General features: G+C 42.4%; 1 long non-coding RNA gene across 2 annotated transcripts; it reads left to right on the top strand.

Annotated features, from left to right (window-relative positions):
- Positions 1 to 16,522: 16,522 nt before the first annotated feature.
- On the top strand, positions 16,523 to 35,809 carry LOC136794012 (uncharacterized). Of its 2 annotated transcripts, XR_010840159.1 has the most exons (6): positions 16,523 to 16,834; positions 17,584 to 17,700; positions 20,627 to 20,959; positions 22,284 to 22,355; positions 24,907 to 26,746; positions 35,705 to 35,809. It is a non-coding gene; the product is annotated as an uncharacterized lncRNA (long non-coding RNA). The 2 variants fall into 2 exon arrangements; XR_010840160.1 differs by lacking the exon at positions 20,627 to 20,959 and having other exon boundaries at positions 24,907 to 25,126; positions 35,705 to 35,800.
- The last annotated feature ends 36,280 nt before the right edge of the window (positions 35,810 to 72,089 follow it).

Raw genomic sequence — 72,089 nt, 5'->3', positions numbered from 1 at the left:
AGCAACGAAGACCCAGTGCAGCCAAAAATAAATAAATAAAATAAATTTTTATTAAAATGGGGGTGATTGTAGAAAGAAATTGTATGTTTCAGTGGAAAATAATAACCTACCCTTGTATGTTACCAGATTTGAGTCCTGTTCATTGTTTTAAAGCTACTTTTCATCTCTGTGACTTCTACCTGCTGTCTTACACGTTTTGTTGGTAATTAAATTTTTCTCTCACTCTCTTGACTTGGCATCACTGAGAAATAAAGCTGCCTTTTTCCTAAAGCCCTGCGAGCTGAAGCTGAAGTACTATAACTTCAAAGGATTTATCACACAACAGTGTGGACCACTCAGAAAATTCACTGGAACACCTGCATCTTCCATGCTCTGCTTCAGGAAATAGCCGTAGCTATAACACTGCCACTACCATCCTCACTAAAGGTGCTTCAAAATCCAACGTCGAGAAATCTTCTTGACTGGCTGCCCTGTGGACTCAGAAACTGCTCCAACCATTCATCTTTGTTTTCTTCTCCCTTTGTGTATCTCTTTCCCTGCAACTTCTAATCCAAATCTCTTCCCATAGCCATCAACGTAGCCTCTTTTTTTAAACTTCTAAGGGATGTTTCCGGTGAGGGAAATGTGGGGAACCGCTCAGACCCCCAGGGTTGATTTTAAAGTAAAAACATTTGAGCTAAAGTAGATACAGGAAGAAATCTTATCTTAAGTCCCTTTATCTGACACAAACATAGCTTTCAGAATATACAGCTGCCATTAACCTCCTTCCCTCCCCGCAACCATGGGTGTTTCCAATGTATTTAGGTGCCTGTATGGAGGCAGACTACCCATAGCCATTAGCATCACAAAGTCCCACAGAACCTTCCCTATCTTCCTACTGAAGCCCTAACTACCACCATCACCACCCCTTTGTTAATTTGGCATATAAAGTTTTTATCCCAGTCTGTTGAGTGAGTTACCTATTACTGAGTAGTTCTGTGTGTAGGCTTAAGTAAACCTCATCTCTTTTCCTGTTAACCTATCCCTTGTCAGTTAATTTACAGGCCACCAACTACTGGACCCACGTTGGAAGAAGAAAAGTTTCCCCCCAACAGTCTCCTCCCTGCTGACTGCAATGGCTTGGTCCCTGATGAAAGCAGCATTCATTGCCATGACTACAAAATTATCTATTCCTATGCATATGTGTGCATATGGGCATGTGTATATTTACAGCGTTGGCAGCTCAGCAGGTTGTGACTAAACGTCCTTAGGAATTTCCTTGGTGAGTCAAAGCTTATTGAAGTAGAAGCACTTCCCAGAAGATCAGAAATCTATCTTCAAACCAAGCTCATTCCCCTGCTTGTTGCATCATCAAGCCAGGCAACTTAAAATAAGGCATCTATTAAAAGTGAACCAATTACCAAACTCACCTTCCAACACTTCCAACACTAGTTTTGGGAAACAGACTGGAAGAACTCCTTCAATAGTAATTTGACTGTGCTCTCCCTGATGACATTGTCTTGGAATGTTGGTAAACTTCTTTTGGCATATGCTTCAGGGGGAAGATAGTTGTCTAAATTAATGACAATCCTTAATGAAAGATAGTTGTGAGCTTTGGTATCTGGTGAACTGGGTTCAACTCCCATCTCAACCATTTTGTAGCTTTGTAACCTTGAACAGTCCTTTAGCTTCTTTGAGGCTGCCTCAGTTTCCTTATTTGCAAGGTGGGGGAAATAAATCTTCACTTGAAAGAATTGGGGAGGGGATAAAATGAGATAAATGTATAGGCAAGTACTTAATTTTCTTCCTGGCTTCTTTAAAGTGCTTTCAGAATCACTTGGGACATAGGATTAGTACTCTGTAGGCAACAATGACATAGCTCTTCCCTACATTATAGCTTATACCCTAATCATTTACTTACTTTTCTTCACCTATTTTCCTGCTTCCCTTATTCCCGGAAAAAGACCATACATGCATTCTGTGGACAGAAAACGCATTCAGTTTTTCCTATGGAAATCGAATTAAAAATTTTTAAAGGGAGAATATGTTTATTTTTGGTCATTTTCTAAATAATAATAACAACAACAATAATAATAAATCTTTCCTGTTTAGTTTCATGAAGATTTCTAGATTTCTCTTTAGCTTGAATCTGGTGGGCATAAGCTGATACGGAGTCTGGGTCCCCTCCTCCGTCCTTTTCTTGCGAGTGTAAGTGTCATTAGAGCCGGTTCTACCAGCCATGACCGGAGCCACCCTGCATCTGCACTGGCTGCATTGGGCAATAAGCAGTCCAAGATCTTTCTGGTCAGGGCTTGGCAGCATGAATGGAGGAGGATGCCAACATAGTTGCCAAGTGGATGGCTCATATTTTCCATCTTTGTCTTTGTGGATGGCAGTCATGTGCTCCTTGTGGTGCCCAGTTGTGCAACCGACCTCAGAGGCACTAAGCCAGAACGAGGGCCTAGGATGAGGTTTGCCTTCCTGATGGGCCTGGGCCCGCATTGGGCTAGCAGACATGTGTTCAGCTTGAATAATCAGCTAAGGCAGGTTAGACGAAGGCTTGTTTGGGTGGATAAAATCAGCAGCAGAGACTGAGTGTGGCCATTGAAATGGCAAGAATGGGGGTCAGAATGAGGATCTTAGGCTGGTGTTGATTTTACAGGTGCTTTTACAGGTTGATTTTTTGGGGCTCAAAAGGGGGAATTTGAGGAGTCAGGTAAGGCCATGAAGACAGTAACCAAGATCAGTCCAGATGCTTCCCCAGGGGCTTGTGGTGCTAATGGGAGCTTCCATTTACCAAAGTCTGGCTTAGAGTTCCTCTTGGCAGCTCCACTATGGGGCAATCAATCTGTTTTCTCTAACACCCAGTTTGTGGTGGACATTGAAAAGAGGATTCTGGTTCCATTGGAGCAAAAGCTGAATATTCTTTGGGCCAGGGCCACTGAATCTTTCCAGATAAGCAGTGCTGTCTCCTAAGCTGAAATCTGGGGCAAAGACTAGGATTTTCTCTGTCCCTTCCCAAAACGTGGAGAAAGGTTCCTACCGTGGGGCATCTAACCGGAGTCTTGATATGAGAAAATGAGTACTTTAGGAAATGTGTTTTTCAACTTCTATCTGTATCCGTGCGAGAGTGCTCTCTATGATGACTTTTAGAGAGTAATCACCGGGCTAGATCTACTATCAAGAAAATCCATCTACTGCACTGAACACTTACCCTGCATATAAGCCTTTCTATCCACGACATCTCAGAAAGGATAAAAAATTTTTGTTAACAGTAAGTAGGTATGACTGTCAGAGGTTATCAACAATTGTAAAAATCCTTGGAGGTCCCTTAATTAACTTATCAGTCCCAGATCTGGGGTTTTTTCTTGACCTGTGGCCGGTCCCTCAACCTGGCTTATGAAAACCCGAGTGATTGGCATAAAGTAGGGTAGGGGTATGAGAGGACATGAATGATGAGGAGCCACTTCCATGAGATCTCTGACCCTCTGTTGATGGGGCACGTGTCTCTCAGGGCTTCCTACACCTTCCAGAACTCTTCCCAGAACTTCTGCCACCCTCCCGAGTCTTCTGAGAATGCCTGGAAAGGAAAAGGTCCCTGGTCAAGGCAGCAGGTGAGGGCCTTTCTTGTGGTAGAGATATGAGGTCAGAGAGCTTGTGTGACCTCTTTTGTAGTGATATCCACACATGGAGTAAAAATGAGGACCGTGGCATTGCAGGAATCAGGGCTCAGATGTTCTGGAAGAGAGCCATGTCTTCTCTGCAAGCCTCCTATCCTGACACTGAGGCAGCTGTCACTGACCCGACAGCCTTGGCCCAGCCTAATCCCAACCAGGTGTCTTTCCAGAGGAAGAGGCAGCCTTCCCGAAAGACCACACCCTAGTTCCCTAAGGCTGCCAGGCTATCTGGGTTTTCCCTTGATTAACTTTCATGAGACTCTAGAACACATTATATATGCTAAATACATAAATTAGAAGTCTGCATGTGGTCTCTTCTTCACTGGCAAATGAAGCCCTGGTCCTAGATACAGAAAAAAGAAAAAATGGCTTTACAGTACATCTCAAAAAGCAAAACAAAACAGAACAACTCAGACTAAAATGAATAAACAAAAACTTTGGCTTCTTCAAGTTTTGCATGAAAATAAGAGACTTTGAAATTTTCAGCAGAAATGTCTCTGTACACATCAGAGCAAGATACAGGTGCTTGAAGCTTGTAATGAATACTGGAATATCTTCAGAATCAGAGGTAACATGCAATGTAGGGTGAAGGGGAATTTTCACATACCTCTGGACCATGTGGTAATGATCTCATCTATCTGGATCATGTCCACCTACAAAGCACTTCTTAGATTGAATTATACAGGTGATTGCTTTATCCTTCCAACATACTTTCCATGTACAAAAATACCTTAAATGAATACTAAACACTATGCCATTTTGTAAAATTGAATGTGAGCTCTTATAAGCATTTTGCAAATCTATAGTTTGACTTGTATTTCCTGGAATTTTGGATTTTTTGCAACATTGTTTTTAAAAAGATTCTCTCAGTGTTGATTTGTGTGGCTGAACTCCCTTGGGAATAATCTGGCCTTCAGCAACTCCTCTCTCCACCCCCAGTAGGAGCTTGAATAATGACTGAGTGACAAAGTGTCCCATTCAGTTATTATTCAACTATATTAAATTGCTAAAGTTGGTCATTGGAGCATATCTTATTACAAAGGCAAAAGTTCAACATTTTTCCCTAGGCACAATAGGCTTGCACATTAAAAAACTTCTGGTCTGGTAAGGAATAAGACGTCAGGGCATGGAGCATGCAACAAATTAAACAGGGAAAGATGTATTAAACAAACCTGAGTAAAATTACCAGGCATTACCTTCCATATATTTACCAAACTCAGGCCTTCGATAAAGGGGTGCAAGAGATAAATTACAAGGGATTCTTGAAAATACATCAGTCTTCCCAAGCTTTATTAAGCTTACACAATTTAAAAACTATCATTTAAGGGGGGGAGGGATAAATTAAGAATTTGGGAGTAACGTATACACACTACTATATACAAAACAGATAACCAACAGGAACCTAGTGTACAGCACAGGGAACTATACTCAATATTTTGTAATAACCTATAAGGGAAAAGAATCTGAAATATATATAACTGAATCACTTTGCTGTACACCTGAAGCTAGCACAACATTGTAAATCAACTACACTTCAATTAAAAAAAAAAAACTATCATTTAAAGTCTTACACTAGGGACTAATATCTAGATAGTAAACATTGGTTGCTTATATTACTACATATACTCTTTGTCCACTTGGATTAGTTGATGCCCAGACAGTACTGATTATGAAATATTTTGAAATCTTGCCAGATTATATTGAAACCCATTTGGATCCATAGCTGTAGACTATTTACTGGAAGGATCATATGGGGTATGGCTGAAGGGTCTGATTTTTTCTAAAATGGCAAGTGAAGGAGTCGTTTTACCAAGATAGTAAGAACTTCAGGTACTTGCTTGAATGTGGTCACTCCAAGTTACTGCTTCAAAGAACAGGAAATGAGTGTTGTGGGAACTACAGAGACCACAGGCTATATGGTAGTATTCCTCAAAGGTGCCTCTTCATAAGACTCATTTGGGGCACTTATTTAAGAATATAGATTCCCAGATTCTTTCCCTGGGGACTATGATTACTATGTCTGGGGCAGGCTTAGTAATCATTATTTTTAATATGTACCAATGATCCTCATAGCAAGGCAAATGAGGGAAACACAGTTCAACCATCGACTCTCATTCATGATATTATCATTCATTCATTCATTCTTTTATTCAGTTCTTTAGCACTTACTGTGGTATTTCTCGAAGTGACACTGGATCCCCTACATCAAAATCATCTGGAGTATTTGATTGCAATCCAGATCTTGGGCTGCATCCCAAACCTACCATATAAGCATCTCCAGAGGTAGGATCCAGAAATCTGCATTTTAAATGGGCATTCCAAGGGATTCTTATGTAATCAAGTTTGAGACTATTGTTGTGTGTCTGGCACATAGCATGTCTCTTCAAGTTGTCTGTTCCCAGTCAATAGGTAATAAGCACTTATTTAAAGACTTACTAAGACAGGGATCAGTGAATGATGTATGTAGAAGTGATGTAAAGGGTGAGGGGACGGGCTTCCCTGGTGGCGCAGTGGTTGAGAGTCCGCCTGTCGATGCAGGGGACGCGGGTTCATGCCCCGGTCCGGGAGGATCCCACATGCCGCGGAGCGGCTGGGCCCGTGAGCCATGGCCGCTGGGCCTGCGTGTCCGGAGCCTGTGCTCCGCAACTGGAGAGGCCACTGCAGTGAGAGACCTGTGTACCGCAAAAAAAAAAAAAAATTAAAAATAAAAAAATAAAGGGTGAGGGGAGAGAAGCAGTTCTTCCTGCTGTAAACTGGAAGTCTACAAGGCTTGTAGGTGCAAGAAGGGAAGCTCCCCTACATATGCAGTGGCCAGGTTTGGGGAGATATGGAAAAGCTGAGTGAGGCTCAGGCCCCTTCAGCCTCTGAAGCCTGTGGAAGGAGCCAACCACACACCTGATTGGAGATGGCCATGCAAAGGTCCCACAGTCCCAGGGTCAAGTGGTAGGGCACCTACAAGAGCTCTCACTCAGAATTTCCTGCCAGAGCTAGAGCCCTGCAGGACATAAATGTACTTTACTTTTCTCCTTTCTTCTCCCATTTCCTTAGTTTTGTTTGTGGAATGGTAATGGAACTTGCCCAGGCATTGTTTCATTTTGACACCATAACAAGGTCTGTTCTGAATTCACTTTCTCCATTAGAAGCCTGTGGAGGGACCATTGTTCCTGTGGACTTTTATTCATGTGCAATTGTGCTTAAAATAACTTGTCCAAAACATGTCTGGAAAATAATAAGTAAATTATTTTAAGTAAAATTTGGTTGATGATTCCAATTCTGATTTCTCTGACTGCTCATGTGGGGGGAAGTTCAAGCAAATGCCCTCTGGTTTTGAATGGTAAGAGTAATAATAACAATAATAGTGAAGCGCCCAGGAATTGTAGTACTGTGATATTGTCGTATTGTAGCTCTAGCATGGAATTTGAAATTAAAAGATCTGAATGAACCTCATTTCCTCATCTATAACATGGGAATAATGAGACCTGCCCTAGTTACCCCCCTGGATTGAAACTTGGTAAACTTTAAAGCTTTATACAAACGTTGGTTGTTGGTTTTAATAAGTTTTGGGTTAATACCTTGTCCCTGTCTAGCTTTAGCCGTCTCTGGAACACTTTTCGATAGTATGGGTCAGCCTAAAATAAAGCACTGATAAAACATGGGAATCTGGGTTAAAGACGCTTACCATTGCAATTACCTCCATTACAGAGATAATTATCTGGACCAAGATATTATATTTGCTAATGTCTGGCAACGAGGAAGTATGATCCACATAGCAAAGGTCCCAGTGACAAATGAAAGGCACTTGGAAACTATGGTGCATTGTTCTGCTCTTCTGGAAGGCAAAACACTGCCAGGATGAAGACAGAGCCATTCCAAGTGAGTGATGAAATTTACTCTATTGACATTATCAATAAGGATGTATTTATGAGAAACAAACATGAAGTATAGCTCACACTTACGGGACTTGGCAGGTAATTGGCAGGTAAGCAAAGGGAAGTGGGTTGTCTGATCACGAGGCCTAAATCTTTGGGCTCATTTGGCATTGGTTTCGTGCCTGGTTAGCTATGTGATTTTTTAGGTAATTATCTTCCTTCATGGACCCTCAACTTTCCCATGCATAAAGTGGGCATAAAACTCTCCATTACACCTTATAAAGAGCAAAGAAGATCATGTTTTTTCACCGGAAGTAAAAGGCCATACCTATTTTATCATTATTAGGTAATGAACATTACTTCTTTCCTGAGGGTTTAAATCCAGAAAGATATTCAATAGAGTTAGAAAATCACAGAGTGGCACACAGGCCTCTGTTTAAAATTTTGGTTTGTGTAATATGAATGTCTTAACTTTTGGTTTTCTGTTTTTCTTCTCTCTTAAGTAAGGGCATATATATCTACCCTGTTGTTAGACCAACAAAAGAAAAAACATGCCTCTCTTCAGAACTGTAGATCAAAAGGGAGCTTTATCATTCCAAATCACCCCCTCTTTGTACTTCCTGGAATCTTGTGAGACGAAGGAGGACTTTTGTACATTAAATGTAAGTTCGTAAAATAATTATGGCCCTGCCCTAAATTCATGCATACAGGGTGACGAATTGTTGCTGGTTCTTGTAGCATTATTTTACTGGAAAAAAAAGTTAATACATTGATTGTTAACATTGCCAGGTTGACAAATCCAGAAAACAAATAACTTTTCTTTTAGGATTAAATAGGAGTCATAGCATGTTTAAAGCAGAAGGAGCCTTTAAAACCATCAGTTTATAGATGAGAAAGCTGTAATAGTAATAAGAAAACTTTATTGAGTGTGTTTTCAGTGCTACATATGTACTAAGTTATTTGCATGTATTATTTCACTTCATTCTCAAAACAATCCTCAGAAATAGGTGCTATTGCTAATGCCATATTAGAGGTAAGGAGACTGAAGTTTGAAGAAAATAAGCTACTTGCTTAAGGTTCCTAGCTTGTTGATTCTCCTGAGCTTCCTTGATGTCTTATAATCAGAATACCACAGATTGGTGCCTTAAACAACAAAACTTTATTTCTCACAGCTCTGGAGAATGGTGAGTCTGACAGCAAGATGCCAGACAATTTGGTGCCTGGTGAGAGCCTTCTTCCTGGTTTGCACATGGACACATTCTTGCTGGGTCCTTACATGGTGGAGAGAGTTCTCTTTTTTTCTTTTTCTTTTTGGCTGTGATGGCTGGTATGTGGGATCCTAGTTCCCCAACCAGGGATAGAACCTGGGCCCCCTGTGGTGGAAGCAAGGACCGCCAGGGAGTTCCGAGAGATCTCTTCTTATAAGGGCCCTAATCCCATTCACGAAGGTTCCATCTTCATGACCTAATTATCTCACAAAGGCCTTACCTCCAAATATCATCCCAATGGGGATTAGGCTTCAAAATTCACATACAGGGCTTCCCTGGTGGTGCAGTGGTTGAGAGTCCACCTGCCGATGTAGGAGACACGGGTTCGTGCCCCGGTCCGGGAAGATCCCACATGCCGTGGAGCGGCTGGGCCCGTGAGCCACGGCCTCTGAGCCTGCGTATCCGGAGCCTGTGCTCCGCAACGGGAGAGGCCACAACAGTGAGAGGCCTGCGTACCCCAAAAAAAAAAAAAAAAAAAAAAAAAATTCACATACAAATTTTGGTGGGACATAAACATTCAGTACAAAGCAACTGATGAGAAGAATTGTAGATTCTTTTACATAATCAGTTGATTCATTTACATAATCAATTAACATTTATTGAGCATATATTATGTGCCAAACACTGTTCTTGGCACTGGGGACACAAAGGTAACCAGCGAGATATGGTCCCATCCTTATGGTGTTTACAGAGCTGTAGGGGAGAGAGACATAAATCAATTGTCACACAAATACATAACTGTAAACTAGGAAATGTAGTTTTAAAAGGAGAGTATAGTAGTTATGAGAACAGGGAACCTTGTCTAGTCTGAGGAGTCAGAGGGGCTTCTCAGAGGACGTGACTATTGAGCTGAGACCTGAAGGGTTAGTAAGAGTTAACTAGGGCAGTTGGAGGAATTTAAGAGTGTTTCAGACTTGGGAAATGCCAAGTTCAAAGATCCTTGGCTGAAGCCGTTTGGGGGTGGGAAGAAGTGGAGAGGTATGACAGGTAGGCAGGAGCCAGATTATCCAGGGTCTTGAGATATTTGGTCTTTATCATGAGAACAATGGTTTCCAGAATTATCCTCAACAGAGGTCACCAGTGACCTACTAGTTACCTAGTTTTACAGCCTTTCCCCAGTTTCCTTCCTCCCCAGATGTCTGGGTCCCTGAGAGCAATGGCCTTGGGTCCCATGTTCCTGTAGTTTCCAGGTCCTCCAAGAACCTCAGGGCTCTGCCCCATTCCTCTTCTACCTCCTTAATGTAAGAGGAGGTACTGTAAACTCTTTTATTTATTTAATTTATTGAAATATAGTTGATTTACAATGTTGTGTTAATTTTCGCTGCATAGCAAAGTGACTCAGTTATACCAACATACATTCTTTGTAAACTCTTTAAAAGTGTGGTGTGTGTGTATGTATCTTCTCAATCTTTATATCTTGCTATTTTTACCAAACGCCCAAATCGTATGTGCTGAGGCCACTTAAATTCCTGGCACACTATTTTTTTAAAAATATGCTTGTTATATATTTTGTTTTAGCCCATGTTCATTGATATACCCTCATTAATAGCTCCAAAACTTCTCTGCTATTAAGATCTCTCTTGGGTTGGGAAGGCATTCCCCCAACACCATCACCCTCACTGACAAAAATCCTTCACCTATAGCCTGGCTGCCAAATTCGCATTAGAGTTCCTGCCTTTAGACTAAAGCATTATCAACCATGTTAATATAAATGAATAATCTGAAAACATGTAACACTTAAGTTATCAATCATTTATACCATAATGAAAATGAGTTTCAGATTATTTTCATTAGGCAAGTTTGGAAAGAGAGAAATGGTGAGGAAGTGCATAAAGTCACTGAGCTCCTAGTTGAGATGGGAAGGGGAGTTGAGAGGGGGTGGGGGAGGGGAGCTGTGGGGAAGGGATTCTGCTCTGCAAAGTTGACAGCTTTTAACAATGTCACTTTTCTTTCTTTCCTGTTCCTGAATGTGATTTATTTATTCTTTGGTAATCATCCATTACACTAAGTAAATTTCTGGTTCAAATTTTTACTATGGTTTCCTTTAGGCTGTAATTATATGAAAACTCTTGATTCAAAATAGTAACTTGAAGTACAAACACTTAACCCTGATGATACAACCAATCACCCAAATGGACTTACATTTTTTTTCACATTTAAGTTCTTTTCTATTCAAATACAGTACACTTTTTAAAGGAATAATGTGTCCGAAGGCATCGTTTGGCTCAATGGGAGATGCTACTTTGGAAAAAGACAGTAGCTCAATTCAACACCAGTGTGATTCAAGATGACAGACACTTGAGAGTGGGCATCCAAGTTCCTTTCATGAATGGGGGGGGGGAATTTGGCTTCAATTGAGCACTTACTCATCAGTGTCTGTGCTACTGGTTTCCAAGCAATTATAAATTACTGCTTGCTTGCATGAGGAATAGAGAACCAAGGCAAATTCCATCTTTTAGGAGGTAACCAGCCTCTATCTCATTCCTTTTTTTAAAAAATTTAATTTAATTTATTTATTTTTGGCTGTGTTGGGTCTTCGTTTCTATGCAAGGGCTTTCTCTAGTTGCGGCGAGTGGGGACCACTCTTCATTGCGGTGCGCAGGCCTCTCACTATCGCAGCCTCTCTTGTTGTGGAGCACGAGCTCCAGACGCGCAGGCTCAGTAGTTGTGGCTCACGGGCCTAATTGCTCCACGGCATGTGGGATCTTCCAGGACCAGGGCTCGAACCCGTGTCCCCTGCATTGGAGGCAGATTCTCAACCACTGCGCCACCAGGGAAGCCTGCCTCATTTCTTAGATATGGTAAAATGAGGCCGACTAGTGAAAGGGCTCCAATGGAGCCATGTCAACATGGCAGCTTTGTGTTAACTCAGGAAGATGCTGGAATTCTGCTGTTACACTGGGCTTATTGCTTGGCTGGAAGGAAATATACTGGACTACTTAGAGAGAGATGGTCTTTCTGTTCCAAATCTTTGCCTCCAGTGGCTTTGAGGTGGTTTGTAAAGTTGCATTTCAGGTTGTACAGCCTCCTACCAGGTGTTACCCCAGGGGTAACTGCCTTGTGAAGTTTCCTTCAATGCCTGTTCGAAACTTTGAACCAGTGGAAAGCATCTGCTGTTTGGGAATCACTTGCATTGTTATGGATACAAAGTGATTCATTCCTCTTTGAGGAACAGCCACTTCTGGACAGAAAGCGGTAAAATGGGTCACTGTGTCAAAGATAGCCTAGGAACAGAGAGAAACTCAAGCCAGAACTCTCCAGATGGGGGTAGCTGGAATGCAGTGGTGGTCAGAAAGTGTCACTTGGGCTCTGCTTGACAGGTGAACGTGGTGCCGGACAGAAAGCAGATACCAGTCATGGGAATGTGCAGGAGGAGTCACGGAGCATGCAACACTGATGCTGTTCCTTTCTGATTCTTCAAGGGAAATGCTAGCTAAAAGAGGGAAAGGTGTCCTTTATATGGGAAGCTGCCTAACTGCCTGTGTCTTGCCAGATGGAGAAGAGCAGTAGCTTGCATGTATGGTGCAGGGCAAGGTAGGGGAGGAACTGGGAGTTTTCATAAGTCACTGCACTTGGAAGGGAAGGTTACTTGGTGTATTTGATCAGATTGGAATGATGCCATTTGAAAATCATTGAGCCCTTTCCCTCACGTATCACCCTCCTTCTTCTCAACCAACACCATCTGATTCAACCAGAAATTTTGCTCAACAAGCCTTGGAAGAGGCGAGACGTGAAAGACAGAAGAATGGTCTGAGGGCCCCAGCCTCCACCAATGTCCTTTTACTTCTGCATTTGATAAAGCAGACGCTCCCTGGAGGGAAGGGAATCAGACTTCTGTAAATCACCAACAACTTTTCTGCATTTGTTACATGTTTCCTAGTACTGGCCACAGCAGGTGGTGTTGGCAGTGAGGGCAGGCAGGGTGTGCATGAGCCTCGGTGTGCAGCCACAGGAGGTGAGCTAGCCCCTGCCCCACCTGTGTGTATGCAAAATGTAATTTTACAGCATTTTTACTTTTTTTTTTTTTTTTTTTTTTTTTTGCGGTATGCGGGCCTCTCACTGCTGTGGCCCCTCCCGTTGCGGAGCACAGGCTCCGGACGCCCAGGCTCAGTGGCCGTGGCCCACGGGCCCAGCCGCTCCGCGGCATGTGGGATCTTCCCGGACCGGGACACGAACCCGCGTCCCCTGCATCGGCAGGCGGACTCCCAATCACTGCGCCACCAGGGAAGCCCAGCATTTTTACTTTTAAGTATGTAAAAGAGACAGCACTTATATAATTGAATCCACATCAGTTAAACACCTGTATGGTGTCTCTCCACATATGCACATGTCTGAATGTGTGCCAGATTAACAGCGGTTATATGTTAGAGAACAACACAACTTCAGAGACAGAAAGGAACTGCTGTGATTTGTCTACATCTGAGGGAACAGAGGCCCCAAGAGGCTGTCCTTTGCCCATCTTCACTGATGCTTTGTGACTCCGAGGGTTTGCTCCTAAAGAAAGTAACAGGAACCTGCTTCTCTTTATTTCTGCCCATCGAGGGCCTGCGGACTTGATGAACCAAACACAGGGAACTGTGAGGTGGTATGAGGTAGCTGAGGTCAGGCCTTTGCATGTTACAGGGAGGCTGCTCGTCTCACAGGGTGATTGGCTGCAGCTTTGGCTCCATGTAGGAGCTGTCTGCCCACAGGAAACAGGTTCCCATCCAGCTGCCTGTCTGTGCAGTTCCTAAGATTGTCCAGATTGGTGGCCCCATGAAAAGGCCCGAGGGGCGCAAAAAGAGGATGAATCTGTAGTTCTAGAGCCCAACACACCTTCCAACACACACACACACACACGGCACACATGCCCTATTCCTTTGTAAAAGGAAGAAGGCGGGCTTCCCTGGTGGCGCAGTGGTTGAGAGTCCGCCTGCCGATGCAGGGGACACGGGTTCGTGCCCCGGTCCGGGAAGATCCCACATGCCGCGGAGTGGCTGGGCCTGTGAGCCATGGCCGCTGAGCCTGCGCGTCCGGAGCCTGTGCTCCACAACGGGAGAGGCCACAACAGTGAGAGGCCCGCGTACCACCAAAAAAAAAAAAAGGAAGAAGGCAAAATATATGACGTGGTCAGCTGTTTAGACTCCTAGAGTATTGACTCTTGGGAATGGAGCAAGCTGGGGAGAGGGAGCTCGTGGCTTTTTTTTTTGGTGGGGGGACAATTCCAACTCTAATCATAAGGATGAAGGGAGTTAGCAGAACTGGTCTTTGACACGGAAGACCCCACTCCCCTCTTTAGGTGCCCTGACTGATCTCATTAGCAGCCTTCCATCCCATTCATTAGACATCTGATGCCTCCTTACCTGCCTTAATTCTCTCAGCCAGCTGCCGGGGTGTGTGAATCCCTACCAAGATGGCAGAGCATAGGGAGGAAGGTGTTTCCTCTCATGCATGCACTTTGATCTGGGTAGTCTTATAGTTCCCACTGCCTCCAGAGACCAAGGGAAACCATGTAAGGATAAAGTGTCACACAGGTTAGAGAGAAATTTCTGGGCCACACACCTTCACGTTGCTTTTCATATCACAACCCAGGTCAAGCCTGCTACTTCTGTGAGCAGGAGGGAGGCTGGATGGGAAATCAGAGAAGGCATCTCACCCTTTGGCTCGAGGAACCCTCCATGCCTGAACTTGGAGGTGTAAGCTACCCTCTGAAACACAAATCCTTATCGGCCCTCAATTCCCAAATCTTTTGTTTTTTTTTCCACATGAAAATCTTTTGTTTAGCAGGACCATTGGGAAACATGCTTTAAAAATATGGCCCAGGCCACTCATACTTACATATTCTTTCCCTAAGATTTTCTTCAGGGCAGTTCGTGGCGTCACAGGTTGCCCTGCATCCCCCACCACTACCTCCGCCACCCAACTAAGAACCTCCACCTGTGGTTGTGAGCGAACCGTTTCCAGCTCCTTTTCAAAATTAAATTTTCCTATTTTAAATATATAGCCAGATACAAAAGAGAGAAATGTGCCCTGGCGGTGGAAAGGAAGAGCGGTATCACAGCCAGCCCATGGTGACTTCAGAAGATGTGAAGTCTCTAAGAATGGGACACAGTACAAACACCCATGCATGGTCTGCAGAAGCAGACTGGGCTTTCACTCACTAAGACATCAGCAACAAGCTGGTGCCTTTGAAGTATTTCCTCCTGCCCCCACCCCAGTAGTAGTATGACACTTGTGAAAATAAACGATTTAAAATGGAGTCAGGAAGCTCTCACACTTGTGTCACTCACTGCAGCTTACTGACCCTAGCAGAAAGAAAGATTTCCTTCTGATCCATCAACAAGTCGCCCACCGCCTGCCACCAACAAGAACCACCACAGCCCTCCCTGACCTTCCCATTGTCTCCTCGGACCTGCCTATGGCTCATCGTAGTTTGCATGTCCCAAATTGTAATTCCTCTGCTATTCCCAAATAAACTAATTTTGCTGGTGGAAAAAAAAAAAAAGTATCCCGAAGACTTATGGTGGCCAGCCAAGACACCAAGGGTTGTTGGCTTTCATTTGACAAGGGGACATTCAGTGTTAGTTTTCCTCATTTTATTTAACTGGGAAGAGGGCCTACATCCCACAGTATAGAACACCCAAAGCTGTGTTTCATGAAGAATAGTCCTTAGAACTACTTACAAGAGAATGACCTGGGGAACTTGTTAGCCTGCCAGTTCTTAGGCTGGGAATATGATTTTAAGGGCACTGATGCTTGAGAGCTTCTGAACTAAAGGTTGTTCTCCCTCTTGAGAGCGACAGCTCCGTTTAAGTTGCAGGTTACCCTGGCTGTCATCTTATGGAGAGGGCCATATTAATCCCCTGCATAGCAGAAAGGTCCACCCCATTCAGGGCCTTAAGGGAACAGGGCTACATTCATCAAGGGGGCTCCCTGCCCTGTGCTGCCTGGGACCTCCCACACAGACCTGCTACTCAGCCAGGGACACTTAAGCCTCATCCTACCCCTAGGTAGGCCCTGGGGCAGCCTGGCCCTAGAAGGATGGAGCCAACCTCTCCTAGAATTCCCCAACACTCAGCCTTCCCAGTTCACCCTAAAGGCACAGTAGGCTGACTGCAAAACCTGTGAGAACACAGCCTACAAAAAAGGCATCCCAAGGACCCAAGACTTAAATCATCAGCAGCATCATCAACCAGGACTAAACAGAATCACATTGGATGGGAGGGAGCATGGCCTGTGTTCAAAGTCCAAATCTGACAGAAATAGCTGTGTGGTGTGAGGCAGATCGCTCTACCTCTCTGTGCTTCCATCTCCTCATCCCTAAAAAGGATCCTGAGAGAACTGGCCTCTTAGGATTGTCCTAAGAATTAAACGTGACAATATGCACCAAATTCTTAACACAGAGTTAGGCATACGGTAAGTGCTCAGTAAACAGGACCACCGCCAGCATGTAGGATGTTGTGCTAATTTGGAAAAAAAAAAAAAAAAAGCTGTCCTCCTTTGGGTAGACGCATAGAAAAGATGCCCTTTCCTCTGGGCTGGCTCAGGCTGGTGCCTGAGCTCTTATCTTGGTGGGCAGAGTACCCTCTCAGCTGGCCACCCTTCAGCTGATCACAGCCCATAAAACCCAACACGGAGGCTGTGACTAGATGTTAGCTATGGTAATTCCACCTGAGGGTAGGAATGAGTTTGAACCGGGCTTCTGCCACGGCAGGCCTTGCGGATGAGCGGGGGATGGGGGTGGGCACGGGGGCCCACGCTGAGTGGGAGTGATGCATCCACTTCTCAGAAGCACAGTGCTGCGTTCCGCAGACGCTCATCGTGATAAATTTCAGCGAGCACAGAGGTACGACGACAGCTGATTTTCCTCTTCTGAGCTTGGTAGCAGCTGATCACGCTTCCTGTTTCTCTAAGAGCTTCCCTAACTGACAGAGGCGACTTGCTCTTTCAAATTTGGTCATCGCCCTCTGGCTTTCCCGTGTGAGTCAGAGTCGTTGCCCTCGTGACCCCGGCTCCCTCCAGAGTCAGTGTCTGCCGGCGGCTGCCGTCCCGGCCTCCCCAGGTAAATCCCCCTCTGCCCCGGGTGCGCGGCCCCGCCCACGCCGCTGCCTGGGGACGTGCGCCGGGACGTGAGTCACCGCACCGTCCTCCCCAGCCACAACTATTATTGGAATGCTTCGGCACGCAGCGCACGCTTGCTTCCCGGATTTCACAGTCCTGTGCTCAGGATCTGCAAATTTCTGCGCAGCCCGAGGTTACACCTGGGCGATCACAAGGTGGCTTGCGCTCAGATCGGAAAGTTTCTAAGAAAGGTCTCCTTAGGCCAGGCATATCCGCATCCTCCAAGGAGCATCAACTGCGTGTCTCCAGCGTGTGTCCAGCAATGTGCCTGCCTTTATGGGTGGCTCAAAAGAAATCGTTCTGGAGCTTTGCTTTCAATGTACAGGAGGACGCAGTAAAATGAAAAGCAAGAATGAGGGTTGCAAACAAGCGAGGGGGCAGGAGAGATCTCGTTGGTCAGAAGCACATGGGGAGTTCAAGCTGGGAGGGGACAGGGAAGAGACAGAAGACAGGGAGCCAGGTCCCGGGGAGAAGAACCAGGGTTATGAGAAGCTTGGACAAAGATGCAGAGTGGAGAATGCATTGGGCTTATTTATACGAACCTAAATATTGAGCTAAATTGGAATTTGGAATCTCCTTCTTCTCTGTGCCAGGGTGATTGATGGCCTGTATCATCAGTCTTTAGTATTGCCGGGCAGTGCACTTGCCATGAACCCTGCCAGTCATACAATTCCTGTCTCCCTTTTACAGATGAGGAAACTGCAGGGCAAGGAGGTGATGTCCTGAGCTCAAGGTCATGTAGCCATCAGGTGGTGAAGTGTACACCCAAGCAGGCTGCCTCTTAAGCATTAACCTCTGTGACTCAGGGTAAGAATAAATATTTTTTTTCCAAGTGGATATTTGAAGGCAGGGGAATATGTTTAGTTCATTGATTACTCTATGAAATCTGATGTAGAACCCACCTCTTGTATGGGAGATCTTGATTTTTATGTCCATCTGGCAGGGATCTCAGGAAAGTTCTGATGTTCGTTACAGGTTGGATGATCTTGGAAACAAAGCATGGGTCCTGAGCTCAGGACTCCTAATTCCATGTTCATCTGGCACTGGCTGAGTTCCAGAGAGACAGAGCAAGCAGTTAACTTCCTCACTTTCCATATTTGACAAAAATGTGAGAACATGAACATAACCAAAACAAACAAACCTTTGGCTAGAGCCTTTTCAGTTCCTAAAAGATTCAACCAAAAAGGGAAAAAAGGAGCTCCTGGGGCAACACGGAGGAGTATCTTGGAAAGGGTTACAGGTGGGCTGTGTCAGAGGTGCCTCAGCAGTAGGCGTGCAGAAAGAGAACAAGGGAGGGGTGGGAAATTCCTCTTCAAGTTGCAAACACACACAGCATCCCAGGATGCCTGGGAGCTGCCCCTGTCACTTCTTTCCCCCAATGACAAGGGACAGGAGAGAGAGCCTGTGACTCACTTCACCTGGCAAGATGGTGCTGGTGTAGGTACTTCCATAAATCAAGACAAATCAGTCTTATCCTCTTCCTAGGTGCCAATCTTATCCTGAGTCTCTCTCCTCCTTCCAGAGTGGCCACCTTACAAAGTGAAGAGAAAAGCTTTCTTTTTGTCTGCGGCTTGAATGCAGCTGTTCAAATTAACGTGGAAGAGGAGGTTTAAGTTTTCCCCTCACAGATCAGGCCAGTGTGGAGCTTGGGATTGGCAGAGAAGAAGTGGAGATTTGGGGCACCTTTTTATTCCTTGATCTGAAAGGAAATGCTTACACTTCTGCAGTTAGGACAAGTTGAGGGAGACTGGAAAGTTCCCTGAAGGCCAGCTAACAGTACACCGAATCACTGAGTTCTCTCCTACCTCCTCTCAGAGGTGTCGGGTATGCACGTCTCAGCATCCTTCTCACCCCCCCACCCCCGAGTCCAGCAAGACCCCAGTCCAAAGAATGAAAGAGGCCTGTCTGAAGTTAGGATAATCGCATCAGACACTTATAGAACACCTAGCAAGGGCTTCACTGGAATCTTCTCAGTATAATTCTCTCAGCCCCTTTGAGTGAGATCCTATTACCATCCTCATTTTTTCAGATGAGAAAACTGAGGCACAGAAAAGCCTTTGAAATCTGATTTAAAAGCTGCTACTTTTAGTACACCTGAAGTTAACATAAAATTGTACGTCAACTGTATTTCAATTTTTAAATAGTTTAAAAATGCAATACATACGAGTAAAAAATTAAATAAAAGCTGCCAGTTTAACAGGCCTCTAATGAGTAGACATCTTCAGTGATTACAGTAAATGATTTGTAACCAAAATGAAGCAGTTCAGTCGATGATAATATCCAAACAACCAGCTCTATTGGGGTGAAGAGTAGAAGAAATGGGAAGTTTCCCATGAGGGGCTATGTGTGTATGTGTGATGATGATGGAGAAAGGCAAGAGCCCAAAGGAAGTGTTCATTTTCTAAGGCATTTGGTTGAACTCTTTTGTGGCTAAGAAATGTTGTGTTAGAACTACACTGGGTTTTGGAAAAGGCATTTAAAGCCACCAGTGACGGGCTTCCCTGGTGGCACAGTGGTTAAAAATCTGCCTGCCAATGCAGGGGACACGGGTTCGAGCCCTGGTCCTCAATGATCCCACATGCCACGGAGCAACTAAGCCCGTGCGCCACAACTACTGAGCCTGCGTGCCACAGCTGCTGAAGCCCGTGCGCCGAGCCCGTGCTCCGCAACAAGAGAAGCCACTGCGATGAGAAGACCGAGCACCGCAACGAAGAGTAGCCCCCGATCGCCGCAACTAGAGAAAGCCCGCGCGCAGCAACGAAGACCCAATGCAGCCAAAAATAAATAAATAAAATAAATAAATTTATAATTTTAAAAAAAAAACACCAGTGACACTAAAAGAACTCAAAAGCTCCACACTGTTTTTGCCAAAATAATATCACCAGATAACTGTGTGAAAAATGAACCATTTGGCCAAAGGTAGGGACATTCCAGGAACAGAGCCTCCTGTTTGCATGTCCCCCTCTTGGTTCTGCTCTTCAGTTTCTGTGCCTCCATGTTACAGGGAAAACTTTTGCTCATATACCCTTGGATATTTCAGATTTTTCAATGTGACCTCCCCAAAAACCTCCTCCAACAATCCCTCCAAAATACAGAACCAGAAACTGCTTCTGCCATGTCAGTTCAAAGTTCACAGCAGGACAGAGGTCTTCAGAGAATGAAATGGTATGATTTGGGCATGAAAAAACATTGTAAAGGAGATGATTTCAGAAATTTAGAAAAAGAAGGATCTGCAATTTTTCAATCCAAAGTGGACTGACAAACTTTTCAGTTCATCTTGTTTAAATCATGACCATCAGAAGCCTATTGTTTAGTATTTTTCAAAAAATTTTAGCATTCTCGGGGCTTTTTTCGTTTTTCTTTTTGGATCTACTTCATACTCTGAATATTCATAGACCTTTTCAGGACCTCAACAAAACAGAACTGTGAAAAATTAAATTCCTTGACAAGAACCCCCAATAAAACACATCAACAAAATGCTTTTAACTGAACTTTAAAACAAATCAGAATGACTTCCGCCCCATGAAACCATGAGTAAATTGTGCAGAATCAGAACTGAAATTACACCTTTTCATAAGTATTGAATTAGAAAAAATGAGCACATCGATAATGTATTTTCCAAATTCATGTTGCAATTAGCTCAAGTTTCTTAGTTTCTCTCCCTTTCACATTAAACATGAAAAAGTCCCACTGGTCAGCAGCAAGAGTTTTAACACTTCCTTGTCTACTAAAGGGTGTGGTCAAAGCAAGGAAGGTGGCCACTGAGATGATGCTACTGGAGAGGGTGTCCCACCCGCCATAATACCTCATGAATGCTGCAGCTTTATCATCTTGGACAACAGAAAGGTGACCTTGGACTGGACTCTGCCTGCACACTTTTAAGCATATACACGTGACAAAAGGAGCTACAGGTTTTGTGATTATTGGTTTCCTGGCAAATCCTGGAAGCAGAAGCAGCTTTTGAGCACTGCAAGGCAACAGTCAAATCACTTTGAGAAGAGTTTCAATCCTGAGCTGACCTCTCCCCCACTTCTTCCATTTTTCCACTCTTTTAATCCAGAGACAGGTGAGTATGGAAGGTCAAGCCATTTCCTCCAGAAAGATGATCCATATTTTAAACAGTGCTGTGGAGGGGCATTAAGAATCAGAAGACTTGGTTTCCAGTCTTCATTTGGCCTTTTAAACAGTCTTGATAGTTTAACTCAATTATCTCAGACTCAGTATTCCCACCTGTAAAATGGGGCTAATAATACCTAGCCTATGTATACAGAGCTGTAAGAGGAACAAAACGAGAGATGGCGTGGTGTATTTTGTGTATCATGTTTGTTGTTTCAAAACCTGGTTGGTATCTCTCTCTCTCTCTCTGTGCACTGTTTAAGATGTAACTTAAACTGCAGTTCATCTCTGCAGTCACAGAAGTTCCAAATGGAGATTATTTGGACATAGCAATCACCCCTCCAAATCAGGCACCATCTCATTCAGGGTGCCTGAGACCGTATTAAATTTTATATGCTATTTCATGAATGTATTTTTCATTCAATTATATAAAATACGCTTACTCTTTTCTGTCCCCTTATTTTTGCCATTAAACCTTTAAACTCTAAACAAATTGTAATGCATCTATTTAGGAGTTAGAATTGGCTGTGCTATGTTATGAATATTAACGGAAAGTCCATATGTTTCAAGGCCTTCTATAAAATATGAAGAACAGTACTCTTAGCATTCTATGTAAAACTGCACTGTTAAATACACATGTGCAGTCATTTAAAAAAAAAAAAAAAAAAAAGAGGGATGCAGAGAGGAAGTGAAGCACTTTCCTGCAGAGAGGGCTTTTAAACCAAGCATCACCCCCTCTCCCAGTCAGAGAAAATGCTAACTAGATAGAGAAACCAGAAAGACTAGTCAGGATGGGGGTAGGGGAGCAGCGAAGGCTTAAGCAGGCAGTTATGGCTCTTTGGAAAGGTAAACAGACCTTTTCAGGATTTCAGGGGTCAGGATGGAGAAACGGGGAAGCCTCCTGAGTCAGATCTTTATTATGTGGGCTTCACAAGGTAGCACAATGCACATTCAAGGAATGATACTCCAAGGTGAAAAAATATCTATCTGGTCATTTTCCATTCTTTTGGGTTTTCCAGGCCACTGGTCTCCATAGTCCTGGCAATTAAAGGTCATGGGATCAGAGGAAGTCAGAGCAGCAAGGAGCTTTGAAGACCCTCTGGCCCAACCTTTTCGTTTCACACGCGAAACGGGGTGAGGGGCCCAGAGGCTGGGGAGCACGACCCAGCTTAGGGAGCACAAGCTCTGAAAAACCTAAAAGAAAGGTCTTCTCTGTAACCGACTGATGGGCAGGCCTGAAACTTGCTTAACACTATCCTGATTTTCTTCCTCAGGTCTCAATAAGGGTAATTATCCAGTGCCATGTGGCAGAAGCCCCTGCCTGCCTGCTGGAAGGGAGCCCTGAGGTGAGCTGTCAGCACCTTCTTGCGGGAGCTGGACTGTTGCTTCCTGGCCATAGTGCAGTCCAGGGTTTGTTTGTATAAAGGGCCAGGGATGGATGGGTCATACAGCTCTAGCTTTTGCATTTGGGGGAGAAAAATGTCTTGGTAAAAACAATAGGAACAGCAGCCTGAAATGAAAGGAATAAATGGCATCCAGTCAGAGCCCAGGTTCCCTTCCAACCCTCCCATCACACACACCCCTGCACATATTTCTTGCTTCTCAGCACTTGCCTGACATGCTGCCTTCGGTGCTTATTTTGAAATACCGACTGAGAAAGTTCCATTGGACTCTGTCATGTAGGCAAGCACTCCAGACTCCCTTTTGAAGCTGAGAGCAGTCAGACAGAAAACTGTGTTAAATTAGACAAGCTGAGAAAGGGAGAGCTCCCCTCCCTGCACTACCTCCCGGCCTTGAATCAGGCCCCTGAGCTATGCATTACATCTGGCAGCCAGAAGCACTAGAATCACCCCAAGGGAGGCCCTGGGCAGCCCACAGCCTTCCCCGGCTCCTGCCCCATTATCAGCCTCTCCCTTGCTTCTGCCTCAGCTATCAGAGCCTTCAGCAGCCTGGACATCAGGGCTGTGCACACAGCAGCTTCATGTTTGATTAAAAAGGAAGCTGGCCTCCATCTCCATCTTCTTTTCTACTGAGGCCTGTTTGGAGATAATCCTGGCCAAGATACGCACTGCGGATCACAACGGATCACTGAAAACCCTTCCACCCTTGCCCACTGCCTCAAGTCTCCCCTTCTGTTTCCACACCCCACGCACGTTTTTTTCTAAAGATTAGAAGGAAGTTAATTTGTACTCAAAATTGAAAGGATAGAGCACTCATAACTGCAATGTCCAACCTTTGTTTTTCTCTGCTTTACCTTCTATCTGACATTTTATGTGATGATCGGAGTTTAGTTTGTGTATTATAAAATGTACCTATTTGTGTGTCTCTGAGTTTCTTGGTAACTACTTGCAAATCAAACTGTACATTTCCACTTGCAAACTAAAAAAGGCAATCTGTACTTGGATAGTTATATGTAAGGGGCCAGCCTTTGGTATAACAAACATTTATTAAGCACCTATTGCTTGCTAGCCCCTGTGCTAGAACTCTGGAGACACAGAGATGACAAAGCATACACCCGCCTCCTGTAAATTGAGATTATTCTCAGTCTTCTACTCTCTAAGAGAACATAATTCTAATCAGTGCTTAATCCTCAAATGATTTTTTTCCCCCAGAGGGATGAGGGTGCCTGAGTACCCAAGTATATTGATATTTACACAAACACTGGGGGTCTAACCTTGTAACTGACAGCATTTAGAAAAGAAGAGCAAATCTGCTTTACCCGACTATAAGCCTTCAGATTTCACAATGCTTGAGTACATGACACATTTCTTAGCTATCTACTGTGAAATGTGGAACAACGCTGAGCTCTATTTGATATTTGATATATCTAGGCAACAGGGAGAGGATAAAAAGGGGGAGCAAAATCTCAGTGTCACCTTGAGGGTAGTAGAAGGAGCTTGCACGGGTAAGGAGTTAATGAGAAAACACAAGAAAGCAATGATGAGACCAAGACAGAAGGATAGATCAGTGATCTTCAGAGTGGAGTATAAAAAAAGTAGTATATGATCTTCTGTTCATAGTTATGCTTATTAAAAATAAAAAAGACATTAAACTTTACTAATATTTAACAAATAGATTGGCAGTAGTATATGTGTATACTATATATATATAGTATATGTGTATATATATATACACATATATATGTATATGTATATATGTATATGTATATGTATATACATATACATATATATGTATATGTATATGTGTATATATATGTATATATGTGTGTGTATACTATATATACTACTATATAATATGTAATATACACGTATATGTGTATTACAGTTGACCCTTGAACAACACGGGTTTAAACTGAGTGGGTCCACTTATACAAGGATTTCTTTCACTAAATACTGTACTACAGTACTACATGATCTGGGCTGGTATAAAGTTATATATGGATTTTCTACTATACTGAGGGTCACTGCCCCTAGCCCCTGTGTTGTTCAAGGGGGGTTACATGTACATATTCAGTCCTTCCCCGGTATCCACGGGGGACTGGCTCGTGGATACCAAAATCAGTGGATGCTCAAGTCCCTTGTATAAAATGGTGTAGGACAGTCAACCTGTTGTCTATGGATACATATATGAAATGCTTGCTCAAACATTTATTATTCATTGGCTATATAAGCAAAAAACGTTGAGGCCATTGATGGAGAAGAAGCAAAAGATAAAAATTAAGGTCAGCAACTGCATGCTCCGAATTGTGAAGTGAGGATAGAATCAGAGAATTGGTATCAAAGTTCGCATCTGGGAGAATAGAATCCAATGAGTGTGCAAAGATGCTACTGATTAATTCCTTCCCTCTCTGTATGCATAAACTTTCTACCCTTTGAGAGGTAGAGCCTATTTCTCCTCTACTTGAATCAGGACTTTGTGACTCTCCTTGACCCATAGGATGTGGTGGAAGTGACGTTCTACGACTTGCACACCCAGGCTGTTAGAGGTCTGGCAGCTTCCACTTCTTCCCTCTGGGCAGCCAGATTCTGACCACGTGAGACTGAGCTGTGAGGAAGCCTAAGTGAGCCACCCGAGCGGCACCAAGGCACCAGACATGCATGAGAAGCCCTCTTGGATCTTCCAGCCCAGCCAGCCACCAACTGAATGTTTTAGCTGAGTGAGTGACACAGCTGACACCCCGGGGGCAGAAGAGCCCAGCAGATAATTCTGAAAAAGAGGGAATTATTGTTTTAAGGCACTAAATTTTAGAGTGTAGTTTGTTCCATAGCAGTAGATAATTTTTAAAAGAGCCATATCTTATGGTTCAGGAATTAACCCTGGAAACAAACATGTTTACTAAGACTCTTCTTTTCACATGTTGCCACCTTAGACAAGAAAACAAAATTCTGATGGCCAAGGGTTTGTAGTCAGTGAAATCCTAGGGCTAGGGTAAGCCCAGAAGACAATGGGATAGACACAGCAAATTTACAAAGTATTGTTTTTAAAGAAAAAGTTGCAGATGGGTACAAAACACAGGGATTTTGGTATTTCACAGTAACCAGGAATCTGAGCACTGGTGTTTATTTTGCCTTTTCCTTTGTCAAAAGTTTTCTCCCTTCAATCCTTTGGGGGTGTTTCTTTCCTTAACTATGTAGGCCAGCTTGCCTGTTACGCAATTCCTTCTAATTGTTAAGGCTGGAAGTCTGGACACTACATTCCTCAGCATCCCTTGCCTGAAGAGTTTTGAGTCTGATACTGACAACCAGAGGTACTTGCATGGGATTTGGAACGTGGTGGAGAGGTAGGCGCCACATTATTGCTCCTCTGTCAGAAGTGGGCAGATGTGTGGGGTTCAACAGACATCAGAGTTTGTATTAGATCCCAGACATTTCCCTTCGAATCATCCACCTCAGTCAGTGCTGGAAGCAGATGAAATCATCACCAGCCATTTCCTGTAGTCCCTGAAGCTTCCTGTCTCTGTAAAGCTAGCAGCAAACTTGAAAACTTGTTTCTTTCCTTGACCTGCCCTCCTCCAGACCTTCCAGGAGTTTTGTATGCATCCAGTTCCTTGTGTTAAATTCCTTCTATTGCCTGAAATACCTAAGATGGTTTTGGTTTTTCTTATTAATTCCTATTGCATAAGCCTAAATTTCATTTTATAATGGAAGTCAAGATAAAGTATAATTTCTCTTTACACAGTTTTCTTCTCTTTAAACAGCTACAGATCTCTTTCATAAAATTTTGAACACAAACACATTCACATCACATAGCATGGAGGGAGATGCATGTGGGGGAATCGTAGAATGGAAAGAGGAAGTAATAAAATGTGTAGTAATAAAATGTGTAGGAGCAGGGGAAATTAGCATTTTTCCTTCCAGTTAATCAAAGAACGTTTTATAGATGGGGTCACAGTCACCAGATAGAGCAAAGAACAACAAGAGGTCACCTAGTTACATTAGAATTTTAGACTGGCAATGGAGTAGGTAGAATAACGTTGCACAAAAGATGTTCCTCTCCTAATCCCTGGAACCTGAGAATGTGTTACCTTACATGGCAAAAGAACTTTCAGATGTGATTAAACTAATGGGCTTGGAGATGGGGAGAGTCTCCTGACTCATGCAGCTGGGCCCAATCTAATCAAGTAAGTCCTTAAAAGTGGAGAACACTTGCCAACTGCAATCAGAGGGAGATGTGATTAAGGAAGAAGAGTCAAAGAGCTGCAACATCGCTGCCTTTCAAGATGGCGGAAGAAGGCCAGGAGCCAAAGGAGTGCGGGTGGCCTCAGGAACTGGAAAAGGTAAAAGAATAAATTGTCCCCTAGAGCTTCCAGCAGGAACATAGCCCCGCTGACTCCTTGATTTTAGCCCAGTGAGAACCGTGTCAGACTTTTCAACAGTAAGATAACAAATTGGGGTTGTTTAACCCTCTAAGTTTGTGACAATTTGCTAACGGCAGCAACAGGAAAATAATAAAAGAGAGAGTTTTTTAGTATAAGTATGGCCATGCGATATTTAGGACACACATATTTAAAACTATTTCTACTTTGAAGTTAAAACTTAACTGTGAATCCTATATTTTACCTGTCAACCCTATTGATCAGAAAGTAGGATTCCAAAGCTCTTTTACATCTCTGCCTTGAAACCTATGGCACTTACTATGAGCCAGACACTTAAAATGGGCAATTTACCTATTCTGTTTCATTTGATTCTTACAACACTTTGGTGTAGGTATTATTTACAGCTATTTTCCAAGCAAGGTAACTGAGTCTGTGCACAATTAAACGATTTGTTTAATGTAAATTCGAGGTGGTGGAGGAGCTGGGGGTGGATCCGGTCGGTCTGACTCCAAAGCCCCTTATGCTAAGTTCTCTCTGTCTAGTTTGCTAGGCTATCACTCCTTTTCTCAGCTTGCTTTCATTGCTGGAGCCCCCAAAGCTGGCCTCTACTACTGCTTCCACGTCCTCTCCCCCCACTTCCTCCTGTAATCTGGTTTCTGCTTCCCCTCCCCACCTCTTCTATACCCACCTCGAAACTGCTTTCTCAAAGGTCACAGGTGGCCTCGAATCTGCCATCATTTCTTAGTCACCCTCCTCTTTACCTTTGTGCAGCATGTGACTGTGTTGACTTCCCCCTCCCTTCCAAGCTTTCCCCCCACCTCCACACACACGGGGCTGCTTTTTTTTTTTTTTTTTGCGGTACGCGGGCCTCTCACTGTCGTGGCCTCTCCCGTTGCGGAGCACAGGCTCCGGACGCGCAGGCTCAGCGGCCATGGCTCACGGGCCCAGCCGCTCCGCGGCATGTGGGACCTTCCCGGACCAGGGCACGAACCCATGTCCCCTGCATCGGCAGGCGGAATTTCTAGGGGTGTCTGTGAGGATGTTTCTGGAAGAAATTAGCATTGGAATCCCACCAATGCAGGTGGGCATCCTCCAATCTGCTGAGGGCGTTGGCACATCACGTGACCCTTTCTCTCCCTGTTTCCATCTCTCCTCCTTTCTGTTACCCCATGGTCTTCTTCTCTGCTGTTAAGTCAAATTTGTCTCTGCTTCCCTCCCAACAAGGATACTGGTGATTACATTTAGGATCCATCTGCATAACCCAGGGTCATCTCCCCATCCCAAGATCCTAAAGCACAACAGTAAAGTCCCTTTTGCCATAGAAGGGAACATTCACAGGTTTCCAGGATTAAGCCATGAATATCCTTGGGAGCCATTAGTCCGCCTATCACACCAGGTGATTCTAATTTGCAGTGATGTTTGTGAATCAGTCATCACTGAACAATCTTCTGCCGGGCTCCTTTGTCCAATGCATCTTGCTCACCACCTTCCTAATACACCCACCATCTCTATGATCACACGGCCCCTGATGAAATGCCACCAAAGTTTACCTGTCTTTAGAATACATTCCAAACACCTTAATGGAGAACACAGCCCTGTAATCCACTGACCCAAAGACTCCTTACTTAACAAGGTATGTTTTACCACACTCCTCCATGAATGTTTTGCTTCAGGTAAACTGATTTTCTCAGACTGTGCCTGGCATTCTTTTTTTTTTGCGGTATGCGGGCCTCTCACTGTTGTGGCCTCTCCCATTGCGGAGCACAGGCTCCGGATGCGCAGGCTCAGAGGCCGTGGCTCACGGGCCCAGCCGCTCCGCGGCATGTGGGATCTTCCCGGACCGGGGCACGAACCCGTGTCTCCTGCATCGGCAGGCGGATTCTCAACCACTGCGCCACCAGGGAAGCCCCTGGCATTCTGACTGGCTTATTTTGTTGGTGCTGTTTCACTGACATGTAAGGCTTTCCTATCGTCCTGCGCTTACTCAGATCTTACCCATGTGCCAAGCTGTGTTCTTTTCCTCAGACTGATATAAGAAAGTACCAAGTACCACAGGGCTTCCCTGGTGGCTCAGTGGTTGAGAGTCCACCTGTCGATGCAGGGGACACGGGTTCGTGCCCCGGTCCGGGAAGATCCCACATGCCGCGGAGCGGCTGGGCCCGTGACCCATGGCCGCTGAGCCTGCACGTCCGGAGCTTGCGCTCCGCAATGGGAGAGGCCGCGACAGAGAGAGGCCCGCGTACCGAAAAAAAAAAAAAAAAAAAAAAAAAGGAAAGAAAGTACCACAGAGTAGGTGGCTTTAAAAACCACCTAGAAACTTGTTTCACGGTTCTGAAGCCTAGAAGTCTAAAATCAAGGTGTCAGCAGTGTTGTTTCCTTCTGAGGGCTGTGAGAGAAAGATCTATGCCAGACTGACTGCTCTTCCTGGCTTGTAGATGGCCATCTTCTCCCTGTGTTTCTACGCATTGTCTTCTCTTTCTGCATATCTGTCTCCAAATGTCCCCTTTTTATAAGAATACCAGTCCTGTTGGATTAGGGCTGACACGAATGACCTCATTTTGACTTGCTAACCTCTATAAAGACCCTATCTCCAAGTAAGGTCCCATTCTGAGGTACTGGGGGTTAGGGTTTCAGTGTGGGAATGTTTGGAGGGGGATACAATTCACCCTGTAACACTAGGATATCACAGTCCTATTTGGTTCCTGAAGTCTTTAGCCTCCTCTGCAACTTAGGCTAAAAGACCCTCCTTCATCTAAATAATACGGCAGCTTTTGTCCATTCACTCAGGAAAAGAACAAACTAGAGCTCTATTGCGTCTCCTGAGTTGTTGTCTTTGAACAATGGCTCTGTGTGTGTGTGTGTGTGTGTGTGTGTGTGTGTTGAGTGTATGTATGTACCCTCCCCATATAGAATATGAGCTCTTTGAAGACAGCCATTGTGTCTTATTCATCTCATTACACTCATGATACCTTTAATATGGACTCAACACTTGTTGATTTAATTTCAGAAAATCTGAGAGAGTTTAGTTTGGGGTGAGGAGTGGGCAGAGACTAGTCCAATGATGAGATAGGATCTAATACTCTATAGCATTGACTAAAGGATTCCTTGAATATAGTTGTTGGAGAGAATCTAAGAGAATGCTTTCAGGTGGTGTGGTGCTTAAAAGCTATGAGCTGACTAAAGGGAACGAAGAGGAGAGACAAAGAAGAAAGGCAGCTCTCTAGATACTCAAATTAATTCATCTAAGAACTGGGTGAGTCAAGGTTAACGGCATTTTGCATCATCAGCATCACCACCCCAGTCCTTACTCGATGATGATAGTGCAGTGCTTTGGAGGACTTATCAAGCTGACACAGGCAGCCTGGGTTGGGAACTCTGCCAACCCCTCGCTGGTGGCCCTTGCATTTCCGTCTGCTTGCTCTAGGTTACTATTCTGCCTACTGGGCAGATACCCTGGTCACTTTCATAGAAACAGTGTACAGATTAATGAGTGGAGGACTGTCAGATTGAGAAATGGAAAGGGTGGTGTGCATTGGAAGTCTTTATCTTAGCATGAGAATCTAGAGGACTGAAAAGGGGGAAATCTGTCATGTTATAAAGGGGCACCAGAGCATCCAAGTGTGTCATCCCTTCAGAGAAGATGTCTGCGTCCCATTAAGAAAATGATGAAGCAGTGGCTTGACTCAACCGCTCTAAATAGACTCCCTTTACCTTGAATTAGCGTGGAGCTTTAAAAACCCACATCTCTTCTGGGTTACGTAGACCATGGCTTAGTCCTTCCTGCCCCACCCTGTTCTCCCCAGGGACCATGTGGCTTCCATGTCTATTTGACAGAGCTGGGCTCCACTTCCTGCTGCTTTGGTTTCAGCTTGGTTTCTTGTTATCATGCCCAGGTCACACCAGCCAGCTGTCCCTTCCTGGTATTGACACTGGGCGAGACCGGAGCTGTTCAGTGGCACCCTGACTTGCCCAGGGCTGGGGGCTTTCCATGGGCTTTTTTAGCTCTGTGCCCCTGGCCTCTTCACTCCGCCCTGAGTGGAGCCTGGGTGCCCAGGAATGGCAGCCTCCTCTGCTGCCATTCCTGTGTGCTTACCAGTCCAAGCACGTAGGACTGAGCATTCTCAGGGTCTCCTCCTCTCTCGTCGCAGCTGCCACACTTGGAGAAGGAAGAGGGATGCTCAGGCATCTGATGCTTGCCTGAGTGGGCTGTCTTCCCTCTCAGAACTCCAAGTGTGAGGTCAGGCTCGCCTTCATGCCCTCCGGCACTCCTGGAGCAGCTGGGGGTTATTTTTGCAGCCGGGGTGGAAAAGGAACAAGAACGCAGTTGCCCAGGGCTTTTCCTCTGTGTGGGACTGTACAGGAGGTCAGAGGTTAGGGTGGAGTAGGGCAGGTTGCGTCAGCTCCATGGGAAGGGAGCTGGGCTGGTGTCAGCCTGGCCCGCGTACCTTTTCAAAGTCCCTTCTGTCTAGTCTTCCCATTCAACGGCTAAGCTTCTTCCCAAGAGGCCATGGGTCTGGATTACCTCATTTTAGCCCACAACTGTTCAAACAACTCTTGACGTTTGACCTTCAAGCATTTATGCAAGCAGATGACCTTTCCTCAGCCTATCCTATGTGGATTCAGAACATGGTTCCTCTCCCAGTTAGCCATCCAAATGATTGGCTTAGCCTTAATGTGCATGCCTTAGAAATTCTTTATCGTTCATGGATAGATTTCTTGCCTCTTCTTGGGTTTTCACATCTCTTTGTGCTGTATCAGTGCTATAAGTTGGGAACTTAGCAATTTGATTCATACCAAATTGCATTCTGTAACTTTAGGTTTATGTCCAAGTAACAGCAAAATCCAAAAATTATGAAAACTTAAACAAAAGAGACCAAGCAATAGGAGGAGATGTCTCGCAGGTAAAAGCAGACAAAAGCAGTGCAGGGCTGGTAGAGTGGCTCTGCTCCAGGAAGTCCTTAAACAGTTCTCTGGGCTGCTTTCTGTATGGTATGACCTCATGTTCATGGTCAAGGTGGCATCTGCTTCCGGGCATCAGGAGGGGTGAAGTAATGAAAGAGAGGCAAAGGCCCCATGTCCCCCAAATCTCATGTTAGGTTCCCAGAAGCTGCTCTCTGATCCTTTTGCTTACTTCTTGTTAACCGCAACTTAATCACAGGACCACACTTAGCCACAAGGGAGGCTGGGAAACATGGCCTTTCTTCAGGACAGTCACGTGCCTGCTAACAGGCGTATTACTAAGGAGAAAGGATAGTCAAGGACAGCTAGCAGCCTCTGCCGGAAATATTCTAAAAATAGATTGGGGGGGAGGGTCCTCTTTGTAGAATGAAGAATATGTGTTCCTAAAAAGCAAACCAAATGATTGACTCCTAGAATATAAATCATTACCTATCCAGATAAACATACAAACACGGAAATTTATATAGGTCACTACTTACATAATATTTCAAGTCAAATTGACAGTTATATATTGGGAACATTTTAAAGCTATTTCTGTAAATAATAATGACTTGTTCCTAAAATGTTTTCCCCAAGATGCAATAACCCTCTGAACCATTAAGATGGCCAGTGACCTTAAGCAGCTCTGTCAGGCAATCAGATGGTGAAATCTCTGAAATCTCTGGGGTCCCAGTTGCCAGGTTTATTTCAACCTACTGGTAGGAAACAATGCCCCGTGGCTACCAAGTCTGCATGTTCTGTTAGGGAAGAAGCAGGATATTGGGGGAGACTCTGACACAAATTACAGCAAGGTGTGGGGAAGGCCCATATGTATAGTGAGTAATTGCACAGGTGGGACATCTGTTTATGTGAGATACATGGAGCATCTGGTGAAATAAGGTGCTTAATAAAGAATAGTTAGCACCCTTGTGGACAAGCCTATCCCTTGGGTGATGGTCTCTATCTAATAGAACTCAAAATAATCTTTGGGTTTTTAGGTTAACTTTTAAAAGGGGACATAATATATTTTTGCATAATTTTGTTCTTTGCTCGTTTCTGTGTAAAACAAAGGATTTGGCTTCCCGCCCCCCCCCCCCCCCCCCCGCCAGGAGATACTAAAATGGCATGAGGGAGCATCCTCTGGCTTGATCAGAAAAACCAGAAACAAAAATCCTTGAAAATAGTCTTTGAATGTTGGTTTGCAGATATATTAAGTAAAAAAATTTTTTAAAAAGCTTATGTTCTTAAAAAGTAATAACATTTTTAACTTATTATTTTGTGTTATCTAAGGCAGAAAAGTAAATAAAAATTAGGAACAGTTCTTAAAATATCTTCTTACCTTCAATTATTGGATGTCTTTATATATCTTGTCCTTCTCAAGTCCCACTATATGAGTAAGTTCTCGTTACCACATTTCTAAAGCCCCAAAAGTTATTTTATTAATGATGCTTTGATAGGAAGTCTATTAGCAAGGCCAGGTTGTCCCAGGCAAAACAGTAAACCATGATCATGTTTTGCAGACATTGAATGTGTTCTCCAAGGTGCAGATTTTCTGTGATAATTTTAGCTTTGTGTTGTCATACAAGTTACTATAAGTAACTCTAGACATTATGCAGTTACCTTGTAATTGAGCCCTGCTACTCAATTTCCATATCTGAATTTGCATTTGTTTCCAAAAAGTCAATACTCTTAGGAAATAGCAGCCTAGGCAAGCCTAGCTCAAAAAGACCTCAGTCGTAATAAAACAAAAAACAAACAAAAAAAACCTCCGTCGTAGCAGCCAACACCATGACTGCTGCTGGCAAGCATGATGGCGGCCCCCATCTTTTATTCACGTACGTGGAGCAGTTCATAAGCAGACAGTACAGGGAGTTATAAAAACACTTGGAAAACGTTTTATTACATGGAATTTAACATTTTTTTCCCGTATTGCATTTTGGCACACAGTTTTAAATGGCCTGTCAACTTAATAAATTGATGACTAAAACTTTTTTTTAACAAAAAGTAACAATAATGAGTCAAACAATAGCTTATCAAAAGCAAAAGAATCAAGTCAAAAACTGAGGCACTAAGCATATAAATACATCTTTCTATCCTTAAGTACAGTCTTAAATACAGCAAATCTTAAATACAGCAAAAACAAAATCCCGCATTTCTTTAAATTATTTTTACTGATTTTGAATTTATAAACTTTTATAACTTAACATTTCTTAGGATTTCAGTGTAGTTCTAAAGCTACATACATATGTTCAGTATTTGTCTTTTTTTCATAATTATTGAAGTAAAATGACAAAACATTTCTCAACTCTAAAACTCCTCAGAATGGTTTTCTTTAAAAAGAGACCATAAAACAAGTCTGCAAAATGCAGAACCAGGAGGTAAGTTTTTCATGTCTCCCTTTGTCCACATTTCAGTACCATCTCCCACTTGAACTTTCAGGCCCATTTACCTTCCTGACCCAGTCATTCAAGAGCACCACAGTTGTACCCAATCAGCCTGAACCTCATTTCACTCAAAGTCAAAGTTTCTACAGAGGAGGCTGATTGATTTTTAGCCTAATAACTACTAGAGAAAGGTCAAAAGCTTAGTCTAATAAACAAGGTGCAAGAATTCATATTCACCAGAAAGCAAAGATGATAAGGGGAGTTAGTTGGCAGAGGGCCAGTCCTACAGGGCTAGGAGTCAATAAATTGAGTTAGAACTGTCATTGTAGGAACTGAAGTATAAGGAGGGTTCTCTGGAAAATGTGTGACTATCAAATTTAATGTGACCCAGTATAATTTTGAGTCTTTCCTAAGGCTCATAAATTGAATTTTTTGCCCAATTGTGTATATTTATATATTATATATATATATATATTATTATCAAGCAGCTTTTAGTTTTCCTTGACTTTATGAATTCTCCCCCTTCTCATTCTCTGGGTATATCCACCCCTGCCTCCATTGTCCCCAAAGCTCATTGCCCCTGTGTGTGTACACTCAGACACACACAAACACACACGCGCACACACACACACACACATAACAATCCTTGGGCAAGGAAGGGATTGATAGAGTATATAAAATACTCAAGAACAACAGCAACAGAGCAAAACAAACCAGAAACAAGATGAGAGTGAGAAAAATTGAATGCATCTTGTTTTCTTTGAGTATCAAGTAGAAGTTTTTTTAATTGCTCTAATTTTAGTTTATGAATTTGTATTTGCCCTTCTGAGCACAGCTGGGATAACTGAGCAGCTTTCTATTCTCTCACCTTATTTCATTCTTACGTAATACAGCCTTCAGCCAACCACTGGAATACCTACACTATCTCTTTTACTGGAAGAGATCTGGACTCTTGCATGTTACAGATTGCAGAGCCAATGTGAAAGGACACTGGTTTTTTTTTCAGTCTCATGAAGTTGTTACACTCTGACACTGGGAAGCTGATTTATGTCTGTCCATTGGGAAAGGGTGCTTAGTGGCCAAAGACAAATAGAATAAACAGAATTTGGCCCATGACTTGGTACTGAGTTTTGTAGTCAGGAAAACAGAATGTTCATTTGTGTACCTTCAAAGACATTCTTGAGACTTATCATCCCATAAACTTACCAGAGAGTAATTTGTATTCTCAAAGGCCTTCTGAGGAGTGATCTACAGAGTAACCTTCAGGGATGTTCAGGCAACCCGGGGACAGGCTGGACCCTTCAGAGAGCATGTGGCTTCCTCAGTACTTCCCCAAAGCTGTAAAGACTTTGGCAAAACCTCCCTGATAAGGTGGTTCTTCTGTACAATTTGACTTTATTCTTTTCAATGATCTAAGGTTTACCTTAGAAGCAAAAATTTGAAGAATTTGTGTTTTTCAAGCTTCATTTTTTAGTCTGCTTAATTGGGGGCCAAATGGGAAGGTATATAAGTGAAATTAAATATCGAAAGCTCATGGCTAAGGAACTAACTTAGCCAAATATTCTAACTAACATTTTCTGTTATGACAATCCAATAGGATGATCTGCTTTATACTACGGAAGATGAAAGGCCAGTTCCTAAACCTGTGTAAGGATCAGCTATAAAATGCGGACAATACCAAACTTAAAATGGCTGAGGTTATGTAAGTAAATCACTTATTACATATGAGTGCCTATGCATGGCAGTTATGAATATAGGTGTATCAGGTAGCAATTGCTTCCTTAGTTATTTAAGAAAACAGTCATTTATTTTGCTTAGTTAGGCTGGACTCAGCTGGATAGTTCTGCTAGTTTTAGCTGGGCTCCCTTATGAATCTGGAGTTAGTGACAGATCACCTAAGTGTCTCTGCTTGTGGAGTGTGGCTGCCTGTTGACTGGGACAATGGAACCAGTGGTCCCCTATGTCTCTTATCCTCTGACAAGTTAGCCTGGGCTTATTCACTTGGTGGCCTCAAGGACCCAAGAGGGAGAAAAGTATGCAAGGTGTGGAGGCCTAGGCTCAGAACTGGTGCCCTATCATTTCTGCCATATTCTGTTGCCCAAAGCAAGTCACAGAGCCAGTCTAGATTTAAGGGGTGGGAAAATAGACTCTATCTCTTTCTGGGAGGAGCTAAGTCATATGGCAAAGATCATGGATATAAAGAAGCATGAAAATGTATTACCATTTTTGTAATCTACCACAGTAAGTGTATAGTAGGTGTTTAATTTATTTCTTTATACTTACCTTTATTTCACAATGGCTTTGAGGTGGCTTATAGCAAAAATGAATACAGCGATATGGTAACAAACATAAAAACTTAAAAACCAGGAGTAATATGAATTAGAACAGGAGGCCAAATCTAGGATTCTTACAATAAAGAATACACTAGGGTAAACAGTGAAGTTGTTTTCATAGAGCTTTCAAAACACTGAGGTGATAAGTTTTGGCCCAAAACCTATTAAAGAGTGACATAAATTAATAGTAATGGAGCCCTTGAACCATTTCCTTCATAGCATGTATTGGGGCTGAGTCAAGAGCCAAGGGACCAGTGATATAATTGCCTTTGTCCCTCTCTTGAACCCTTTATTGCTGCTATTCAAGAACCTCATGAGAGGTTTCATGATGCAGAAGAAAGGGCTTTGGAGTCAGAGTTGAAGACCATTCCATCCCAGCTGAGAAACTGGGATTTGAATCTAGTTCTGTGCGGCTCTTCCTCTCAATTTTCTGAAATTCAGACTAATGATGCTTATCAGACAGAATGTGTTAAGTTACACGAAAAAGGTGTTTTATTAGATGTCGCTGTCACCTTCCTCCTTCCGATTCTTTAAGTTATCTTATCTCCCAAGAAATGTGAATTACTCCCTTTTAGAGAGGGATTGCTTCTTGGATAAAGTTCTCCATCTCAACCAAAGGTACTTCCGAAAGTATAGCACCTTCATGAAATTGAATGGAACTGGTGAATATTCTGAGTCTTGACTCCAAATAAGGTTTCCAAGAACAGTTCGCAACCTCAAAGCAAGAACCCTACCCAATATATTGCCAGGAGCTTTCTGTGCCTTTGAGCCTCTGATCTGCTCACCTCTGCAGTTGTATTTAAACCCTGGGCACATGGAGGGCATTTTATAACACAAAAGCTCCCTTGCAAGTATGCAGGGGTGCCCTTTGCTCAAATGAGTCTGGCCTGGTGAAGCTGCAACATGTGCTTCTGTCTCTCTGAAATGATAGGTGACCACATGGCTAGAAGGACCTCAGTGCCTTGATTGCGTCATCCATTTTTATTTCTCGTGCTCCTATATGTTTTCTTGGCTCTAGGAATGTGAATAAGAGATGAAGTTCTTCTGTTATCCATGGTTCTTATCATCCATTGTTTCCATCTTATGGAAACGGAGGGAGAAATAGATAATAAACAATTATATGTATAACATGTGTTCAGATAATGATACATGGTACTTTTTATCTTTATTTATTTTATTGGAGTATAATTTTACGATGTTGTGTTAGTTTCTGCTGTACAATGAAGTGAATCAGCTATGTGTGTACATATATCCCCTCCCTCTTGGACCTCCCTGCCACCCCCCACCCACCCATCCCACCCATCTAGGTCACCACAGAGCACCGAGCTGAGCTCCCTGCACTATACAGCAGGTTCCCACTAGCTATCTATTTCACACATGGTAGTGTACATATGTCAGTCCTAATCTCCCAATTCGTCCCACCCTCTCCTTCCCCCACTGTGTCCACATGTCTATTATCTATGTCTGTGTCTCTATTCCTGCCCTGGAAGTAGGTTCCTCTGTACCATTTATCTAGATTCCACATATATGCGTTAATATGATATTTATTTTTCTCTTTCTGACTTACTTCACTCTGTATGACAGACTCTAGGTCCATCCACATCTCTACAAATGACCCAATTTCATTCCTTTTTATGGCTGAGTAATATTCCACTGTATATATGTACCACAGCTTCTTTATCCATTCATCTGTCGATGGACATTTAGGTTGTTTCCATGTCCTGGCTATTGTAAATAGTGCTGCAATGAACATTGTGGTACATGTCTCTTTTTGAATTATGGTTTTCTCAGGGTATATGCCCAGTAGTGGGTCACATGGTAGTTCTATTTTTAGTTTTTTAAGGAACCTCCATACTGTTCTCCATAGTGGCTGTATCAATTTACATTCCCACCAACAGTGCAAGAGGGTTCCCTTTTCTCCACACCCTCTCCAGCATTTATTGTTTGTAGTTTTTTTTGTGATGGCCATTCTGACTGGTGTGAGGTGATACCTCATTGTAGTTTTGATTTGCATTTCTCTAATAAGTAGATTTTGAGCATCCTTTCATGTGCCTCTTGGCCATCTGTATGTCTTCTTTGGAGAGATGTCTATTTAGGTCTTCTGCCCATTTTTTGATTGGGTTGTTTCTTTGATATTGAGCTGCCTGAGCTGTTTGTATATTTTGAAGATTAATCCTTTGTCCGTTGCTTCATTTACTAATATTTTCTCCCATTCTGAGGGTTGTCTTTTCATCTTGTTTATGGTTTCTTTTGCTGTGTGAAAGCTTTTAAGTTTCATTAGGTCCCATTTGTTTATTTTTGTTTTTATTTCTGTTTCTCTAGGAGGTGGGTCAGAAAGGATCTTGCTGTGATTTATGTCATAGAGTGTTTTGCCTAGGTTTTCCTCTAAGAGTTTTATAGTGTCCAGTCTTACCTTTAGGTCTTCAATCCATTTTGAGTTTATTTTTGTGTATGGTGTTAGGTAGTATTCTAGTTTCATTCTTTTTCACATAGCTGTCCAGTTTTCCCAGCACCATTTATTGAAGAGGTTGCCTTTTCTCCATTGTATATCCTTGCCTCCTTTGTCATAGGTTAGTTGAGCATAGGTGCATGGGTTTATCTCTGGGCTTTCTATCCTGTTCCATTGGATCTATATTTCTGTTTTTGTGCCAGTACCATATTGTCTTGATGACTATAGCTTTGTAGTATAGTCAGAAGTTGGTGAGCATGGTATTTCTTAAAAAACAGGAGTTGTAATAGTGACTCGTGCTGTGAGGCAAAGTGAGCACTATTTTGGTTTGGTGCCGTGGAAGACCTCAGTGGTAAAGAGGATTTATCTGAACAGAGATCCAAATAAAAAGTCAACCAGGTAGATCTTTCCAGTCATTGGGACAGTAAATGCAAAGACCCTGAGGCAAGAGTAAGCTTGGTATACTTAAGGAACAGTAATGATGGTATGACTGGAGGTCCAGCAGTAGGGGGTGAATGGGAGGAAATAAGCCAGAGAGATGTGCAGGAGTCAGATCATGTGGGTCCATGTAGGCCATTATGGACTTAGAAGCTAGAATTTTCTTATTGGGCAGAAAAAATAAATGTGTATGTGTATTTTAAGCAGAGGAATTAAATGATATGATTTACATCGTTAAGCATAGTTTTGAAAACATCTTTTTGGACCAAATTTTTTTAAATTGAAGTACTGTTGATTTATAATGTTAATTTCTGCTATTCAACAAAGTGATTCAGTTATATATATATTCCTTTTCATATTCTTTTCCATGATTTATTACAAGATATTGAATATAGTTCCCTGTGTTATACAATAGGACCTTGTTGTTTATCCATTCTATATACAATAGTTTGCATCTGCTAACCCCAAACTCCCACTCCACCCCTCCCCCTTGGAAGCCACAAGTCTGTTCTCTGTGTCTGTGAGTCTGTCTCTGTTTTGCACATAAGTTCATTTGTGTCATATTTCAGATTCCCCATAAGTGATACCGTGATATTTATCTTCCTCTTTCTGACTTACTTCACTTAGTATGATAATCTCTAGGTCCATCCATGTTGCTGCAAATGGCATTATTTCATTTTTTTAATGGCTGAGTAATATTCCATTGTGTATATATACCACATCTTCTTTATCCATTCATTTAGGTTGTTTCCATGTCTTAGCTATTGTGAATAGCGCCTCTATGAACAGAGGGGTGCATGTATCTTTTTTTTTTTTTTTGCGGTACACGGGCCTCTCACTGTTGTGGCCTCTCCTGTTGTGGAGCACAGGCTCTGGACGCGCAGGCTCAGTGGCCATGGCTCACGGGCCCAGCCGCTCCGCGGCACGTGGGATCTTCCCAGACCGGGGCACGAACCCGTGTCCCCTGCATCGGCAGGCGAACTCTCAACCACTGCGCCACCAGGGAAGCCCGCACATGTATCTTTTTGAATTATAGTTTTGTCCAGATATATGCCCAGGAGTGGGATTGCTGGATCATATGGCAACTCTATTTTTAGTTTTTTGAGGAACCTCCATACAGTTTTCCATAGTGGCTGCACCAACTTACATTCCCACCAACAGTGTAGGAGGGTTCCCTTTTCCCCACACCCTCTCCAGCATTTGTATTTGACTTTTTAATGATATGGCCATTCTGACTGGTGTGAGGTGGTACCTCACTGTAGTTTTGATATACATTTCTCTACTAATGAGCAATGTTGAGCATCTTTTCATGTGCCCGTTGGCCATTTGTTTGTCTTCTTTGGAGAAATGTCTAAAAGAAAAAAGTTCTTCTGCCCATTTTTTTGATTGGGTTGTTTGTTTTTTTGTTGTTGTTGAGTTGTATGAGCTGATTGTATATTTTGGAAATTAAGCCCTTGTTGGTTGCATCATTTGCAAATATTTTCTGCCATTCCATAGGTTGTCTTTTCGTTTTGTTTATGGTATCCTTTGCTGTACAGAAGCTTTAAAGTTTAATTAGATACAGATACATGGATACATTCTAACATAAATCACCCATTTGTGTATTTTTACTTTTCTTTCTATTGCCTTGGGAGACCTAGGAAATATTGGTACAATTTATGTCAGAGAATGTTTTTCCTATGTTCTCTTCTAGGAGTTTTTTGGTGTCATTTCTTATGTTTAAGTCTTTAAGCCATTTTGAGTTTATTTTTGCGTAGGGTGTAAAAGTGTGTTCTAACTTCATTGATTTGCATGCCTCTGTCCAACTTCCCCACACCACTTGCTGAAGAGACTGTCATTTTTCCATTGTATATTTTTGCCTCCTTTGTTGACGATTAGTTGGCTGTAGGTGTGGGGGGTTATTTCTGGGCTCTCTATTCTGTTCATTGATCCATAAGTCTGTTTTTGTGCCAATACCATGCCATTTTGATTACTGTAGGTTTGTAGTATGGTCTTGGACCAAATTTAATGACTTTCTACTTTATCCAGGGAAGTGTATACTCTTCTGTTTTGGTGGAAAATGGATAATAAAGAGACAAATGAGAAGTTCCTGAAGAAACCCAAAGATAAAAGCCCAATGAAGAAGAGAAATTCTTAGTGTAAATATATACATTAGCTCTAAGTTTCAGATCTAAAGATAGTTTTTTGGGTGTAGTTTCCGTTTGTGATGGACTCCTTGGTTCAAAGCCACAGAGTATATGAAAATTTTTGTCTGTTAAAATTACATTTTCAGTATGCACAGCTAACTCATACATGCTGAAAACCTTTTAAATAAAATAGTCCTTGAAATATACTAGGACAGAGGGTCACAGTTCCCTATCTAATAAAAATGAGCAGCTCTACTCAGGAGTAAATCCAGGGTTATGGTGACATCTGAGGATTCTTGTGTCCTTGCATGTGATCAGAGACTTCAGAAATGATCCCTTTGTGCTCAGCCTCCTTTCCTCTCCATTATTAGGAAATGGAGACTTTTTGGTTTGAGAATCCAGAATGGGTGATTTATGTTAGAATGTATCCACGGGCTTCCCTGGTGGCGCAGTGGTTGAGAGTCTGCCTGCCGATGCAGGGGACACGGGTACGTGCCCCGGTCTGGGAAGATCCCACATACCGCGGAGCAGCTGGGCCCGTGAGCCATGGCCGCTGAGCCTGTGCATCCGGAGCCTGTGCTCCGCAACGGGAGAGGCCACAACAGTGAGAGGCCCGCGTACCACAAAAAAAAAAAAAAAAAAAAAAAAAAAGAATGTATCCATGTATCTGTCTCCTGTTAGACATTAGCTTGTAGATCCCTGAACTATATGTGATACATTTACAAATTTTCTACTCACTCTAGTAAACTGTTCGATAGCAAAATTGGTCTTCTATGGAAATATAAGTATTCATGAAGGAATTAGGGGGGAAAATTTTAAAGCTATGCAGAAATTTATCAGTGTTTGAATACCTACTGTGAGCCAAGAACTGCACTAAATGTGAGGATACAATAATAAACAAGAAATACACAGCCTTGTAAGTGAGACCAGAAAATGAGGTGGCTTTTCTAATACAGCAATAATAGATAAGATGAGGTATGTGGAGGCTACAATGGGAACAGGTAGAAAGGCATTTCCCTTAATTCTGAAGATTGGGAGAGATTTCCCAAGTGATATGGGAACAGAGATCTGTTAAAGAAAAATGAATTTGGCAATGTGGGAGGCTGGGGAAGGGCGAAATAAGAATGTTGGAGGAGGGAACACTACAGAAGAAGAGACATGGGCAACGAGAAAGGATGAGGTTAGGGATTGAGAAAAAGGAACTGACTGTAATTCAAGTCTCTCAATCATACACAAATGTGAGGTAAAATTTATACTTAAATGCTTTGAAAAATATGTGACACAAATTGAAGAAATTTATAATGTACGTTATGTGAAGTGATTTAAACAGGTCATGAATAACACACTTCTTAATAAGCCCTGCGTTGTCTGTTAGGCATCTTTCTTTTCTTGGGGGAGAAATGAGGGGTCACCAGAATCATCAAGGGCCCACGATTTGGGTGGAGCCAAACAGTGCAGACATCAAAGCCCTTATCAAGTAGTTTGAGAGGCAAATATTAATACTAATTTTTGTAGCACTTCATAGCTTAACAAATATTTCCACTTACTCTTCGCGGCATTTCTGAGAATCAGGGAAAAATTTAAAGCCCAATTTGTAGCATTTGCCAGTTTCCACAGTGTAAATACTACCGTGGCCAGTTTCAAGCTAACAACAGTTGAACAGCTGCTGAAAAATTCCTGAATATTTAACAATCAGCTTTCCCGCACACCACTGTACATAGTAGGTAGGACTCAGCTTCAGTTCTTTTCATTCCAAGTTTTACCCCCCAAGGTTCCCCTATCTTTGGTTCCTTGAATTCAATTTAGTCAAAAGGTGAAGTCCGTTGATGGAATCTGTTGATTGGGAGGTTTCTTTAGCAGGGAAATTCAATAATAGTCTGTCTCTTTTTCTCCTTTTATTATTTAACACATAACTCTTACTGTGTGCCTTGTAAATATTAAATCTCACATAAAATTTTTGAGGTAGCTGCTACTATTATGCATTTTTGCAGACAACAATGAAAACACAGACCGAGTGACTTGCCCAGTGTCACACTGGTGCTAAATGCAGGAATTGGGATTGGAACCCAGGCAACCCAGCTTGTGTCTATGCTCTTAACCAGTTTATACTGCTGCTTAAGTGTTCATGTCAGAAATACACCTACAGCATATTAATATCTCAACCCACATTTCCTAGAAAATTAAGCCTGAGTCAAATTCTTACATGCTAACACTTTATTTAGATGTAAAATCCTAAGGAAGCAAGCAATGTTGGGAAAAGAGAGGAAGTCAAGGCAGGAGGAAAAAACAAATGTGAAGAAATGTGTTTCTGAGCTGCCCATAGCTTTCAGGAACTATTGCTTGGCCTCAGAGGATGTCTCCAGAGAAGCCACAGGAAGCTACTGCATCTCTGAACAGTCCATTCAGCAGAACAAAAGAAGAGTTTATCTGCCAGTGTTCACATCCATTGGTCAAAGTCTGTCCCAAGGGATATTAACTCACACTTTCTGGGTTGTGCATGCATGCATACATGGATGCCAAGTGGGTCCTAAGACAACTCATGTCTTGACAGCAACAGAAAAGTCCAGAGGCCAGAGGTGTGGGCTGTGGACAGGTGCTGTTAGGTTGTGCCTGGGAACGATTTGAGGGTCTATGTGAGCAGGTGGTGCTGGCCAAGGCAGCAGGGACCTGACTCCTTAAGCCCAAGTTATTGCTCCTCTCAAGGTCAAAATCAAGGCAAGTGGAAGATCTGGAGTGGTGCATAAATTAGATGGGGTCATTTATCTTCCAAACTTCTGAGGACTTTCAATGGAAGGGTATCAAATAGTATATTCTACACTTAGGTGTAGCAGCATGGACTAGGACAGATCTGGACTCAGTCCACAATTCATCTTCATGATACTGGTAATGAAGAAGGACTTAATGAAGACATTATTCCTTTGGATACAACCAACCACATAATTGCCAGTTGATTAGGAGTACTGGTAAACTGAAACGTGTGACATGGGCCTAAGCCTCCTGAAGAAGTCAAAAAGGAATTTAGGTTGTAAACATTTGAGTTATACCTTAAAGCTACTTGAAAATCCTAAGAGGTCATAAATTAAATGATTAATTTAATTTCCCTCTATATTCTTATAATACTTTTGTTGTTCATTACATGGTACTTAGATTCTACCATATATTAAAATTATTTGACTTAGATTCCTAGAATGTAAGTTTCCTGAAGCTGCATCTCCCATCTTTTTCATCTTGATCAGTCCTTTTGATTCATACAACCTGTAATTCAATCAATATGCATTTGTTGACTTGAGTGCAATGTTGTATCCAGGGCCAGCTATATATAATTTGCAGAGCTCAGTGCAAACTGAAAATGTAGGGCCCATGTTTGAAAAGCAGGAAAATAGTGCCATTAAAGGTACTAAAATATAAAACTTTTTTCTTAAAAATATTTTTTTATGAAACATAATAGGAGTAATAGCAATGCATAAGTACTAACACAAACTTAATTTACAAAAAGGTATTTTTGGTGATATAATTTTATAGAATACATAAATATCATAAATTAATACAATATCTTGATTCCTCACAAGATTATTTATTGGTTCAATTTCTGCAAATTCATTAGCTCATCAAATTTATACTTTTAACAATATTGATATATTTATACTTTAATGTTGGAAGTGATATCAGTTCTTGACAAATTCAATGTTGAAAATGATTTTTGATAATGTTTAATTTTGAGAAATCTGCAGCTGTTACTGGAGTTAGGAGTATTTTATAGACTGTGACATTAGGGTACATTTCTGATAATTTCAAAGTATACATTTGTCACACATCTGGAACTAATTCTTGTGGAACAATTTTTCTAAAAAGATTTAACTATACAAAGCAGTTTTGTGTCAGCCTGAATTTAATTTTATATGTAAATTCATGCAATGGCCTTTTAATGTGTCTTTTGATCGTTACTGTAAGCTTGTAGAGGTTGTGCAAGAAACAAGTGGCTTTATAATTTGTATATAGATTGAAATATATTTATGCATTCTATTGCCTTATCTTCAATTAAACAGAAAATTTGAATTTTAAAATTGTTCTCCTTGTTAATAATCTGTTCATCTAAAGCTTCATATGAAAATATGAATGCTACAATACTTTTTTTTTTTTTTTAACATCTTTACGGGAGTATAATTGCTTTACAATGGTGCGTTAGCTTCTGCTTTATAACAAAGCGAATCAGCTACACATATACATACATCCCCATATCTCCTGCCTCTTGCGTCTCCCTCCCTCCCACCCTCCCTATCCCACTCCTCTAGGAGGTCACAAAGCAGCGAGCTGATCTCCCTGTGCTATGTGGCTGCTTCCCACTAGCTTTCTATTTTACGTTTGGTAGTGTATATGTCCATGCCACAATACTTTTATTAATTCCTCTTTCTAAGTTTGTAGACATTCTCTTTGCAATGTTGGCAGCAATTTCCCAAACTGGAGATTGTAAACCCTTTGAATTCTAATAACTCCATAGGAAACTCTACTTCGATGTCCCTGTATGTGCTTCTGCTTTGTAATAATTTACTTTCAAAGTTTACTGCCCAAGCACCAGTGGTTCCTGTTCTAGTGCTCAGGTGGGAGAGCTACTATTTGTGCAGGCACAGCAAGGTCAGGCTCTGGGGACCAGTGGGCAAGCTGGCCTCCCACCACGGGTCTCCTCCTTTTTTCTGGGCTTGGGACCCAGCTACTTCTGCTGCTGCTGTGGCTGCCGTGAATCTAGGTCTAGGTCATGCCCCAGCCAACCCCTCTGGGTCCATGATGCCCAAGTGCCCTGAGGCTGCTCCTGTGTACAGGAAGACCCAGTGAGCTGTCGGGCACACTGCTCACTTTGCCCACACGTTTGCTGCTGGATCAGACTTGTGTGTGTATATTCATGTAAGCAGAGAAGATATACCAAAGAATTGAGAATTCTTCAATGAAAACAGAGCACTAAACCAAGCGCCGGGCCCTTCTAGGCCTAGAGCCTTGTGCAGCTGAATTGGTCAAATGAACAGGTCTCATGCCCATGAGGCTGACCTTGGTTTTATCTTAATCTTAGCAAGACATCTGTCTACTATGAAAAATATGGGCTAGATTAGTGATATTCAAATACTTTTGATTCCAGCCACAGCAAGAAGTACATATTACATTGTGACTCAGAACACATACAGGCCTATATAGATCTGAAACAAATATCTCCTGCAGCAATATTTACTATTAATAGGTTAGAGGTTCTCTGATTTTTTTTTTTTTTTTGCTGCTCCACGTGGCTTGTGGGATTTTAGTTCCCTGACCAGGGCTTGAACCCGGTCCCTCGGCAGTGAAAGCATAGAGTCCTAACCACTAGACCTCCAGGGAATTCCCTCTGTTCAGCTTTTTTAAGGACTGCTAAGAACCCACTCAGTTGGTTTCACAACCTTTGAATCGGTCGTGCCCCTGCAGTTTGGAAAATGCTGGGCTGGATGGTGGGGCAAGTCAATGATAAGTGTGGAATTCTACATTTTAAGACTTTGTAATAAAGCATATTATCTAACTGAAAAACCTGGCTCAAAGGCAGATAATTGAAAGGAACAGTTGTAAATGGAGGCAAGTGTTTTGTGATTCATCACAGGGCTCAATACTCCACCCTGCTTAGTTGGACATTTTCATCAGTGACTTGTATGAAGAGATGTTTTATTTCCATTCAACACACTGGGCGCAACTTTTGTGCTGAGCGCCACTCTGCTCTGAGCAGCTCTGGGGCTGCTCACCATCGCATAAAGGACCTAAACACACGGGTCAGGATGATAAGATTAAGTGCTGTGACAGGTCAACACTCAGGGATATGGGAGCACACGGAGGGAAGGAACCACCCCCACCCCTGAAACCTCCTTCCCCCAGCTGTGCAGACCAGTCAGGCACTGCCTTTGGAATAGTGAGTACGTCTCCTAAAAGGTAAATTACAAATATAGTAAAAATATGGAGGAAAAACAGACTTCACATGCTTTGCTCACCCCTAACACACATAGACCATAATGCCTATCAAGTCAAATAAATGTTCTAAAACAAAAAAATGTTAACTTTGTTAAAGTTAAAAAATTAACTCAAATAATGACTTGACAAGTGATTTAAAGAGGCTCAGAAAAGACTTTGTCCTAATAGATTCCACTTTTTTCTCTTGATTTCTCCATGATTTTTCCAACTGAAGTTTACATTGCACTTTTTTTCCATTTGTGATGGTTAATTTTGTTTGTCAACTTGACTGGGCCACAGGGTGCCTGGATATTTGGTCAAACATTCTGGGGTGTCTGTGAGGATGTTCCTGGATGAGGTTGCATTTGAATCTGTAAACTGAGTAAAGCAGATTGCCCTCCCTAGTGTGGGTGGGCTTCAACCAAACAGTTGAAAGTCTGAATGGAACCAAAAGGCTGACCTCCCCACAGGAAGGGAGGATTCCTTCTGTCTGACTGCTTTCAAACTGGGATAGAGGCCCTTTCCTGCCTTCTGACTCAAACATCTGTTCTTCCTGGGACTCGAGCATGCTGGCCTTTGGACTAGAGCTACACCAGTGGTTCTTCTGGCTCTCAGGCCTTCAGACTTGGACTGGAATGAAACCATTGGCCCTGCTGGGTCTCCAGCTTGACAGCTCACCCTCAGATCTTGGGACTTATCAGCCTTCGTAATAGCATCAGTCTTTCTTTTAATAAATCTCTTTATACTGACACATGCACAAACTATTGGTTCATTCTATTGGTTCTTCTCCTCTGGACTACCCTAATACACAGCTGTAAAAATTTTTTAAGCTAAGGTTATTTTAATGTTTGTTGTTGTTGTAAAAGCAATGCAACTTTATTGAAAGTAAGTGGAAAATTGAGATAAGCTAAAAAGGATGGGGGAAAGGAGGAAGGAAGGCAATAACAAAATCCATAATCCCACCAATTTTGGTTAATTTCTGTTAGAACCTTGGTGCAAATACTTCTAGATCTTTGTATCTTTGAACATGTTTATATAATTAGTATTGTGAAAATGGAATTATATATAGTTTTGTCTTTTCACTTAATGATATATTTTCAATCTGTTCCCATGTCAGGACATCTCCATCTTCAACATCGTTTATGGCCAAATAGTATTCAGTAACTTATGATGCAATTCTATGTTGATATTTAGATTGTTTCCAATACGTTCAAAACATACAAATTTTTGTAGCTATTCTTTGCATATATCTATTATCATTTCCTTAAAACAAATTCCTGAAGTAAAATTTCTGGGACATAAGAGATGCACATTTAATGTTTTGCCCCATTTTTGGAGGAAAGGGTATGAATTATCTTCCAGAAAGAACATCCCAATTTACACTTCTGCCAGTAAGGTATGAGTGCCTAACGTGCTTTCTAAATGTGGAACATCTGTAGAAAACACAAACAAGTAGTATATGAATGACAACATAAAAATTCACAAAAATCTCAGCAGTTTTCATCTTAAATGGAATGACAGAAATAAGTAAAAGGTCTTTTATTTAAGTTTGTAAGAATACTTTTTGTGTGTATCAGTTGTGAGAAACCGTGTTGTTCTGATTTCTATGGCTGCATAACAAACCACTGCAAAACCTAGAGGCTTAGGACAATGACATGACTTATTTTGTTTTCAAATCTGCAATATGGGCGGGGCTTGGTGGGGTCAGCTCATTTCTGCTCCACTCAGCATCCGCTTGTGTTGATGCTGGCTGTTGGTGCAACTTCAGCTGGGGCTGTCAGCCAGAACACCTACATGTGACCTTTCTATGTGATTGCCTGGTTTCCTCACAGCATGGTGGCTGGATTCTAAGGGCAAGAGTCCCAAGAGGACCAGGTGGAAGCTCTATCACTCTTATCAGTCTTAGAAATCATGTGGTATTACCTCTGCCACCATTGCAGGCCTGTCTAGATTCAAGGAAAGAGAACATAAACCTCTCAGTTCTTAATGGAGGAGTGTCAACATCATATAAGAGGGGAAGATGGAATAGGATGTATTGGTGGAGGCATCTCTGGAGAATACAGTTTACCATGTGTGTCCTGTGAAGGTGTTTCAGCTTTAAGAAGAGTGTGAGTCCACCACATATCCTGCATGCCAATCACAGTCTTAAGTTCTATACTGTATGTGCCTGAATATAGGAAGCATATATTTTCCCTAAAATTATCCCTCAGAAAAGAGGGAGTGAATGTCCTTATATATATGTCTCGTATAGTGGGCTACTTTATTTTGAACAACCAAGTACTGTTTGTGTAACATTAACCTGAAACAAAGTCAGTACTTGCTTGTTTGGAGATGCCTAAGAGGTTAGCTGATAAGATCGGTGAAAAAGAAGTAAACATTTTACAAAGTTTTAGTCATTATCCTGGGGATGTGGCTTCACAGAGAAGTGTTCTAGGTCACTGAAAATAAGTATTTTAGAGATCACAGAATAGAACATGATATCTTCCAGAAACTATATAAAATCATCTACACAGCTTAAATAATGATGAAATTAGTAATGTTAAAAGTGAATATAGGGACTTCCCTGGTGGTCCAGTGGTTAAGAATCTGCCTTCAAATGCAGGGGACGTCGGTTCGATCCCTAGTCAGGGAACTAAAATCCCACTTGCCATGGAGCAACTAAGCCCACGTGCCACAACTACTGAACCTGTGCTCTCTGGAGCCCGCATGCCACAACTAGAGGGAGGCCCACTCGCCACAACGAAAGATCCCACATACTGCAACAGAGACCTGATGAAGCCAAATAAATAAATTAATTTAAAAAAAGAAGGCGTTCGAAGAAACTTTAAAAGAAAAAAAAAACTTTCATGGGAATTGAATGCCACACAAGGATAGCTATAATGAAAAATATGGAAGCATTAAAATATTTTAAAAGTGAATATAAAAGTTTGAATAAAATTATTTCGTGAACTATGAGTAAGGAAAAACAGGGTTTCTAAATTAATGACTTATTTTACATAATAGTTGAAATAGAGATGGTACAAAATTAATATTAATAAGCATCTGGCTCTATGTCCATCTCTCTATAAATATTTGCCTCATATTTCAATATATGGTTTATATTTTCAAACGTATTTTTTAAAAACAATATTCAAAGAATTCCTGAAATACTCTTATATTTAGTTAATTGGGTTACTTTTCTCTTCTTGACAATGTTTATTTGTTGAATGATTTAAAGTATTCCAAATAGCTTAAGAGCCATGAAATCTGTATTTCAACTATCATCATCATCTTTGTGTCTCAGTGCCTGAGACGTACACAGCCCCCAATAAACATTTGTTGAAGGTAGATTTGTTATCTCCTGGATACTCTCTGCCATTTTGTAATTAGTCTGTAGGGCCAAGGGAAGAAGGTCAGTAAGTGCCAGCACCCACTTTTTTTTTTTTTTTTTTTGCAGTACGTGGGCCTCTTACTGTTGTGGCCTCTCCCGTTGCGGAGCACAGGCTCCGGATGCGCAGGCTCAGTGGCCATGGCTCACTGGCCCAGCCTCTCCGCGGCATGTGGGATCTTCCCGGACCCGGGCACGAACCCGTGTCCCCTGCATCGGCAGGCAGACTCTCAACCACTGCGCCACCATGGAAGCCCCAGCACCCACTTTTGAGTGCATCAGAGGGTTCCCCTCTCCCCAGCCGTCCTTCCCACACATACTCCTGTACAAATATTTAAAATGCAGGAAGAGGAAGAAAACAAAAGAAAGTCTAACATTTTGAATGATACTTGACATAGGAAAAAAAAGGACATAAAGCAAAAATATTATGACAACCTTTTGTGTCTTAGCCAAACCTCTCTACCAGGTTATGCTTTGCCTGGAGGGAATATTCTCAGGGACTTGATCACACAGACCAGTCCAAGGAACACATGTATGCTTCTTCCTGAACTGAACTCTTTAGAGTGACAGATTCTCAAGGCAGCAGGTGATGGCTCACTTCACAGGGGCACTGTGCTGTAGGAATAAACTTGTGTTTGAATTACCCAAGTTAGAAGGGTCTCATTCCATGGACTTTGGGGGCTGCACAGGGGTACTGTAGGGCCTGAGTTGCCTGTTATATGCTGCTAATACAGGACAGTAGACCTTGTACCAGACTGAAGGTGCCATGTAACGAATAATACTGATCAAGGCGGAACGTGGAAGAGACCCCAAAGTCTGAAACCTTCTGGAATTTTCTTTTAATCCATGTGTAGAAACTCCTGCTTTCTATTTGGTATGCAGTCCATGATGGCTCCCTCCCCCATATTTTTTTCTCTGCAAACTCAAGCTCTTAAAACACTCATTATTATCTGGGTATTGGATGGGTTTTGGGGAAGTGTGAGCTTGGGAAAATGAAAACTGCTTCTCTGAATGGCAGAATGGATATTGGTTCTATTGCAGATTGGTAGGCTCTACAGGCACAGTAACTTTGTGTGTATGTTTAGAAGTATTGTTACACAGAGCATATTTTGAGATGCTCCCTCTAATAAGAAAAAAGTACCTGGTAAAAGGAAGGTGAGTCCTGTGTAGGGTTATGGTGGGGAAAGAGTCCTTGATGTGGTTGCTTATGCTTTGGCAATGGTATGACCCCTGGGAACCTTCTAAGGATTTGATTAGCAACTCTATCTATCTATCTAATCATCTATCTATCTATCTGTATTTCTCTCTATGCATCCATGAATTAAAAAAAAAATTACAAAGCAATACACAACAAAACATGTACAAGGAGAAAATTAACAGTAGTATCTGTAATACCTCAGTACTGTTTCACAGAGTAACCAACATTAACAGTTTCATGTAAATAATATCGTATTTATATGTTGGTTGGTTTTCTTAACAAGAATTTACCCAGAAAGCACTGCTCACCTGGTTGTTCTCATTTAGTAATATGCCACGATCATGGTCAATATTCTATGGTCAATTCATGTAGCTTTAACTAATTCTTTTTAATACCTACATAATATCCACAGTGTGTACTGTGGTGGAGAGTGTTTTGACTTTTCATTTTTTTACCCTTTGATCAATGCTTCAAGAAATATTTTTGTAGCCACGTTCTTAGGCATGATGTAGCATGCTCAAAAGGTAAAAAACCTACCCTGTACCCCAGTTGGATGTTGTAGATCCATGTCATGCATTAGACACATGTGGCTGTTGAGTACCTGAAATGTGGCTCACCTGAATGAAAATGTGCTGTAAGTCTACAATACACACCCAATTTCAAGGACTTAATATGAGAAAAAAATTTAATATTTCTAATAATTTTATATTGATATGTGGAAATGATATGTATTAGATATAATAGGCTAAACAAAATTTATTAATAAAATTAATTACACCTGTTTCTTTTTTTTTTTTTTTTAATGTGGTTACCAGAAAATTTAAAACTACACATGTGGCTCACATTTGTGGCTGCATTGTATTTCTACTGAAGAGGAGTGTTACAGATACGTAAAAAATTTTCCAAAATGACATCAAATTATTGCCCTGAATAGGCGTTTTGCTTCGTTTTGACTTAAATTTTGAGTAGGTAATGTACACAGCACAAAATCTGAAAGGAAAAAAGGGTATAAGAAGTACTCATAATAGTCTTCTATTGCTGCTATAACAAATTACCACAAAATTAATGGCTTAAACCAATGCTAATTTATTCTTTTAGAGTTCTGGAAGTCAAAAGTCTGAAATGGGTCTCACTGGGCTAAGACTAAGGTGTCTCAGGGCTGCGTCCCTTTTGGAGGCTTGCTTGCCTTTTCCAGCTTCTAGAGGTTGCCAGCGTTCCTTGGTTCGTGGGCCCCTGCCATCTTCAAGGCCATCAATGATAGGTCATTTCTCCTACTCCTTTCTGTCTCCCTTTTCTACATTTTTTTTTCAGCCAGTTTTCTGAGACAAAATTTACATACTATACAATTGACTCACTTAAATGGCTTTGAGTATATTCACAGAGTTGTAAATTCATAACCACCATCAATTTTAGAATGTATGCAGCACCCCCAAAAGAAACACTGTACCCATCACCTCCCCTGTAATCTCTTCTTCCTTCCCAGCCCTTGGCAACCACGAATCTATTTTCTGACTCTATAGATATGCCTATTCTGGACTTTTCATATGAATGGAATCATAATACGTGATCCTTAGTGACTGGCTTCTTTCATTTAGCATGATGCTTTTGTAATTCATCCGTGTTGTATCTATCGGCACTTCATTTTGGTTTATTGCCAAATAATATTCCATTGTATCCCTTTTCCACTTTTAAAGACTCTTGTGATTCCTAGGCCCACTTGGACAGTCCAGGATAATCTTCCCATTTTAAGGTCAATGTTTAGCAACCTTAGTTCCATCTGCAATCTTTTTTTTTTTTTTTTTTTTTTTTTTTGCGGTATGCGGGCCTCTCACTGTTGTGGCCTCTCCCGCTGCGGAGCACAGGCTCCGGACGCACAGGCCCAGCGGCCATGGCTCACGGGCCCAGCCGCTCCGCGGCATGTGGGATCCTCCCGGACCAGGGCACGAACCCGTGTCTCCTGCATCGGCAGGCGGACTCTCAACCACTGCGCCACCAGGGAAGCCCCATCTGCAATCTTAATTGCGGTGTGGATATCTTAGTGGGGGGCCATTATTATGCTAGTCAGAGTGCCCAGCTCCAGGGAACGCTTTTTTTCTGGCTTTTTTTTTTTTTTGGCTTCTGGAATCTTAGTTCCCTGACCAGGGATTGAACCCAGGCCCTCGGCAGTGAAAGCACGGAGTCCTAACCACTGGACGGCCAGGGAATTCCTCAGGGGAGGCTACTTAGAGCAGAACAAAAGTGCCTCTCTCCCCAGAGGCAGCACTGTTACCAGTGTCTTTTATATCCTTAAGTCACATTCTATGCATACGCAAACGTGTTTCTAAAAACATATTTCTTAAAAATACCAATAGTAGAAAGTACAATACACTACCTACTGTATATACTGTCTTTCACCTTGTTTCCTGTTTTTGGTTTTCTAGCCTTAAATCTATCTTGGAGATTATATTAGTTTCCTAGGACTGCTGTAACAAATTACCGCAAACTGGCAGACTTAAAACAGCAGTAGGTGTATTCTCTACAGTTCTGAAGGGCAGATGTTGAAAATCAAGGTGGCAAAAAAAAAAAAAAAAGGAAATTCAAAAAAATAAATCAAGGTGGCGACAGGGCTATGCCCCTTCCAGAGGCTCTAGGGGAGAATCTTTTCCTTGGGTCTCCCAGCCTTTGGTAACTTCAGACATTCCTTGGCTGTGGCTGTATCACTCCAATCTGTGCCTTCATCTTTACATGTCCTTCTCCTTTTCTGTGTCGGTGTCTTTGCCTTTTCTGTCTCTTATTAAGGATACTTGTCATTGGAATTAGGGCCTACCCAGATAATCTAGGGTGATCTCATCTTAGATCCTTAATTACATCTGCAAAGGCCCTTTTTCCAGATGAGGTCATATTCACTGGTTCTGGGGGTTAGAACATGGACATACCTTTTGGGGGGGCCACCATTCAACCTCCTACAGAAATCATTCCATATCAACCAATGTAGCATAGCCTTATTCTTAAAAGCCGCTGTGTAGTATGTCATGGTAAGATTATGCTTAAATGGCTGTCCTATCGACGAACAATTAGTCTGTTCAATTTGTGGCTTTTCCTTCAAATGAGTAGTCAAAATATTTTGAAATGGCCACAAAATTTCATACAGGCGTAAACCTTGAGAAAAAGGAGGGTGTGTGGGGTTCTGCTGAGGGTAGAAGCAAACAAAGGAGCCTAAGAGAGGACATCAGGGATGCCCGTTGCTGTTGAGCTGGAGATTCTTTCTCAGTGATAGAGGCGCTGAAATCCAGCTGAAATATTTCAACAGTGTTCTCTTCAGGCTTGTGAGGGGACCCAAGGTAACTCTGAGGAGGGAATAGGATAGAGCCCTTGTTGGTTCTTTCCCGGCCCTCTTGACCATGTCAGCGGGCAGTGAGCTTGCTTCAGCAGTGAGGCCATGTTCACATGTTCACTGCTTGAGGATCCCTGGAGAAAGCTGGGCGGGTGACCAGGTCTGCCCAGCTCTGCCCAGCTCAGGAGCAGCCTCTTCTCTTCTGGGAAAAGCCAAAGTCCTAGAACCTATTTACTGTTTAACTGAGGGCTTGCCAGTGAGACAAATGTCCTGTCCAAATACCACACAACCTGCAACTGTGTGACCGCATTTGGTTGAATCCCCCTCCACGTGGAATGTTAAGCGCTGCATTTTATGCCCCTATCTTTATTCCTCTTTATTCCCCCCCAAATTTTACAAGTGAGAAGTTGATATGTGAGTTCCAGTTTGGTTCCTTTACCTGCTTCCCTTCCCCCTCAAAACACACACACACACACACACACACACACACACACACACACACACACACACACACACACACACACACACACACACACACACACACACACACACACACACACACACACACACACACACACACACACACACACACACACACACACACACACCTTGAAAAGAAATCACGTCAGGTCAACTTGGGCTATTGTGTTTCTTAGGTAAAGCTTTTAGATAAAAACCTGAGGTGAGACCCAGCCTGCTTACAGTGGCTCCCAGCCCAGAGGCAGTTTGCCCAGATTATATTACACAAAGGCAGAATTCAGGTAGGCCTCCCAACAAGGCCATATTGTATCATTGTTGCTTTGCTGGGAGGCCTGTTAATGGTTTACACATGTCGTGTCCTCCAATTTAAATATATACTTCACATTTGGCAGGAGCAACCCGAGGACTCCTTGACCATCTGTGTAGACCGACCTCATTTAAGGGAGGTTTTGCACCCCTAAAACCTGGGGTGCAAAGCCTCCCTTCCCCTCTCTGTCACTCTCCTCAGTCGACCACTGTCTGCCCCCTCCTGCAGGAGTCACTGCTAGCTTTGCATGTGACTCCAAGCCCTCAGGGCCCTGGGGCTCGGGTCCAGCCAGCATCACGAGGCCCGAGAGGCGGGGCAGTGGGCACCTCAGGCCTGACAGGACAGAGCAGCACCTGCTCCCGAAGGAAGTAACTGCTTTAGTGCCTACTGGGTGTGAGTTTCTTCCTCTCTGAGAGCTGGGCTGGATTGCTCTGTGTTCTCTACAGATCAGTCAACAGAGCGATCCGATGATAAAACAACACAGTGTCTGCTTCCCCAAGGAGGATGCAGCAACGCATCTTCCTACACGGAGGGAGGAGACATCCTCTCGCCTCTTTGCAGCTTCATGAAACTCCAGTAAGGCTTATACTAATAGAATGCAAGCCAGTATTTGCTGCTGTGTGCCTGGCCCTTTTCAGAATTATTCCTATTAGTCCTCACGAGGACCCTAGGAGATAGGCACTGCCATTGACACCATTTATGCAGATGAGGAAGCTTCAGGAACAGAGGGATCAAGAAACGAAGCCAAGGTCATATCCTAATAAGGAGCGGCTTCACACCTATAGCCATTCTTCTCCTTGGCCCAACATGGTTCTGTTTGGGACACACTGACAAGGGCCTGGAGGGGAAGGGGACGAAGAGGGGTGTGAATTGGGGGTGAGGGGCCATTTCTCTGAGTACGTCCATAATGTCAGCATGATGTAATACCGCATCACAGGCTCCGTCCCCATGAGTCTAGGCAGCTGGGCAAGTTCTGCCAAAGGTAGGTGTGAACACTGATCTTTGCAAACAGCCCATTAATATTGAGGAGGGCCTTTTCTTTATCGTAATCCTTCCCCCCCAAACACACCTAAAGTGGATATGAAAAGAGAGTGAATACCTTGTGTCAGTTTTAAGGAGGATCCCTGACCCTCTCTTTCTGGCACCATGCTGGCCTTGTTCTCTCAAAAGTCAGTACCATCAAAAGCATCTTCCTGGTTGCGTGTGTGAGGAGGTGGGGTCCTAATGAAGGCTGGTCAGTTATTATTTGCGCTGGGCCCCCTGCTGGACTCCCGAGTGCCGTTCCTGTAACCCTTTATCTCCTTGGAATTGTATCCACTCTTTGTAGCAATGACTGCCACCGTTAATAGTCAGCCAAGTGTTTATCGAATCTGTTCCTTGGATGAAATAATGCATTTGCAGCAACGTGGATGCAGCTAGAGATGATCATACTAAGTGAAGTAAGTCAGAGAAAGACAAATACCATATGATATCACTTATGTGTGGAATCTAAAATATGGTACAAATGAACCTATCTACGAAACAGAAACAGACTCACGGACATGGAGAACAGACTTGTGGTTGCCAAGGTGGAGGCAGGGAGGGAGAGGGATGGACTGGGAGTTTGGGGTTGGTAGGTGCAAACTATTACATTTAGAATGGGTAAACAACAAGGTCCTACTGTACAGCACAGGGAACTGTCGTCAATATCCTGTGATAAATCCTAATGGAAAAGAATATATATGTGTATATATATGTGTATAACTGAGTCACTGCTGTACAGCAGAGATTGCCACAGCATTGTAACTCAACGACAACAGAAAATAAAATAATCTGTTTCTTGGATCAGAACTAGAGCAGCTACCTATGTGCAGAGGAACCTACACTGTGCGTGATGGAGGGGTGGGAGAGTTTCCTGTCCCTAAGTACAATACTTCATCATTCCTGAGGAACTTGATGGCTCCCAGCATCTCACCACTAGATTCCATGCTTGGTTTAAACATTTTTCCCCTCCAGGCCTTTGTCTCCATTAAGACTAAGTTGGGTTACATGGAACAGAAACCCAACTTGAGCATTTGAACCAAGTTGCTTGTTTTTCTCTTGTAGCAAGGAGTCGGGAGATAACTAGTGCAGGATGATTCCCCAGCTGGAGGAAACCACCCAGGATTCAAGCTCTTTTGCTCAAGCACCTTCTGGGTGTGGCTTATATCTTCACACTTGTAAGATGGCAGCTGCTTCTCTGTTTCGCATCACACCCTCAGTCTAGGTGAGAAGAGAAGAACAAAAGGAGCAAAGCTCAGTGCCGGCTGAGTCTGTCCACTTTTATTAGGCAAGCAATCTTCTTCTGAAACCTCCACCCAGCCAACTTCCTATCCTGTCTCATATCCACCTCTAGCTGAGTCGAAGTTTGAGGGGGTCCATATTTTCAACTGGGCACCTTGCTTCGTTGGACAAAGCTGGATATTCTCTTAGGAAGGAGAAAGGGGAGGTTGGCTCTGAAGTAAGGAATTAGCAATGTCTGCCACACCATCTCTTGAATAGTGTTTTGAACAGGAACATGTTTTGAAAAATTACCATGTTGTGTCATTGATAGCACCATAAAAATTGGGGCACGGTGTGCAGGTATTGTTTTCCTCAACTAAAGGAACCAAAGGCAACATAGGGACACTGGACTCTTCGTAGAGCGGGTGTTATTGAAAGAAGAAGGTCAGGGATAGAGGACTAAAACTTTCTTCTCTTCGCAAACTTCCTTAGGGTTGGCCTTGCTTCTGAAATGTGGTAATGCTTCCTCTCGTCCAGGGTTTCTGAACCTCGGCACTGTTTTCCGTCTTGGACTGGGTCATTCTTGGGTGCAAGGGCTACTCTGTGCATTGTAGGATGTTTATCCTGGACTTGGCCCATTAGATGCCAGTAACACTGTCCCCTACTCCCAGTTGTGATAACCAAAACTATTTCCAGACATTGCCAAATTGCCCCTGGTTAAGAATCACCGCTGGACTCTATCCCACGCCACAGAAGCTTGCTGACAGAACTCATCATTTTCCTGGTTTTGAAATGAGAAGTGTGAAATTGACCTGCTCTCCAGCAGGGGACCCTGGCCAAGTAGGGCAGCAGCAGGAGTGCCTCCCGGCAAGGTTTGTCCTGCACATCTGCACAGCAGCTGGACTGGGCTTCTGTTGGCTTGGCCAGGATGGGACCTGCAGGGCAGCCTCCCCAGCCCCTTGTATTCAGAGTCCAGCACCCCACGGGCAGAACTCGTGGTAAACAGAGCAGGCTGGCACCAAAGTGGGGCTGGCAGATTTAGCAAATTAAAAATACAGGGAGCCCAATTAAATTTGAATTTCCGATAAACACAAATAAATTTTTGGTGTAAGTATGTTCCATGCACCCCTAAGTGGAAGCAATGTTCCCCTTGTATCTGGGTGCCATAGAGAGTGTTCCCTGAACAAGGGGCAGGATGGTGTTACCAGAAAAAAAAAAACAAACCCAGGTCAGCACCAGACTCTCTAGGGCCCAACTGCCAGCAATGGAAAGGAAGCATTGAAGTTCCACCTGAAAACACTCAGAAAAGTGTTTCCAAGAGAGTGTATCCGATGATTAGGCTCCTTGAGACACTGCAGAGTACAAGTGCCTGTGACACCCCATGCACACCAGGGGGCTGCTATAGAGTCCCAGTACACATCAGCAGGGTAAAGTCTGAAGAAATCCTCCATTAAGGAAGCCTGTCTGACTTTGCCTAAACCAGGCTTCCCCAACATTCTCTGAGAGTTTTTCCTTGCCTAGTAACTCTTACCAGAATATACTCGGGCATTTAATGTCAATGCAGGTAACCCAGAGAGTAGCAGACATTCGACAAATACTTATTATGCATATGTATTGTGCTAGGCCACGTGCCTGGGATATAGAAGTTTGTCTTTCTTCTGTAGTTCTTAAATCAGTTGTAAATATTTAATTAACTATAATTATTTGTTTAGTGTCTAACTCCCCCAGTGAAAATTCCATGAGATCGGGGACGATGCCTCTCTTACTCACTATCCTGTAGCCATCCACTAACAGTTCCTGGCCCATTGGAGATGCTCAACAAATATTAGTTGAATAAATAGAGAAAAATACAGTCTTTGTCCTTTGAGAAATCCCCACCTAATATAATGGTTCTCATGGAACTGAAGAGCAAAATCGTGGAAGTTTTGAAAACTACGGGTGTCTGGTCCATACCACAGGAAAGACTAGAACAAGATTGGGAGATAGTGCTTTATAGACAAAACTGAGGTTTGAGACAGTGCCCCAGACTTCTCCAGAACCCCCCCCCCCCCCCCCCGCCTCCCAATCACCCTTTGGATTAGATTCCTTGGTTGAGTTCGCTACTTTGTCTATCAAGACCAGCAAGTCTGGGCCTAGGCTGGGCCCCTAAGAGGCCTCAGGAGAAAAGCTATGTGCTCACCATAGGGCAACAAACTTTTCAAGAGACAAGGATAGAGCTTATTTAGGACAAAACCCTAAACCCCTAGAATATGTTGGTATAATAGATATGGAGTAGGTGACATTTTCAGAAGGCATTTAACTTCCTTTTGGGAACCATAGCCTGGGCTCCAACCTTAATTCAGTTCTAACGGTTCTCTTCCTCCCTAGAGCTCCTTGACTCTCACAGTTTCAGTTCCTGTTTTTTTCTGAGACAGAACAAATGCCTGTTCCAGCCCCAGATAGGTTTGTGGCCTCCCTAAATCTCATCTCTCATCACTGCCTCTCATTTTAATTGGGGGCAAACCATCTATCTGCCTGGGGAAGCCTTTCCAGGGCAGACTTTCCAGACACACACACACACACACACACACACACACACACACAGCCATAGAATTTCTGCTTACATGGGGTTATTCTAAAAGCTGACTTTGATTTCTACAGAACGCTTTTAATAAGACTTAAGTCTAAACATAACTGCATCTCATATCAAGAATATTGGATATACAGACATCTGAACTCTGTGTTAGGAGCTGATTTATTTTATATATATAGTGCCTAAAACCATACTTTTCAGGACTTTTAGGTATCTTGTTGCACTGAATTTTAGTGGGGATGTGCAACTTCTTTGTTTACTGATATGTGTATGTCATTATGCAAGTATCCATTCAGCAATGTAGTGAAACATGGTGAATTACCACCTTAACTTGTCTTCTGAGTCCTTTTGACCTCATCAGCCCCCAAAAGTGTTAATACTTTTTAGTTGTTTATACATGTCTCTTACATAATTACCAAAAAAGGAATAGAAAAACAGATTTAAATGAGTTACTGAAAAGCCAACATTTACAAAATTCTAAGACACAGGACTCTAGCAGTGGCTTGAGTGAAGAATGAAATACCCTACTTATAGGATTTGGAGGAGTGTAATATAAACTAAAAGATTTTTCAGTTTACCATGTTTTGTTCCATTAAACTGCACTTATTATGTTAAACATGAAAATAATTCCAGTTGTTTTGTGTGGATCCTTCTTCGACTTCGTTTTCATGGTGATGCTTTCTCAGTCATGGGAGACAGGTAAACAATGCCATAATGATGCTACAATGTGCTATGATGGCTGTCAGCACAGCCTCTGTAGGACCCGGGGAGCCTCTCAGTTGGGCCAGAGACAGGCATTGCTTATCTGTCTCTTGTGATTGCCTGGCAGCTCTCTGAAGACAGGGGACATTTTGTTTAGGATTGTTAAAGAAATCCCTTGCAGCTGTCCTGCACTGCTGCCTAACAGAGGGCGGTGGCCAAAGCAGACATTGGCCTCCACACACTTCATTCCTGGCTGACTTCTGGGGAAGATCAGTCTCATAGGAATCTACTGGCCACTCTAAGGAAATGATAGCTTTGAATTCTTCAAGGTGTTTTAGGATAATAGAATCTATTTAGCACAATAAGTGCTAAAAAGGGGGTAGCACTCTCCTATTGTTTTTCTATTTCAAATTTCATTGATTTCTGCTCTTTGTTATTTCCTGACATCATCTTCCTTTGGTTTTAATTTGCTCTTTCTTTTCTAGTTTCTTAAAGTAGAAGCTTTGCTAACCAATTTGAAAACTTTCCCATTTTTTAATATAAGCAATTAGTGCTATACATTTCCCTGTAACTACTGCCTTAACTATACCCCATACATTTTGGTATGTTTTGTTTTTATTTCTATTCTGTTTAAGTATTTCTAACTTCCCTTGAGAATATCTCTCAGAGCCGTGGGAAATTTAGAAAGGCATAGCTTTATTTCTAAGTATTTGCATATATCTTTCTGTTATTTCTATTTTAATTCTGTTATGGTCAGAGAATGTTTTTTAGTATGATTTTCTAGTGTTTTTCATTTGTTAAGATTTAGTTTATGCCCAGAATATGGCCTGTGATGGTGAATGATCCATGTGCACTTGAAAAAAATGTGTATTCTGCCGTTGTTAAATAGAATATTCTGTAGATTTCAATTAGTTCAAGTTTCACGTGCCTTCTTTATTCTTACTGATTTTCTACCTATTTTTGTATTAATGACATCGAGAAGAATGTTGAACCCTTAGGTATAATGATCAATTTCTCCTTTCATTTCTGTCTATTTCTGTCTCAAGTATATTGATGCTCTGGTGTTCGGTGCACTTAGGATGTTGTCTTTTGGATGACTAATCCCTTTATCAGTATGCAGTGTTCCTCTTTATCGCAGAGGTCAGAGGGTTTTTTCCCACCCTAGTTGCAGTTGGTTGTTGCCTTCTCCCTACTGCAGTTTTAAGACTTTTGTTCTACAAAGGAGATGCAGGGGAAGAATCTGGGCAAGGCTTCAAAGCTTTCTCATGGTGGCTGCCCTTCCTCTCTCCCAGTCTGTACCTGCAGGGACATTTTCCCGTTGTTCTCACCAGTCTTTTCTGTGAGTGCCCTCTGAGGTCAGTGGAGAAGAGTCAGCGTGAATTCCCATTATATCTGTGGCCCCAGGATTCTATACTGTCCCATTAGCTCATACATGGCCACTACCAATCAATTTGTTAATAATTTTAGCTGAATCCCTATTATTCTTGGGTGTCCAGCTGCATCAGCCCAAGGTAAGAAAGTACTCACATCCCATCTCTGCTTGCAATCATCTGTCTTCCTTAGATTTAGTTAGTTTTAGTTGGTTAGCTAGTTGGTTGCCTAATAATGTCAGCTCTCTGATAAATTTACAGAAAGTTGTGAATGTGTAAGTCTGGCTTTTTGTTGTTGTAAGAGTGGAACTCTTTTCACCTTTCTATATCCCGTATATAAATGGAAAGTATGGGTTATTATTTTATGGAGTACCCCTTCCTTTCCAAAAGGGAGTTCGCAATGGTGTTCTTGAGAATATCTTTCTGGAACCCAGCCTAATATAAGGTCCATTTCCTTGCTCTTAAGACTGGAGCCAAGCTTTCTGGAGGGAAGGAAGAAAGGATAAATGGCTAGTCATATAATTCCCGGTTTAGTCTTTTCTTCTCTCGTTGATAGAGGTTGAATGAGATAGCATCGATATTTCTCTGACTCCAAAAACAACAGGTTTGAGCTAGGAAAGCTAGATAATATTTGCAAGTCAGAGAAAAAAAAAACAGGAAGTCTTTAGTCCTTTCCAAGTGAGCTGAAAAAAAAAAATAAAATCTTCAAAACCTCTTTAAGGAATTAAACAATTTAGGAGAATGATTAGTAATATGCATTTTATCTTCCTTCTTCCCCACCCCCCAACCCTCCACCCTGTACAATCGGGACCTAAATCCACTGTGCCTTTGGGAGAGGGCCTAGAGGCAGGTCACGAGTAGAGGATGAAGCACGGTTTGTTCCAGCTACTCACGTCTCTTACATGGTGGCATCCACCCCTTGGCCATATTTGCATCACAACACACATCATGGGCTTGTTTGACCCTGACACCGTTTTATAGGCTTAATAATAATAAATCTAGGTCCTGAAATAGTTTCACAGATCATACGAGTCAATCAAAATTCAGGAGCCCAAGACCATTAATGTCATCAGCAGTGATGCAGCACCCCGGGAGTCCATCTAAATCAGCCATTACAACAGAAAATACACCTTAAGAGCCTGAAGACAGAGGGAGTAGATGGAAGCATAAATTGCAATTCTATTTTTATCAGTCATAAAGGGATGATTTTCTTGGGGAGACTTTGTCTATTCCTGGTGGGAAATGAAACCAGGACTTGCTGTCCATTGCTGATTCCCACTTATAAACTGGGAAGAGTTTGCTGGTCCTAGGTTGCATCCTGAAAACTGTAAGCACTGGGGAATTTTCTCTTGAAACTCCTCAGTGAGCTGTTAAGGCTCAGTACTTTGCCTTTCTTTGTAGATGGCTCCATCATTCACATATTCCCTTTGTCAAGACAAATCTTAAAGGGACACTCAGCTGAGAAGGACTTGAGATGCAGCCACATGGAGGTCACAGACCTTCCATTAACCAATGTTTGTGGTTAATCATTCAAACAGAGGATGAGGGGTAGGGGAGAACGAAAGTCCTTCTCAGGCCTTCTATAGTTTGAATCATTCTATAACCTCTAAGACTTGTTTCTTATAAGACAGTATGGTGTGATGAAAGCAATTGAGATTTAAGATTCAGGAAGACGGAGTCTTGGCTCTTGAGCTAGTTGTGTGACCTTGAGCAAGTCATCTCACTTTTATGGATCTTATTTCTTCATCTGTAAAATGAACAGGTTGCTCTAAATCAAGCATTCTACACCAGAGATCCATGGACCAGATCCAGATGTGAGTTCTGTTTTGTTTAGCCTTGGAATGTGTGTCTAAATAATGACTTAGACATCACTAAATTTCACATACAAACTACCATTTCATCTTTTTCTGAAAAACTGCAGACATTGGTGGCATATCCCCACACGGCAATAATGGTTTTGCTGAGTAATGAATACTGCTTTTGACAGAATCTGCCCTCCTCTACAGGGCCCTAGGATCCCCACCTATTGTCCTACTTGCCTCTACCCTATGAGGAATTCACATTAATTATCTGACTCCTAGAGGAACAATTCCTGTGTTATATGATCTATGTAAACAGTGGTATTTAACTCCTGTCTGATAAAGCAGAGCTCATATTAAAAGACTTTTAAATTAATTGAATATAGTTGATTTACAATGTTGTGTTAGTTTCAGGTATACAGCAAAGTGATTCAGTTTATATATATATACATATATATATATGTATATATATATATATATTTTTTTTTCCCCCTTATGAGTTCTGACAAAATATTGAGTAGAGTTCCCTGTGCTATAGAGTAGATCCTTGTTGGTTGTCTGTCTTATATATAGCAGTGTGTTGATGCTAATCCCAAACTCCTAATTTATCTCTCCCCCTCCTTTACCCTTTGGTAAGCATAAGTTTGTTTTCTGTGTCTGTGGATCTGTTTCTGTTTTGTGTTTAAGTTCATTTGTATCTTTTGTGGTTTTTTTTTAGATTCCACATATAAGTGATATCATGTGATATTTGTCCTTCTCTGTCCGACTTACTTCACTTAGTATGATCATCTCTAAGTCCATCCATGTTACTGCAAATAGCATTATTTTATTCTTTTTTTATGGCTGAGTAATATTCCATTATATATATATATATATATATATATATATATATATATATATGCCACATCTTCTTTGTCCATTCATCTGAAGAGAGACATTTAGGTAGCTACCAAGTCTTGGCTATTGTAAATAGTGCTGCAATGAACATTGGGGTGCATGTATCTTTTAAAATTATGGTTTTCTCTGGATATATGTCCGGGAGTGGGATTGCAGAATCATATGGTAGCTCTATTTTTAGTTTTTTAAGGAATGTCCATACCATTCTCCATAGTGGCTGTATCAATTTAATAAAGTCTTTTTAGAATGATGGAAGGTGGAAGCTCCAAATAATTATGTATTGTCTGGATCCCACATTTTTATTCTTCTCTGCAAATACCCAGTGAAATACAAACAGCAACAGATCAGTAACTAACTGCTGGCTCTTAATTCACAATAGAAAAATTAAAAATATTTTATTTTCATAGCCTCTTCCATTTTAAGCTCCTTCCACATGTACTATAATGGCTCATCATAGGCTGGGGGAAATAAGCAAGATAATTGGAATTAGGAACTTTTCACTAAACATTAAGTTCTTGAGCCATTAATGCTGTAAAGCTACTCGGGCCCACACCCATCTCATTCTTCTTCCTCTACTGGCGGCATTTTCTGTTTAAATAATATTCTTTGGTCCATATCCTCAGGCCTCCTCTGGATGCTTCTTGTGTCATTATTTCTTCCCTGAGTATAAACTTGTGAGCAGGGATCAGATATAATGCTTTTATAACTTCTCTTCCTCTCAACTCTAGTGCCAAGCAGGGCCTAGACCCACCCTAATTGGTCACTAAGCACCTGAACTGCTTTTGACGCATTGACTATAGTGAGAATGTTCCTTCTAATGAATCAGCCAAGTCAAGGGCTCTTAGCACACATCCATCCAAACTCAAGATGAAGGTGCCGTGATTGTAGATAAGTTCTAAGATTCCAGGGTCCATATTTAAGCAATCAAAGCCAAAACACTGGAGATTAACTGTGGGATTGATTCCTGAATTCACCATGTTATTTCACTGCCTTCTGTGGCTAAGCTATCTCTCCTAGGTGAATCCCTCTTCACCTTATCCCCTTCTTTGCCTTTAAATCCTCCCCTCCCTCTGTCTGCTTTGTGGATTGATAATAGCAAGATGCATGGAAATATCCATCAAATAAATGCACATAAAGATAAATCATCTGGCCCTTTTCCTCCTTTGCCCCCTTAACCATTGTCTTAAATGGAACTTGTGACCCTTTATGCCTTTTCTGATTAAGAGAAAGATTGATTTCATGGCAGGAAGTGGTGACCTCAACAATGTCAAACAATGTAATATGCCGTGAGGTGCCAGGCCTGTCCACTGGGTTCATTTGCAGTCCTCGCTGGTACTGTTTCCTCTGAACAATATGGCTGTTGATTGGGACTGAGGTGATGGTCATCCATGCAGTAAGCTGCTAAAAACAGCTTTCCAATTTCATTGTTAATAGGAAAATAAAATCAGTTACTGTATCAGCAAAAGCTTTTCAGAAAAATCAGGTCATTCTATGGTCCATGGCTCTTTCATTCTGATTGGAATCATGTGATGAGCTACACACATAAGAAGATGCCTCCTTGTACGTCTGGGGAGGCAGGCAAGCAAGTTGGGTTTTGAAAAGTTTCATTAAAGTATACTTTCTAGAGACAAAGAGAAATGGGGGAGCTTTAGGAAGAGAGCAGCCTCAGCTTGACCAGGTAGAAAGTTGAAGCTATTGGGGTCTCCTCTGTGGAAAAAAAGAAACATGGATTTTCTCATGGAAACACACAGCTTGCTCTCCTCACTGAGAGACCAGCCACTGTACATGACCAATCACTTTCCCTCAAAACTACACTGGCCACCAGCTCTTTACCTGAGCTTTTATTGGATTTGGACAAGATAAAAAACTATTTACGAACATTCTGTTCCTTTAAAAATATTTCCACAGAAAGGTATTTGGATCAAATATGACAAAGTGGCAGGGAGAAAAGCCAACTTCTGATAAAATCAAGGAGAAGTTGGTGACACCCAGAAAATCAAAACCAGTTATAACAGTTCCAGGAGGGTCAGGGCAAACAGATTAAGGGACAGCAAACCATACTGAATTTCCCTGAACCGTCTAAGCAGTGTTTTTATTCCGTAAGTTAATAGCCAGCTCAGAAATTCTGCCTGAGCTTGATTTTGCATGTGGGCTCTCCCACTTCCTGGGTGACTTTGGGCAACTTACTTAGTCTTTGTCGCGTGGCTATAGGAATTAAGTGCAATCTTGCTTATAAAGTGCTTCTCACTCAGAGCCAGAGGTCAATGCATAGTATTTGGGATTAGTATCATCATTATTATCGAGCTTGGTCCTCGGTGCCTTAATCGTCCGTGGGCCCCACTCCATCAATGTATTTCTACCTCTCTAAACAGCCTTCTCTCTGTGCCCAGGTTTCACCGTGGGGCTGTGGCCAGCTTCTCCCCCAAAGAGCAGTGAGGAAATGGCATCCTCTTCCTTTCTCTGGGTTGTAAAGTGATAACCTCTAGGCACTTTCACATTCCTCTGAGCAGAGCTAATCTAACAATAGGCGCTCCTTGAACTGTGAACGCTCAGAGCCTTGGGGCATGCAGCAGAGCCCAACCGGTCTAAGCTCTTTGGACCACCCAGGTAGGGAATTCCAGATCTCTGAGCCCTCCCACCAGTGCCCAGCCCCTGCAGGAGAAATCGTGGCCTAGTAATCCTTTGTTCCTGCACAGAAATGTACTTCCAAGGTGCACACAACTTTCTTTGTAACACTTCCAAGTACCGGTCAGCATCCCTTGGACAGAGGACTCCAGACTGCCCTAGTTACCTAGTGGTCTCCCAGTGACCAATCAGTGCTGCTCACAGCCTGAGGCTTCGAGATGTCTTCTGTCCCCACAGGTTCTTTTGTTGTGAAAATTTGATCAAGACTTCCATATGTACGTTTGGATTTGGGGCTTTTCTTTTCTTTTTTTTAAAAAAAATATTTATTTACTTGTTTATTTTGGCTGTGCCAGGTCTTAGTTGCGGCATGTGGGAATCGGCATGCCTGTGGGATCTAGTTTCCCAACCAGGGATCAAACCTGGGCCCCCTGCATTTGGAGGGTGGAGTCTTACCCACCGGACCACCAGGGAAGTCCCTGGGGCTCTTCTTGATAAAAGTCAGAGGATCTAGCAACCCTGGACCAGCATAGTCTATTGTATAGGGAAGAAGAGCTGCCCTACACGTTTAATAGTAAATAAAATGCTTGATACACAAACGTCCTACTTCCTTATGTTAACTCCCTGGCCCACTAGATATTTGAGTTTGCAAATCCTAATCTAGAGGTTACTCTACTATCATCATAAAATGTAACATTTTAAAACTGGGGGAGTCCCTAGGATTAACTAGTCCAGGAAACTAGTCCCAGAGGGATTGAAATGTGACTAAAATTCACAGAAAATCTGTGGCAAAGGAGAAGCTGGGGTTCCTTGGCTCACTGCCCTTTCTCAGGACATCATGCTTTATCTACACTTAGAAAGAAACAGCATGGGAACCTTTGGTTTAGGGAGCCTCTCTCAACCCTCCACAAGTTCTGAAAGTGTGATTTCAAGGGTCCAACAGAACGTCTCAATCCATAGTCTCTCTCCTGTCTGCCTCAGGACCCAGAATTCCCATCATTCATTTCATATCACAACATTCATCTGTAAAATAGCATAGTTTACTGGGTTAAGACACTGTCACCTCAGAATGACAATCTATTACTGATAAAGTGCACCAGTTAGAATTTTTCTGAGTTCTTCTGTCATAATCAGCAGAGAATAGGGAGCACAGAGAAAGTGCTCTGGACAATTTTGAGTTGAAGTGGCGCTTGTTAAGGATGGCTTGGTAAAGTAGAAGGGATGTAGGTTGTGAGTCAGGAGCCCAGTATAACTGAGGGCTCCCTTGCACTTAATTTCTACCCCTGTAAAATGTGGGCATTTAACATGGTGATCTCTGAGGGCCTCACCAGCCCAGGCAGCCCATGATTTCACTAACAGAGAGGTCCAGAGCAATGTTTGTTCCTGGTCTGGAAGAACAGCACAAGGAAGGTCCTTTGGAAGCCAAATCCATGGGATTCTAGGACCTGGAGCTTGAGGGCAGAGGTGACTTGCCAATATGTGACTGGGACAATAAAAATTGTAAGAGAAGGGGAAAGTTAGGCTCAGAAAGAAGTGACTAAGAAATGCACTCTAATTTAGCAAGGAATGTCAGGAGAATGTTGCTAATTTTGAAAGCACTGTGATATAGAAGAAAGAACACTGGCTCTTGAGTTCTAAAAGACATGGGCTCCAATTCCCTCCTCTGATGATGTAACAGACATGACACATGAGACACTCAGAAGAAAGAATTTTAGAAGAATCTCTACACTTGGAATCTAAGCAAGGTCATCAGTCAAAACTGTAATGCACTTTCTCATAGCAGATTTCTTTCGGATTACACACCCCGTTGTAGGAAGTTTGCAGTCTTCAGAAGTAGCCACAAGAAAATTACAAGGCCTAACATAAGCCTGACAGTTTCAAAGACAAGATCATTTTGGACAGACTTGCTGTTTTGAAGTGTGATACCTGGATATCAGGAAGTCATAAATGGTCAGGAAACCTGCCTAAATGTAGTGAACAAAGAAATATCAGATTCTCAAGGACTCAACTGTTCATCTGAGTGTGTGTATGTGTTTAGCAGGATAAGGAGGACAGCAGGGTTGAGAGGAGAGGGGAAAGCCAACACTTGACCACCATGTCTTTGTACACAGGAGTTCTACTCTGGCTCAGCAGCATCATTTGAAGTCTTGAGTGTCTTCTGCCATCACAACCCACAGAAACAATGGGTGGAAACCCTCCCTGTCCTCGGGTACACTCATCTTGTTGCTTTAAGCTGACAAGCCATGGTTGTTGGCTACTTTGCTAGAACAACGGTGGATCACAACCACATTCTTTTGAACATTTGTCTTCCGAGGTGAAGCCTTCTCCAGGATTGACCTTGAGGATAGCTTTAGTCTCCCATTACCGATGCTATCCTGTGTTGGCCAGTTAAGGCTTCAGAGTCGCCATACTTGATCAAAGCTCATTCAGTCTGCTTAATAGTCTGGCTCAAGCATCGAGTTTATAATATGCTGAGGCTCTAACTCCCAGAGAGACCTTGTGTCTTCCCCACCGACAAGGATCCTTTTCGGGAGACTCAATCCTTAAATGTCCTGCTGTGAACTCAACTCCCCAGTGCTAGCCTCGTGCTTTTTAGGTTGTTATCACAAGTTAGAATTGACATAAACAATTATTACCACTGTCTGTTTTCAGAAATTTCCATCCCCAAATCTCATTAGGCCCATGAGAATCCTTTCCATTTTAAGCATCCCTAGAGGAAAAAAGTTCTCCTGATGTCTTTATCAACCTCTTCTGGCACTGAGCAACTTTCACTTCCTCTGCTTTTTTTTTTTTTTTTTCCTGGCCTCTGTGGAGATGGAGAACTGTTTGCCATAGTCTTAACACGAATAATCTTTCCTGGGCTTAGAGATGCTACTGTAACTGTTTCTGTGGTCTCCTTCTCTACTTTATGAAAACTGGTAATGAAGTTGGAAGTCATTGACATTTTCAGGGTTGAGAATTCATTGTTTCCCATCAACCAGGCAGAGATATGGGAAACAGAAGAGGTACCATGATTCATGCCCTCAAGGACCTCCAAGTTGTGCTGGGGAAAAGGTGCACAAATGCACTCCCATCAAGAACTGAAGACTTTTAAGTACCGCTTAATCCTAACCCGGAAATGAAAGGATTCCATAAGCCTTGCCATGTAGCCTCTGGTGGGATACATGACAATTCTAACAAATCACTCAATTTTTCCAGTCATTTCCTTTTGATTCTTCTGAGCTGAACCATGGCAACATTCCTAGGATTCAATTACATTTATGACATAGGTGTTTAAGCCCAAACTAAACAACATTGTGTATACAGTTTAATGTCTGTTCACTACAACTACAAACTCCAGGAGGGCAGGGATTTCTATCTTTTTGGTTCACTGATTATCCCAAGGGCCTAAATCAGTGCCTGGCACTGCAGAAGCATACCATAAATTGTTATTGAAGGAAGAATTGGGGAGAAGAGGACTTGAGGGTAGATTTTGATGGTGCTAGGCAGTCAATATCCTTGTTCAATTTCTTTTCCACCCCCCCCCCAAAATAATGAAAAGCCACCAGTCTTTGTCTCCTGATTAAATTGTGTAAATGAGAAAAGATCAAACCAGCCCCACAAGTAACCCCTTTCCAGCTAGATATCTTACCTTTTATTACTCATTTTTGGTTTCCTGTTTGGGCAGCATCTTGTCTTCATGGTGAGCTGTCCTACCCCCTACCATGATTTCTCACCTGGGGCAATTGGCTTTAATGTGCAACCTAATCAAATGCTTTTTGAAATTTTAGGTAAATAGAATCCTAGACTTTCTTTTTTCTTTTGTCTCCTATA

This window comes from Kogia breviceps, chromosome 4, assembly GCF_026419965.1.
Source record: "Kogia breviceps isolate mKogBre1 chromosome 4, mKogBre1 haplotype 1, whole genome shotgun sequence".
Lineage (NCBI taxonomy): Eukaryota > Metazoa > Chordata > Mammalia > Artiodactyla > Physeteridae > Kogia > Kogia breviceps.
Note: the sequence above shows the minus strand (reverse complement) of the source record. Positions and strands in the feature narration are given on the sequence as shown.